Source organism: Zingiber officinale, chromosome 8A (genome assembly GCF_018446385.1).
Source record: "Zingiber officinale cultivar Zhangliang chromosome 8A, Zo_v1.1, whole genome shotgun sequence".
NCBI lineage: Eukaryota > Viridiplantae > Streptophyta > Magnoliopsida > Zingiberales > Zingiberaceae > Zingiber > Zingiber officinale.
This window is the reverse complement of record NC_056000.1, coordinates 20,495,467-20,567,555: the sequence shown is the minus strand read 5'-3', so window position 1 is coordinate 20,567,555 and position 72,089 is coordinate 20,495,467. Positions and strand designations below refer to the sequence as shown.

The 72,089-nt window shown below is 39.1% G+C and overlaps 2 protein-coding genes, 1 long non-coding RNA gene and 1 other non-coding gene across 9 annotated transcripts in view; 3 read left to right on the top strand and 1 right to left on the bottom strand.

Annotated features, from left to right (window-relative positions):
- Positions 1–9,643, top strand: part of LOC122007870 (secretory carrier-associated membrane protein 4-like) — a 13,249-nt gene extending 3,606 nt beyond the window's left edge. The window contains exons 6-12 of one of the 2 annotated variants that reach the window (XM_042563399.1): positions 1,870–1,932; positions 2,039–2,132; positions 3,951–3,996; positions 4,083–4,150; positions 8,799–8,847; positions 9,044–9,109; positions 9,342–9,643. In XM_042563399.1, the coding sequence (XP_042419333.1) occupies positions 1,870–1,932; positions 2,039–2,132; positions 3,951–3,996; positions 4,083–4,150; positions 8,799–8,847; positions 9,044–9,109; positions 9,342–9,374 (419 nt within the window). In that variant the 3' untranslated portion in view covers positions 9,375–9,643. The other variant, XM_042563401.1, reaches the window with a different exon arrangement.
- Positions 9,644–10,016: 373 nt separating this feature from the next.
- Positions 10,017–11,350, top strand: LOC122007869. 4 transcript variants are annotated; one of them, XR_006119141.1, is made up of 3 exons: positions 10,031–10,401; positions 10,476–10,840; positions 11,084–11,350. It is a non-coding gene; the product is annotated as an uncharacterized LOC122007869 (long non-coding RNA). The 4 variants fall into 4 exon arrangements; XR_006119140.1 differs by having other exon boundaries at positions 10,017–10,840; XR_006119142.1 differs by having other exon boundaries at positions 10,017–10,840; positions 11,081–11,350.
- On the top strand, positions 10,444–10,549 carry LOC122013212. Its single transcript, XR_006120534.1, has one exon. It is a non-coding gene; the product is annotated as a small nucleolar RNA snoR113 (small nucleolar RNA).
- A 13,206-nt stretch (positions 11,351–24,556) lies between the features above and the next one.
- On the bottom strand, positions 24,557–40,465 carry LOC122007867. 2 transcript variants are annotated; one of them, XM_042563398.1, is made up of 4 exons: positions 40,073–40,465; positions 25,579–25,642; positions 25,443–25,521; positions 24,557–25,113 (listed from the first exon to the last, which is right to left on the bottom strand). In XM_042563398.1, exons 1-4 carry the CDS (start codon positions 40,418–40,420, stop codon positions 24,804–24,806), a joined length of 801 nt encoding a protein of 266 aa, XP_042419332.1. In that variant the 5' UTR covers positions 40,421–40,465; the 3' UTR covers positions 24,557–24,803. The 2 variants fall into 2 exon arrangements, with proteins under 2 accessions (XP_042419332.1, XP_042419331.1); XM_042563397.1 differs by having other exon boundaries at positions 25,443–25,642; positions 40,073–40,464.
- Positions 40,466–72,089: the final 31,624 nt, after the last annotated feature.

The following is a 72,089-nucleotide window of genomic DNA, read 5'->3' as shown; positions in this document are numbered from 1 at the left end:
TGAAAGTTAGAGGTTGAGAAAGAAAACATATTTAAGGAGAAAGTATGAATACAAGCATTAAGTGAAATATATGGTGACTTTAATACGACATTGGATAAGATGCTATCAAAGTTGAAAATAGTAGCCAATAGTATACTCGGTGAGTCAAAGGGTCATGCACTAAAGGAATCTTGGTGGTGGAATGAGAAATTATAAAAGAAAGTGAAGGAAAAATAAATAGTCTATAAGGAATTATATATTTGTAAGAACGAAGAAAACTTTAAAAAATATACAATAGACAAGAAAGAGGCTAAGAAAGATGAAGTAAAGAATAAAACTTTTGAACGGTTAAAATTGAAAATTGGATAAAAAAGGTAAAAAGACATTTATAGAATAGCTAAAATAAGAGAGGAAGACAATTGATATTATCTAAATGAGATATATTAAAGATGAATGCAATATGATACTAGTAAATGATGGAGAAATAAAAAAGCGGTAAGAGAGGTATTTTCATCAACTTTTTAATGAAGATTCAAGTGACCAACTTAACTTAGATAATTTAAATAGGTTAAATGAGTATAGATTTTTATCGTAGAATTTAAATTTGAAAAAGTTGTTGGAGCAGATGATATTCCTATAGAGGTATGGAAGTGCCTAGGGAAACAAGGTATTGAATGACTAACAAACTTATTTAACATGATATTGAAAACGAAAAAAATGTTTGATGAATGGAGGGTAAGTATCCTAAAAAAGAACTGTGTTAACATAATATATATTGAACTAATTAAGGATATATATAAGGATATAACGACGAGTAAAGACTTCAGGTAGATTAACTGAAGCATTTCCAATAAAGATACGGCTATATCAAGGATCACCTTTAAGTCTCTATCTTTTTACACTAATACGAACTCACTTGGAGACATTCAAGATATAGTAATGCATGTTGTTTATAGATGATATTGTTTTAGTAGATGAGACACGCGAAAGTATATGCTAGACTAGAATTTTGGCGGAAAACACTAGAAGTGAAAGATTTTAGGTTTATGAAATTTATGTTGAGCAATATTAGATGTAATGAGACAATTGTTAAGATAGGAGATGACGAATTGTCTAGAACTAAGAGCTTTAAGTATTTAGGATCATTTTTATAAAACGATGGAGGGATTGAGAGAGATGTCTTATATAGAATACAAATAGGATGATTGAAATGGACAAGAGCGTCGGGTGTTTTATGTGATCGTAAAGTACCTCTAAAATTTAAATGAAAGTTCTACAAAATGGAAGTTAGATCTACTAGAACACGTGTAGAAGATGAGAGCTATAGAGATGAGGATGTTAAGGTGGATGTGTGAAGATACGAGTATGGACAGAACAAGAAATGAGAACATTATAGAGAAAGTTGGAGTTGCATCTATTGGGGGAAAACTCTGATAGATACATTTAAAAGGGTACAGACATGTACCTAGATAGCCAATATATGCGCAAATTATGACAAATACATACATCAAATGAGTAAGAGGAAGACGAAGAAAGACTTGATTAGAAACAATAAAATAAGATAAAATTTATTTAAGTATAGATGATGATATTGTAGGGGATAGAGTCCCATTGCTTAGAAGGATCTCTATAGCCGACCCACCTAGTAGTTGTTGTTTTATCACATAATTGAATTCATACTTTTGTTCTGCTTTACAACCTTCTATTTTTTTTCTTGATAATTTTGTTTCTGTGAAATTATTTTGTTATTAAGGATGAGTATCCTTAGATTGGAAAATTTTTCAGTAATTCAAATTGATGCTCAGGTTTTGAAATATTTATGGCTTCTTGCTTAATGATCCAATTATTATGCTACACAAGTTGAAAGTACATTTGCTGCATGTGATCTAGGAATTCTTCTCTGTCTATCATGGAACGTGATTGCTGTGATTGTTTGCTGGATTAGAGGGGGAGGTGAAGATTCTTATGAACTATATTCCTTCTTTCACTGTGCAGTTAACTTATTTATTCTACCTTGTTTGCGCTTCATCCTTACTATATGCAATGTTTTCATTTACAGGTGTTAAAATATTTTTACTTGCGGTTATCTATGCTTTGCTTGGATTCCCTCTTTCCTATGTGCTTTGGTACAGACCATTGTATCGTGCAATGAGGTAGGCTCCTATAATCTCTGTAATATGCCAATCTGTACACAGACATTGCTTCAACATGTTGGTTATATTGTAGTTGTATTCAAGTTTATTTAATCACATTTTATTAGCATCAGATGATAATATCTAGCGGCCACAGAGTTCTAAGTCATATTTTTGTTGTATGGATAACTATATTCTTCATTTTGTTCTCTTAATTATCCTACTGTGTAGATGGATTGTTTGCAATTAAATTAAAAAAAATGATAAATCCAGTTTGCCTTATTGACTAGTCTGGGGATGACCGGCCCGGCCCTACGGAATTTTTCCACCGGCCATCAGGATAAATCGGGAAGCGTGCTCGGCGGACAGCCTAGAAGCCTAACATCCTTTGGATGCGCGTCCCATTTGGAGGAAAAAAATTTCTGCAAATATGTCATAGCTGAGGATTGAATCACGGGTGTCCAGGTGACAACCTGAATGTCCTACTGTGACGCCATAGCCCAGGGACATAGATTGTTTGCAATTAGTTCCTTATGGAAGGGGTAAATCAATATTGATTAAAAAGAAATGCTAACCTTATAACAGGACGGCCTATGTAAAACCACGTATATAATTGTCCCCACTAATGTATTTTGCTATAACATGTAGCTAACCAATAAACATATTTCAAACAGAATTCAAATTTCTAGTTGGAAACATAACCTTTTTTTTTCTCAATCCAATTCAATTACTTTGCCCTTCTGGTTATTCTAAATTCACTTAGATACTGATCCATTTAGACTGTACTTCGAATTTATTAAACAACAGCCAATTGTAAATCTAGAGGGCACAATTAGGGTGAGCTTGCATAGATCTTGGTCTAGTTCAGCTCGAACAAAAAATTGATCCAATATGGATGTTATGTCTATTTGGGCGTGGTTAGTTCAACTTTTTCATTAAGTTTGCTTTCTAATTTTTTTTTATATAATATAAATTGATCCCGAGAATTCATTAGGTTAAATGGGCTATCTGTATTTTTCACTTGAACTAAATGACTCATATTTACCAATCAATTTAAACTGCTAAAAAAAGAATATAATGTATTACTAATAAATTATAGTTTCAAAATTTAATTTATTTGAATGGTTGCCATGTACCATATCTAGCCTAGGATATTGTGGCCTCTATGCTGTTCGGATTTGAGGCTATTTATTCATAAATCAAATTTGGTAACATGGTGATTGGTGTATGTTCATAAACTGTTGGAATGAATTTCATAAAGCTAGTTTGTTCATTAAGAATTTACAGAATTGAGTTTTTTTTTTTCTGAATGTTTGACATGTCTCTGTCTGAAAATAGCTACCCAGATGCATTGCTAGCTGCAAGTTCCAACATGGTGATTGGTGAAGCATACTTTGCCAACGCTTACAACTTTCATTGTGCTTCCTTTGTCCTTGTTGAAATAGAGTTCTGGTATCCCCTTGTTTGGTTCGGATGATGCTGGGTCAATGACATTGTCTTTATTGGCGAAAACAATTGAGTTGTTAACCCCTTTCTATTGTCATTCTGAGTTGTTACACAGTCATCAACCTTAGTTTTGCTTCCTCATAATTTGTGGTACCTTTTACTTGAAATTACAGTTTTCTTGATGCTTGCTTTAAATCTCCACAGGTAAAAGGGTCCAAGAACTGTCAAATCATGGTAGTGAGAAAAACAAGTTCTAATATTAATGCCTCAAAATTTAATTTGTAACATTGCAATTTTGATATCCAGAATTCTGTGTTCTATTTGTAATACTTTCGAGCTACTTAAGTTGGCAGGTATTTTTCTTGTTACTAAGCTGTTTCTTTGGTCAAGCAGGACTGACAGTGCACTTAGGTTTAGCTGGTTTTTCTTTGTCTATCTGGTAACTGCATTGGCAAATCTCTTTGTGTTTCTCGTACCTTTCATGTCTTGCTTATATGTTGTCATTACTCATAACCGCTTGTGCAGATCCACATTGGCTTTTGTATTTTTGCAGCCATCGCCCCTCCAATTGTATTCCATGGGAAGTCATTAACGTAAGTCAGAATTTCTACTTCAATTCATGATAAAGGACAATGGAATTGGATTTCTTTCATAGTATTTTACCTCTCTCAAGGATGTTCATTTTAAAAAAAAAAAAATCCTTAGGAATTTGGATGGCAATTTCCTTCTAGGTAATAGTATTTATGAATTGGGGTCGCTAGATGCCTGATAGTAACATGGCGTAGAGTTGACTGATTCCTTAGGGAAGATAAAAAAATTTAGCCATTTGTGCTTCAACATCAATATTATTTTTTTTCTTTTTCAGCAGCAATTAATTTTTAGCTTTATCTCTCCAGCCCACCACTGTTTTCAAAACTGGACAAAGCAGGTAAGTGCGACCTAAATTGGGAACTTGGACATGCCCTTTGGTTGAGTGTTAAAACTGGAATTACAAAGGGTCAAATACAATCAAACCAGGAAAACCATGCAAAACCTTAAAATTTAAAACCAACTAAAAAAAATGAGATCAATGATTGAAGAAAATGACAATCAATATGAAATATACTTCACAAACTTATTCCATTGATTACAAATTACTTGCAACAAGAAGAAATGGGGTAAATACCAACAATTGATATCCACACAGTACAGTCGGGTGAGATGTGGATTGCTGTTAACTTTTTGCCAAAGAGATTGGAAGGAGCAAAAATGCTAGTGAAGAAGAGCTTGGTTGAGAAGGAAAGTTTGGTGGGAGAGGAGAGGCTGCCTTGATGTGACTTGCTAGAGAAGAGATTAGGAGAGTGCAACTACTGCAGCTAGTGGTGGTAGATCATGTATTCATATTTGTAAAAACCCTATCCTGAACCAACTAATTAAATTGGTTGAACAAACTCAACAAGGAATGTGTAACTTCTGGGAAAGTTCTTGCAACCTTATTCACTTGAATCATACACATTTATATACATTGATCATCCACAAAATAAGGATGTAAAACCATGCATGATAATTGACAAAGAAGGAAGAGTATCACCAAATACAAGGTACCAATATCAATATGAACTGGAAAACAATTGAAGAAAAATCAGAACAGAATCGGTGTAAACAAGGGCAAATCCTTTTCCTTTAACACTCCTCAAATTGGATATGCTGGAATTTTCTTCAATTTGCATTGAGCACAGATAAATTTTGTCGGATTACCAAGTTTGATTGGATGACACATTTGGCTAAGATGATCTGCACAAACTTTATGATGACCTGATATCTTAGACACGCCCATGAAGTCTATATTATCACTTGACTTTAATTGGATGACCCACTTGGCCCATGGGTGATATGCGTAAGATACAAGAAGATGGGATATTTGAGACATAATCATGGAATTTGGATTACTGCATAATCCTGGATCAAACAATCAATATGGTTTGTGGGTGATCTGTGCGTCTAATGGGATGATTGGAAAACTTTAGAAGGAAACAACATAGGTAGGAGTGGATAATGAGGAAGTCTAAAGCACAAATCGATGTGGAAACAATTAGTTGGCAATGGAGGTGTTGTGGCAACAAAGCACCAACGAAACCGATGAGACTGTCTATAGGAAATAGCGGAGCTAGTAATCTACTTGGAGAGTGATGTTAAAAGGAAAGGGGAGACCATGATCATCCTAGGGCCTCTCCTTCTGTGAAGCACGGACACTCCCAATGTTTTTTTTTTGGAAGTGTCGAACACAGACATGACACGCAAATATGCGTATCGAATACAGCAAAAATCGTGTCATTGACTTTTTAAAAGTTTGACCAGCCGAATACGGCTAAGACACGGATGGGATACATTTTTGGATACATTTGGGCTCAATTGCAAAAAATAAAAAATTGCAAGGGTTAAATTGGAAAACAATAAATTTATGAGGACTAATTAATAAATAAATTAAAATGAATTGGGCCTAAAAAAATCCTAAATTAGTCCTTTCTTTGATTTTTTTTTTTACTTGTTTATAATGGATTTGATGTTTTATATTTTATTATGTTTACTTTTTGTTCGTAATAGATATTATGATTGATGTAATATGGTTTTCTATTCTAGGATTTTTAATTTCACACACACACAAACTATTTTTATACTTTTAATAATCGCCATATTCTATACGTATCGTGTCTTTTATTTTAAAAATTTTCAGCATCGCCGGACACGAACCGTATCCGTGTTGTGTCCAATATGATACTCGCATGTGCGCGCGCACACACAAACAAAATATTTTTATATTTTTAATAGTTGTCGTATCCTATACGTATCGTGTCTTTTATTTTTAAAATTTTCAGGATCGCCGGACACAAACCATATTCGTGCGCACACACAATATTTTTAATAATCGCCATATCTTATACGTATCGTATCTTTTATTTTTAAAATTTCCAAGATTGCTGGACACGAACCATATCCACGCGCGCACACAATATTTTACCCCACCATGCGCCTGACGTCTGTGTACCTGCATGTACCTCTCTCTATATCCGTGGGGTCGACACTAGGGGGTCGTTAATGTAGCGGATCTATATTTTTTTATATATATTTTTAATAATCGCCGTATCCTATACGTATCGTGTCTTTTATTTTTAAAATTTTCAAGATCGCCGGACACGAACCGTATCTGTGTTGTGTCCGATACGATACCTGCGCGCGCACACACACAATATTTTTATATTTTTAATAATCGTCGTATCCTATACGTATCGTGTCTTTTATTTTTAAAATTTTCAGGATCGCCGGACACGAACCGTATCCGTGTTGTGTCCGATACGATACCCGTGCGCGCACACACACAATATTTTTATATTTTTAATAATCGTCGTATCCTATACGTATCGTGTCTTTTATTTTTAAAATTTTCATGATTGCCGGACACGAACCGTATCAGTGTCATGTCTGATACGACTCGCACACGCACATGCACACGCACACGCACAAAATATTTTTATATTTTTAATAATCTCCATATCCTATACGTATTGTGTCTTTTATTTTTAAAATTTTTCGGATCGCCAGACACGAACCGTATCCGTGTTTGTGTCCGATACGATACTCGTACCCGTATCCATGCAACATAACTCTCCTCTAACCAAAAAGACAAGGGAAGGTGACTTGTTTATCAATATTGTTAATAAAGAAGCAATGGTGGTCTAAGATGATTGTGGTGAGAATAACTAGGTAATAATATTAATATGAATCAGGAAATAATTTGAGAGAAATCAAAACAAGATCAATGCAAATTGGTATGAATCTCTTCCATTTGATAGAGCATATTATTTAATTACCTTCTCCGTGTTGACCTAGGGACGGGTTGGCGGAGGCGCTGGGGGCGAGCGAATCGCCTTTTGCCACAATATTATTTAATATAACGTATTGAAAGCATTATGATACATCAAAATAAGCTAAAGGATGCATCAATGGGATCTAACTATCATCAATCTTTTAAGGCTAAAACTGAAATTGATACAATGACTATCAATGGGCTAACTTGAATCCATCGCTAATGTCATCATATCACTTGTCATCGGAGATCCTGCAAGCACAGCGGAAGTCTTCCACAGGATTGAGCTGACAACCTAAGGTTCTTTTCAATGGGGGAGAATCATGAAGGAGAGGAGAAGTCAATTCAATATATCCTAACTGAATTAATTTTCTTCCTTTATATATCCCTAACCCGTGGGGACTGTTCACCATAAAGTCCATACCTTGTTTTTTGAGATGGGTCGAATGATTGGTCTAGTTTTGAGATGGACATCTCGACCTTGATATGCAGACTCTTCGTCCATCTCCTTATTGGAGCAAAAGGTGATATCACTCCCTAAGTGGTCTAGTATCATCGGTCCTATGATAAGATTCAAATAGGTAAATCACGGGGGACATTTTGCCCTAGTATAGTGGCCTTTGCATGGTGGAGATCAAACATCCAATGAGGTATTTTGCATCTGTTAAGAATGGATCCCAAGACCTATTGGATCAAACACTCGTTAATTACATGAAAAATCTTTATTTGATTGTGTTGAACATTTAAATATGGTTTTCATCAGCTTCAACGTACAAATGAAAAGAAAATATATGTTTTGATTTTTGATTTTTTATGTTCTTTACAAATGGATTTTTGGAATTTACATTTCCTCCTTTCCTTCCATCCAAAAGAAACTCTTTCTTCACTCCAAATGAAACTCTTTCTTCCCTCCAATAAAATATAAATCCCCCCTTTTCTCTATCGGCATCCTTTCCTCGCTATTTTGTTCCCTAGGAAACACAGCCTAAGGGAGAAATGTTGGAGCATCTAATTATAGCGTGCGTATGAATTTCCCTTAGGCTCTGAAAAATTGTAAAATTCTATTCGTCAAAGATAAAAAATATTTAAAAAAATTGAAAAGAAAAAAAAGTATTTTTAATCTTTCTTTTTATGCGAAAGTGAGTTTTCATCCTAAATCGGATGGGAGCAATATAGAACTAGGAAGAAGTTTTCATCTTTTCCTTCCCCCTAGCTTTTTGTCAAGGGAAAAGTGCAGTGAAAGTTGGGGAAATCTTTTTGTTACTATTTTTTTTGTTTTTTTTCCTAGGAAAAACACCCTTAAAGATTGATTGATATGTCAAATGATTTGGACCAGCTTATAATGTCTGTTAGGATCATGCATTATCGTTGATGCCATTTTCTTTCTGTCTAATCAGGGGAATCCTGGCGGCAATTGATACCTTCTCAGATCATGCGTTAGTTGGGGTGAGTTCATGATTTATACTTCTGACATTAGAGATTTGAGTCATTTTGTACATGGATACTGATTCTATTTGCTTGCATAATATTTTTTTGCTAATGTATTTTATCTTTTTGTTTTATACTGACATGTCTTTGGTAATGTATATTCTCAAAATTCTTCAGTGGTTGTAAAAGCTTACACATGTTGCCCTGATTACAGATCTTTTACTTGGTGGGCTTTGGGCTGTTTTGCTTGGAGACACTAATAAGTTTGTGGGTACTTCAGGTTTGTACTAGAAAATAACCTTGCTTTCTACCAAAAAATAATCTTGTTTTTTTTTTCCCTTTAAAGCGCGTAACTCATGCAAACATCTGCTATTCACTTACTCTAGTCACTTGTGAGATTGAACATCTCATGTAGCTTGTAGTTATTTTAGTTCTCCAACTTTTCTTGTTGTGTATGCTCTCCATTACAAAAGGTCTGGTGTGATGATTTATCGGTATGCATTTCCTTGCAGAAAATTTATATGTACTTCAGAGGACACAAGTGACGCTACAGGGAGAAGAACTGCTTTATGTTGCAGAAGGTTATGATACGAACTTGGGATTTAGTTTGAGATTTTGGATCAAGTTGTATCAGGCAGAGATGCGTGCGTGAGTTTTAATGTGGATGCAATTCATTTAGTTTTCCTTATTTTTTTCCAATTGCTACAGCAGTCAAACAGATGTCATCGTGCTTCATATTATCGTGTTAATCTGTGGAATGACAAACGTGGTAAAACCTTAACAGAGTAGGGGTGCGTGAGATGTTGTGGAGACACTTCTTTTAGTTCTCTTATATTCCAATTGCTACAACAACTTGTAAATATAAAACTAAAAGATCCAAAATATCAAACTAAGTCTTTTCCCTAAATTTCGAACTCGTATCGAAAAGATCAAAATAAATTGGCTCGTTTGAGAAGTTCCATGCTAAAATCCTGAACAGGCAAATGCAAGTTGACGTGATTTTTGCAAGTGTGAGCTCTGCTCGACTGGATCGATCACACAATGTTAATTGGTGACGAGATATTTTAGTTCTATTTTATAAATTTTATAGTAAAATATATATAATACTATAACGGATGGTAAACAACCAAGTAAATACATTATGAGAGAAAAAAAAAATTTCTAATTGAAAAGCGAACCGAACCGAACAAACAACCAGGTTAAATTTCCGGTCTGGATTTTCAAGTTGGAGTTAGGGTTTCTTGCCGCCTCCTATGTATGCCGCTCTTATCCGAGGGTTGGGCTTCATCGATTCGTGCTGCAAGCTGAGGCATTCAACTGGCCGCGCTGCTGTCTATTGTTTTTGGATTGGTGCCCCTGTGTCGGTGGGGGGTCGCTTGGTGATGAATGATAATAATCGTCGAAGCTCGAGCTATATCGTGCAGATCTGCTTCAGCGAGGCGATGATGGAAGGTAGGAATTCCTCGGTGGGTTATTTCTATCCCCGATTCGGGACGGAAAGAGGAGCTTAGGAAGAATATGTATACTTCTCTTGCTCCTCACTCACCACCTGAAAAAAAGGAAAAAAAGAAGGTATTTTGATTTTTTGTTTTCTGAGTTTGGGTATTAATTTGCTGACGATGATGACAAAAAGGCCGGACTCACAGCTGCCCTGGAGATCCATCCTTCAGTGGGTAGTAGAATGATGCAACTTGCGATGAAGGTGTTCTAGCTGAGTCAGCTCTTTTGGTTTTGAATAACAATCCTTAACATGAATAGAGTTCCCTTGGTATTCAAGATCATTCTGCTCTTTATTTGAAAAGTTTTCTCCTTCATCGAAACTAAGTCGACTGCTTTCTTATTGAACTAGCACAGAAGACATTCTCTTCGTATAAGGTATGCAATACTTTTCAAAAAAATATAGCTGATTTAATTGCTAGCTAGGAATCTGTTCTAATGCAGCAAAGACCAAAAAATCATGGGCATGAGCTTAATTTCCTGCTACATCCAACAGGATAAGATATAGCTGCTGGTGAGTAAACTTTCAATTGGCAAGTTTAATTTCTATTTTCAAAATAAAAATTAGCCATTGTCTAACTATCTATGATCTTTGAAGTGGTCTTCACGTAAGCCATTGTTTAACACTTATAATAAGAGAGTACAAATCATTGTGAATTCATTCCATTCATGTATACCATAGATTAGTTTCCATGCTCATTCTTTAAAGCTGCAAAATTATTTTGGCCAGTTTCTAATATCAGGATTGTTGCAGCAGAGATTTTACCTTTTGCAGCAATCATGGAACTGGAAGTGATAAAAGAAATTGTTTTCATCCTTTGCTTCGTCCACATGGCTCGAACTTCTCGTCGCTAGCAAAAAGGAGCTAGCTAGCGGCCGATGCTTCATGGAGGCCGAAGTCGGAAATGGCTAAGAGGAGACAGAGTTATTATTATTATTATTTTAAATTTTGGTTTTTGATGTAGATTGTAGTTATTAAAAAAATTTCGGCTTCCAATCAACTAATCTGATTTCTAGATCCGTACTTGAATCTGTTATCCTAAAAACTGTTCTAGTATGTGGGCAAAAAAAAAAACAGTGTTCAAGTATGAACATATTGAATATTGAAAATTAAAATAGCCTTCCTAATTATTTAATCCAAACCTCTTAGTCTTAATTTGATATCTGAAGTAGCTTAATCTAAAGTTTCCCTCTACAAGTCTTATTCCTTGTACTCATTATCTATTACTCATTGACTCTATTGGTCAGATTGTATGTCATGACTATCCTTAAATATTTTTTATTCTTATTAACTATTATATTTGTGATTAAATAAAAGACTTGGTCAAGAGAAAATTTGTCCGTATGATTTTGGCAGTTTGGAACCAATCTGAGTTCCAGGAATGACCCACCACTGGTTCTTATATGCCGGTTCAACTTTGAGCTCATCTATTAAATCCGACCACACTTTGGAACCAATAATTTAGAACCGTCGGTTCAATAATTCTAGTAAATTGATCTTTAATCTTAATTGTTTCAATTTATAATTTGTTATTGTTTAAAATGATTAATATTTTAAAAAATATTTAAAAATTATAAATTTATAAAAAAAATATAAAAAAGACTTCCATTTACTTAAGTTACTATGCATCCTTTATGATTTTAGATTCATTACCGGACTTGGATAAAGGAGACGAGTTATATTAGGTTATCAGTTGACATGAAACTATAACAAATGTTAAATAATATATCTATTAAACTATTATACTAATACTATGTTCTTTCCTAGTAAGAATGTGTTGCAGGTTTCGTCTGTAATGTCTTGGCAATAATCACTACATCTCCACAACTCAGATGTAGTGTTAAATATGTAAAAGTTTGTGTTGTAGGGTCCGACTGTAACATACCGACAAGGACTGTTATATTTCCATAAGAACTTCGATATAACATTAAATGTAGGATTAGTGCACGTGAGAGAGGGGAGGGGGTGAATCACATGTATTTAAAAATTTTCTTTTTCGATTTTATAAAAGCAATTACGCAATAGAATTTTTTTTTAAAAAAAGACAAAAACGAAGTAAGAAAATAAAAGTATGCGATCAGTTACTTGGTTCAAAGCCTTCGTCGACTCCTACTCCAAGATTCACGATCTCTCGAATCATATCGATGGGTAAACTATTAAAAACCTTTTCCATAATCGGTAGAAATGGAAATCGAATATAAGAACGAAGTAAAGGATAGTGTAACAACCTACACTGCCCTAGCAACAAAGTAAATAACTTAAACTAAATTTTTACCAACACAAGATTGCCAAAGTTGAGTGCGATAGTAGTACAGTAGATTTCGCGTAGTCAGAGCAGCAGAAGGATTGTTGAAGCTTGTATATGGGTTTTGTCTAAAGTGTTGGTCGAACAACCTTTTTAAAGAGAGTTGAAGGTGCCTCCAACCTCATCCGAGGCGCTTCCAACCTCAAAGTTTATCTCACAAATTTCAGCTTCGATCAACTCCGACACATGTGGTTTTTATCAGTGCGAGGATGCCACCAAGCACTTCGAGGTGCCTCCAAGAGCTCATCTGAGGTGCCTCTAGAAGACTCTAGGGCACCTCCCTAGGCACGGTCAACCGAAAACCAGTCAGTTACACATGCTTGGAGTTTAACCCTCTAAGATTTCTCAATACCTAGAGTTACCCCCTAGGGTTGACTAGCTCACTCACTGGGACTTTCATTGCCTAACTTTACTCATCAAGATTCCCACCACTTAGCTTTACTCACAAGGACTTCCATTGCTTGGCTTCACCCACCAAGATTTCCACCACCTAACTTTACTTACTAGGACTTTCATTGTCTGACTTCACTCATCAGGACTTTCACCACATAGCTTCAATCACTAGGATCTGACTTCACTCACCAAGACTTTAACCACCTAACTTCACTCATTAGGGTCTGACTTCACTGCTAGGACTTCCCCTTATCTAACCTCTAGTTAGGACTAGTTACTTAGTAGACTTCTCATCTGCCTAACCTTCGGTTATGACTTATCTTTGCTAGTCATCTAGTCCTGATTAGACTTCTCTCTTCCAAATATCAGTCCTGCTTAGATTAACCCTTAGTCAACCTGACCATACTTGGGTACCTTGTCAAATATTGAAACCCTAGAAGTCGATTGCACCAACATTAATTGGCAAGAGTTCTCATAACATAGGTTGAATAAGAACAAATATTATAGGAAAACTAATAGTTTAATATTTGGAACATGGAACATAGGAACCCTTACTAGTAAATCAATGGAGGTAGATGCTATGATTAGGAGAAGAATTAGTATTTTGTGTGTACGAGAGACAAAATATGTAGGTGTCACGCCTTGAGGATATACTTGTCCGCCAAACCGAATGGTACCCCCTAGTGACAATATGGACAATACGATATCGAACTCAAATCAAGCAAATTAAACATCGATGCAAAATAAAGACGTGCTAACTTTTTAAATACCAATGCGTATATGTATGCATGAATATATGAACATATTAATCAACATAAGATAACAATTATACTATTATTACAACACCAAATCAATTCGACAAAGGAAAGAAAATAATAAACAGCGACAATGGAATAGAAAAATAAAAACAACTCGAACAGAAATCTAAACTCTAGTGGGGCTGATAGTCAGGACTTCTGAGCGACATGACACATCCTTTACCTACTAATGAGGAAATAGAAGAAAAAATAAGGGGTAGTGAGTACAACTCAGTGGGTATAAGAAAATAGTGCATGATCCTATATATAAGGAGATCAAAAGGAAGCGGTCTCAAGTAATAATAATAATTACTACAATATTAAGAGTATCAACATAAAGTCATCTACTAAACAAATCCTAACCAACAACGTAACCCATCACTAACTTGCTCCACCAGGTATAACTAATAAATCACCTGCACAAAGCAAACACATAACAAATATATATCAAGTCTTAACTATGCGCATACTCATGCTATCATTATTTGGTCTAGTAGGCAGTCAAAGTCACTTCTACAGACAAACTCATACTGTTGGTGCAATCATGCCTTGGGTGTTTTCAATGTGTTGACAACTATTTAACTTTAGGTTAATACGTTTGGATCTAATGTGTGCTGCAAGTTTTGCAGGAAGAAGTCTAAGAAGGTCGAGTACCGGAGTCTTGGCAGGAGAAAGTCCTTGCAGGTTAGAAGACCAGGTGTAAGACAAAAGAAGTCCAAGAAGGTCGAGGACCGGAGTCTTGGCAAGAAAGTCCAGAGATATGCTCATCTGGCACGAGGTATTATTTGGAAAACCAGCAAGCAATCGATTGGTAAATCGATTGAGGCACATAACTGGAACAGAATACTGATGAATTGATCAACCGATCGATTGGAGTAAGCCAATCGATCAGTCGATCGATTGATAGCCTCTGCGCGAGAGCACAGAGTGAACTTGGATCGATCAGCCGATCAATTGAAGTAATCCAATCGATTGGGCGATTGATTCACATGCTTTGCGCAAGAGCACAGTGCGAACCTGGATCGATCAGCCGATCGATTGGAGATACCCAATCGATCGGTCGATCGATTCACAAGGTTTCTGCACGAAGGAGCAGTGCGATTTTGAATCGATCAGCTGATCAATTGGAGATAACCAATCGATTGAATTGACTTCTGTGCCCATGAAATATGCAGCTGAATCGATCCAGTGTTGATTCAATCGATCGGGACGGTGCTTAACGGCTAGATTCGAATCGATTGGAGATGTCCTCAATCGATCAAAGGCGACGATCTCGTGAGAAACGGCTAGTTTTGAAGACGAATAAAAAGAGGAAGAAGTACTGTAGCAAAACAACTCTTGTATACTCATTGTGCTAAGCAAAAAGAGAGCTCTCCAAGTAATTTTAAAGAAAAGATTTGAATCTCTTCCTCCAAAACCTAGATCTCATCTTGTAAGAGGAAGAGGCAACCCTTGTAAAGGTTTCTCTACCTTCGTTTGTGATAACGAGAAGGAGAAGTTCATATTGGAGCTTGATCGTGTGGGTGTGTATCTTGGATTAGTCACCTCAAGGAGGTGGAGACCAAGTAAACCAAGGAGTTAGCATTGCTCTCTTGCTTTCTTGTTTTTCATTTCTTTCTATTTGCTTCCGCTAACAAGTTGTAGGTGAAAAATCGAAGAAAGGCTATTCACCCCTCTCTTGCCAAACGCAAAGTTCCTATCACATACTACCACTATCTGGTCTAGTGGGCAGACAAGATAAGGTAACTATTTAGCTACTTAGCTATTGATTGTGGGCGGAATCACACTACCACTATCTAGTCTAGTGGACAATCAGAGCGTATAAATGTCACTATTTGCGGGAAACTCACACTACCACTATATGATCTAGTGGGCAAATAGGACGTGTAACTATCTAGCTATGAACTATGGAAACAACATTCTACCACGGATGGTCCCATTGACAATCGTATGTATCATGATCGCTGACAAGTCTCTTAATCACAAATAGGAGACAATAGTCGTCAAGATATATTAACGTAACGATAAACAGAAAATGAATAATCACATCCGATATAATACTCTGTAGCCATATATCGATCTAACTTCATTAGTGTATAGGCATAAGCCTAAATAACTAATAAGGGTCTAGTAAGATATTTGACATCCTACACTACAGTATGATCTGACTAATAATAAGCGCAAGCTCAAATCATCAACCAACAGTAGGGTTTAGCAGAATACTCAACATCCTACACTATGATATGATAATATCATACATATATAAAAATCAAGCATGAAAAATCATGAAATTGTATAGATATAAAATGAATCATCTCTAAGGTCAAGCAATACAAGGTCAAGGTCAAGAGAAAATATGAATAGAGTCAAGATGAGCAGATAAATGCTACCTAATCAATATATAAACAGATATAATCATATATTAAGATCAAATATCTAAAGAAGACATGCAAGAACTATATATCGACCTCAAATGTAGATCATTCTAACGATCTTCAAGCCATAGGGGTTTGCTTCGAGCTCAAATCTATAGTTAAAATATACAAAGAAAATCTAAAGATCTATCACCAATTAATCAGTTGGTCAACCTAATATCTAATCAATTATTAAATTGACTAATAAATCAGTTAATCTATCAATTAATTTAATCTAAATTAATCATGGACTCTTAATCAATTAAACTTCATTAATTGTTGCATTGCTTCATCTACATCTTAATTAAAATCATTTAAATCTTCCCATAAGATAATTTATGGTTAATCAATTAATTAACTGCTCAACTATAAATTAATTAATCCATACATTAATTAATAAATATATTAATTACTTTGATTAATTCGCTATCCTTTGATTAATCAATCAAAACTTGATTAATTATCTAATTAATCCATTAATTAAATTAGTTCAACTAATCTAATTTATCAGTTAAATCATTTAATCTACATTAATTTGATTAATTAAACAACCAAATTATTAAGTAAGCATAAAACCTCTTCTGATTACCTACCTACTAGGCTGCTACCAATTGTTAATTAATCCTCCCAATTCCTAAACACTTAGTTAATTAATAGAAAACTGAAATCAAACAATATGTACTGTTTGGCAACGTGCGCTGATGACGGTGATGACCAACGGAGGGGAGAGGCAAAACGGGAGGCGGCGGCTAGAGCAAGCAGCATGCGGTTGTTCAGATAGAGCGACGGTCAATGGTGGGTTGCAACGGCAGCGAAGCGCAACGCCAGCAGGCAGTAGATCGCTGCTACTGCCTACCTCGTCGGGATTCCGATCAAGGTGGTCGCTGGATGTGATGAGACGCGAAGTTGTGTCCAACGACGGCTATGGCAGGGGAACATGGTAGTGACGCTGCGGTGAGGTGCGTGACGTGTGCGAGGAAGGACCAACGGGGCGTCACAAGGGCGTGCGGGCATGGGAGAGAGGAAGTTGCGGCTAGGTTGTCAGGCTCACTGAATATGTCTATATTTAATGGATAGATTTTGAATCAAGTAAAAATCTAGATGCATAATTTAAGGATTCATGGCATGATTTTAGGATCTGCTATATAAAGGCATGTATAGCCTATGTTTGTAATTGTGTTTTAGATTTATTAGCAATAAGAAAAAAAATTGATTCTCAATTTTTGTCTCTTCCTCATCTAAGTGGCTGCTATCGAGTGTTAATTTGTCTCTTCTTCTTCTAAATGCTATCAAAGTGGTATCAGAGCTAAGTTACCCTTTAGCTCATTTTTTTAATAGTAAAATATGGCAAACAATTTTAATGTTGTTTGGTCTAGTCTTAAATTAGATAGGAAGCTCGATTATAATTATTGGCAGATAATGATGTCTACACATTTGAAAGCTCAAAATCTTTGGAGCTCTATTGATCCAGGTCTTTCAGAAGGAGACAATGCAAACTCTCAACGTCGAGATCAACTTGCGCTGGGACAAATTCATCAAGGAGTAGATTATTCAATTTTTGGCATGATAGCAAATGCCAAAATGGCAAAGGAGGCATGGGGCATCTTAAAATTGTCATACAAGGAGTTGATCGAGCACAGAAATCAAAGTTGCAATCGCTACGAAGGTTATACAATCGATGTAAGATGACCTCTACAGAAACAGTCGAGCAATATTTTTCACGTCTTACTGATCTTGTTAATAAAATGAGATTATATGGAGATAAAATTGGAGATGATGCCATAGTTGAGAAGATTCTTTGAACCATACCATTGAAGTATAATCATGTGGTGGCCTCAATTCAAGAATCACATGATATTGAACAATTGATAATTGCATAATTAAAAGGTATGATAAAAAGTCATATTGACAGGATCGAAGTAAAGACAGAAACACCAACAAATGAAGAAACTTTAAAGAGTCAGGTTACTCTTAACACGACTGACTCTCGTCAAAGAGGAGGAGGATTCAATAGAGGGTGTGGAAGAGGAAGAGGATATAAAGGAAGAGGACGAGGTAATTACTCAAATCAAGGAAGAGGTGGAGATAATGTCAAGCAAGATAAGTTTTCAGCTCACTGCTATAATTGTGGAAAATATGGACACAAAATTGCAGATTGTAGATACAAGAAATTCAACAATCGTGGCAACCAAGCAAATATTGCTGAAAATTATGGTGAGAACACTAATGAATCTGAAACTTTGCTATTGGCCAGTAACAGTTTACCTGTAGATGAGGCGTATGGTTTTTGGATACTGGATGTAGTAACCATATGTGTGGAAGAAAAGAGTTATTCTCGAAATTAGATGAATCAATTCAGTCAAATGTTACTTTTGAAAATAAGACAAAAGTACCAATTTTGGGAAAAGGTAAAATTTATATTCAGTTAAAAGATGATTCTCAAAATTTTATATATGATGTCTTTTATGTTCCTGAACTTCACCAAAACTTATTAAGTATGAGACAATTATCAGAAAAGGATTATAAAATATGCATTGCTCAGGGATATTGCACCATAATAGATGGAAAAGGGAAATTGATAGCAAAAGTAAAGATGTCTCAAAATCGATTATTTCCTTTGAAAATTCAACATAAACTTCTTTCTTGCTTTAATTATGAGATTTTGGATGTAATTGGTTGTGGCATATGCGTTTTGGGCACTTTCATTTTTTTGGGTTAAATTATTTAGCAAGAAAGAAGTTTGTTTTTGAGTTACCTAATATTATGAAGCCTAATCATGTTTGTGAGACTTGCTTAATTGGCAAGAAGCATAGAGAACCTTTTCCTATAGGAAAGTCATGGAGAGCCACAAAATAGTTAGAATTTGTTCATTCAGATTTGTGCACAGTTGAAGTTCCATCACTTGGAGGTAATAAGTATTTTATTACTTTTATTGATGATTTGAGTCAGAAAACTTGGGTTTATCTTCTACATCAAAAGTCAGAAGCATGTGATATTTTCAAGCAATTTAAGTTATTTGTTGAAAAATAAAGTAGACATGAAATCAAAATCTTAAGAACTGATAAAGGTACAGAATATATTGTTTGTGATGATTTTTTTTAAAGAAGCATGATATTCAACGTCAAATGATAGCTAGATACACTCCACAATAAAATGGGATGGCTGAAAAAAAAATGAAACTATTATGAACATGGTAAGATGTATGTTGAAATCAAAAAATCTGCCTAAGCATTTTTGGGCAGAAGTTGTATCTTGTGCTATTTATGTCTTAAATAGGTGTCCAACAAGAAGTGTTCAAGATAAGACACCTGAGGAAGCTTGGAGTGGAAGAAAGACAACTGTCAAACATTTCAAGATCTTTGGTTGTTTGGCATATGCACATATACCAGATAAGTTGAGGAAGAAACTTGATGATAAAGGTGAGAAATGTATCTTTATTGGCTATAAGAATACATCAAAGGCTTATAAGCTATATAATCCTGAAACTAAGAAAGTTATTATAAGTTGTGATGTGGTTTTTTATGAACATGGTAGTTGGAATTGGTCTATTGAAAAAGAAAAGTAAATTATTATTCTTAATATTCCCAATAACTTTTTGGATGAGCATCATACTCAAGATAATTTTCAAGTTTCTATACAATCTGAAGCACCAACTAGGAGATCACAACGCGAGCGCCGATTACCAGCTCACTTGTAAGATTACATATTAAGTAATGATAATGACCTGTTTGATGAGAAAATTATTCAGTTTGCTCTTTTTGCAGATTGTGATCCTATATCTTTTGAGGATGCTGCAAAAACAAAAAAACTCATTGGTTAAAGGCAATGGATGAGGAAATTTAGGCCATTGAAACTAATGGTACTTGAGAATTGACTGAATTACCTCTAAGAAAAGAACCAGTTGAAGCAAAATGGGTGTACAAGACAAAGTATAAGTCAAATGGTGAAATTGACCGTTTTAAAGCAAGGTTAATTGCAAAAAGTTATAAGCAAAATGCAAGTATTGATTGCTTTGAGGTTTTTGCTCCTGTAAGTAGACTTGATACAGTTCGCATGCTTATTTCACTTACTGCTCAAAATAATTGGAAACTATATCAAATGGATGTGAAATCTGCTTTTCTGAATGACTTCTTGGAAGAAGAAATATACGTTGAACAACCTTCAGGATATGTGAAGAAAGGGGAAGAGAATAAAGTTTATAGGTTAAAGAAAACTTTATATGGTATAAAACAAGCATCGAGAGCATGGTATAGTTGTATTAATTCTTACTTTCTTGAAAATGGTTTTTTAAGATGTCCTTATGAACATGCTTTGTATGTTAAACATACTAAATCTGGTGATACACTCATAGTTTCTTTATGTTGATGACCTGATCGTCTTCATCGGAAATAACTTAAAGTTAATCACAGAATTCATGGAGGCTTTGGTTAGTAAATTTGAAATGATAGATATAGTCTTAATGAGTTATTTCCTAGGACTTGAAGTTATTCAGATGGATGATGGGATCTTTGTCTCACAAAAGAAATATGCTTATGATATTTTGAAAAGGTTTAGAATGGAGTGCTCAAAACCGGTTCCTACTTCCGTGACTGAAAAGATAAAGTTGTCCAAAGATGAAACTAGTAAGAGTATGAATATTACAGCTTATAAAAGCTTGATTGGGATTTAAAGATATTTGGTTGCTATGAGGCTAGACATTTCGTTTGGAGTTGGGGTACTTAGCAGGTTTATGGAGAAACCAAAAGAGTCACATTGGGTTGCAACAAAGCGAATTCTCAGATATGTCAAAGGTACAATTAATGGGAGAATCTTGTATTTTATTAATAAAATTGTGAAACTTGTTGGATTTACAGATAGTGATTGGGTCGGAGATGTTGAGACTAGAAAGAGTTCATCAAAATATGCTTTTCATCTAGGTTCAGCTATATTTTCTTGGTCTTCTAAAAAACAGTAAGTGGTAGCACTTTCAACAACAGAAGTAGAATATATAACAACAACAAATTGTGCTACGCAAGTAATTTGGCTAAGAAAAATTTTAGATTTTCTTCAACACAAACAAGATGGCCCTACGATAATTTTCTGTGATAACAAGTCAACAATTGCATTATCTAAGAATCCAGTCTTTCATGGTCACAGCAAGCATATAGATATCAAGTATCATAAAATCAGAGAATGGGTTAAAGAAAAATAAATCAACATTGAGTATTGCCCTAGTGAATGTCAAGTTGTAGACATCTTTACAAAATCAATGAAGATAGAGACTTTTCTCAAGTTGAAGAAGGCAATTGGGATCACTAACATTTGCAACTTGGTTTAAGGGAGACTATGTTGTATTATTTAAATCAAGTCAAAATTAAGATAGAATATGTCCGTATTTAATGGATAGACTTTGAATCAAGTCGAAATCTATATGCATAATTTAAGGATCCATGGTATGATTTTATGATCAGATTAGTTTCTCCTACTGCTATATAAAGGCATGTATAGCCTATGCTTGTAATTGTGTTTTAGATTTATTAGCAATAAGAAAAAAAAAATGATTTCCAATTTTTGTCTCTTCCCCATCTAAGTTGCTGCTATCGAGTGTTCTCTTTTATGTCTTCTTCATCTAAACGCTATCAGGCGCGCAGGCGATGTTGCGCGTGGCGGGAAGATGCTGCGACATGGGCAGCTGTGGCTGTCGCACGCATGGGGAGAGAGGATGTCAACAATGGTAAAAATCAAAACTTATTAGGTTTTGATTTCCCTCCTACGTTTGTTTGATTGGGGGTAATGTAATCAAACTTGTAATGTAATAAACTTTGTAATGTAATGAAATTATGTTTGATAATGCAATGTATGTAATATTTGATAAGGATAATTACATTCTTTTGTTTAGTGTTTATTATATTTTTTTATAAGGAATGTAATTCGTATTATTATAAAATGATAAAAATATCCTGCGACTTCAACCGGAGGTGACGAACGGTGGCAGCGGCCATTGCACCTTTGCCGAAGGCGGCGGTCGACTACGATGGCTAATGGCCGATGGCAGTGGCTGACGCTGCCCTGTGGAGATGGCCTGTGGCGGCGGCGACGATGGCGGAAGCGTCGTCGATGGCCAGCAGCAGTGGCCAGAGGGCGGCGATGGTTGCCGGCGAGCTACGGCGGTTGCCGACGAGCTACGACGGTTGACGACGAGCGGTGGCGGGGGACGGGAGGCGGGTGGCAACGACAACGGAAGTGATGTCGGTGATCAGTTGATGCCGAAAATAGACTAGGGGTATATTTGACATTTAAATTTTAGTTAAACGGTGACCTTGTAATGTAATTAGATTATATGGTGTTGGCCTTGTAATCTTGATTATAAAATTTTATTATCTTTTGTAATATAAATTACATTACATTACAACTTTAAAACAGTATCAAACAAAGTAATTAATATTATAATTAATCTTGATTACATTACAAAGCGGATTATCTCCTTCCAAATGTAGCCTTAGGGTTTTAGTTCCAAACAACCCCTCCTTTTAATAGGTATTCTAAATAAAATTTTTATATGCTCTCCTTTTATTTCCATAAAACATCCAAATAATCATATTAAATTTTAAAAAGAAATCCTAGAAAATTCTATAAATCTACTTCTCTATTATTTATCATTTATTATGTTATTATTTTTCCTAAATAATTTAATTATATCTAATTTTAAACATTTTAATCCTTTTACAAATACCAATATGTGAGAAGATAAAGATGATATAGAACTCATATTTTAAATTATGGTACACAAGAAATAGTTAAACAAAAAATGAAGTGAATATTATTGTAGATGGTTCGTTAAAAAATGGAGTTATAGAAGTAGTTAGAAAAAGAGATAAAATTATATCCTTTAAAATAATAGTGACAAAGGAAACTATAAACATAATCAGCATATATGCATTGTAAGTAGAATTAGATGAAGATACCAAATTAAAATTTTGGGACGACCTAAATGAAATATTACAAAATATTTTGTCAAATGAAATGATTTTAATAGGAGGTTATCTAAATGGACATGTCAGAGTGAAAAATTAAAAATATGAGAGGGTGCATGTGGTTATGAGTTTGGAACAAGAAATGAAGGAAAAACTATATTGGATTTTGCGAGCATATAACTTTATATGAGCTAATACATTTTTTTTTTAGAAAAGAAAACACTCAGTCACTTTCAAAAGTGAGAATAATAAATCATAAATTGACTTTCTTATGGTTAGAATAAAGGATAGAAAGATTTATAAAGATTGTTAAGTTATCTCTAGAGAAAAATTAACTATCCAACATAGGTTAGTAGTGTTGATATACGTTTCAAATATAGTATCAATATAAAGAAAATATATACGACTCCTAGAATTAAATTGTGTTAGTTAAAAAATGAGAAACAAAATATATTTACGAAGAAGGTCAGAGTACAAGCATTAGGTGAAATATACGATTGACTCTAATATGACATGAGATAAGATGATATCGAAGTTAAAAATAATAGCTAAAAGTGCACTTGATGAATCAAAGAGATATGCATCACTAAGTAAGGAATCTCAGTGGTAGAATGAGAAAGTATAAGAGAAAGACAATTTATAAAGAATTATATATTTGTAAGGACGAAAAAAAACTTAAGAAAATGTACAATAACCAATAAAGAGGCTAAAAAAATAGTAAATGAAGAAAAAATATAAAACTTTTAAATAATTATATCAAAAATTGGATAAAAAAAATAAAAGATATTTATATAGTAGTTAAAATAAGAGAAAAGAAAATAAAAATTCTTATCCAAATAAAATATATTAAAGATGATTGCAATACATTATTAGTAAACATGATTGCAATATATTATTAGTAAACGATGGAAAAATAAAAAAACGGTACAAGAGATATTTTTATTAAGTTTTTAATGAAAATTTAAATGATCAATTTAATTTAAATATGTCAAATGAATATATATATTTAAATTTTTATCTTAAAAATCAAACTTTAGAAGTAGAATAAACTTTAAATAAGATGCACAATGAAAAAATTGTTGGATCAAATGATATTCTATAGAGGTATATAAATATCTAGGAAGATAAGATATTAAATTACTTATAAAATTATTTAACATGATATTAAAAATAAAAAAATGTCAAGAGTAAATAACTCTAATTCATGTAGGTAATTAATATAGTAAATTAGGCCTTTGAAATTTAACTAGTCCGCCCAGCTAATCGGGCCAATGGGTAACCAATCCATTAACCCAACTACGGATCCAGCTTGTGGGCAAACCTACGATCGACCAAATCAGCGTCAAGTATGCCCCCAGCCAAACATGTACAACTTATTTGGCTCAGTTCAATTGAATTAAAAATACAATTTTGTTGAAAGAAACAGAAGAACTCCAGCACCCAAACAAGAATATCAAGCATCATTGCTAATGCAACAAATTACATGAGCACCTTTCTTCATTTTGGGCGAAACCCCACTGAATGTTAAATCTGCATGTATCGCAACCCGGCATCATTGTAGCTGCTGAACAGACAAACAGCAATCTATGGCTGATACAGTGGATTCTGTGCTTATCAGGGAAATTGCCGCCGGTTGTAGGTATCTTCATGAACAAAAACAGGAGTGACATGGGCTGGGAACTGAGGATTCCCCATTGCGATACCTTGGTTTTGTTGAGTGTCGCAAATTTGAGCATTTTGTGAAGATAGGGCAACGTAGTAGACTATCCCGAGAGCGATACTTGCAAGGGATAACACTGCCCCTCCGGCGAATACTCCAGGCTTGACGACATAGCAGTAGCCAAAATACATCATTTCTTGGCTCCTCTGATCGTTTAAGGCAGCGCCAGTCAGCAGTAAAAGGAAGGCTAATATAAAAGAGACCCTGCATTACTCGGACATGTTTAAAGAGGGGAATTCAGGTCTACAGAGAACAGATCACTTATTAAAGGAAAAACGGGGGAAAAAAAACAGAAGAGAACAAACATGCAATCTCAATCACTTAACTGATAGTAAAATGATCAAGGCAAGTTGACTAGAGGAAAAAAAACATAGGAGATAAACAAGGAAAAATAGTGACGAGCAACTAATCAGGTAGGATAATTAGCTAGGCAGCAAATGCCACAAGCAACAAACCAGAAGATCATGGTATACAGACAATAGGACTCGACAAGGAGGGGAAAAAAATCTAAATCTTTCAAAATAGATGCTCACCAAGAAGCAATGAAGGATATCAACCCTATTGTCCAATTGGTGTTTGGTGGGCCAGAGTGCTTCTTGCAACAGATACATCCTGCAACAATGTTTATTGTTACCTGAGCCATAACAAGAGCCAATGATGATACTAAACCTAGTACTAGTGCAGGGCTCTTAGGGTATATGCATAGTCCATCTTCTGTTTGAACATCAGAAGCCTGTAAAATTGTGGATGAGCTGAATAAGCATACACTTGGATTAAAAAAAACACTGTTGATATTGTTATCATGCAGACAAATTAACTTTACAAAAAAGAGTCATCTTCAGGATATTTTAGAACCTCACATAAATGTAATAACAAAAACATCAAAGAATGTCTTTCATGAACAATCTAGTGAATAGAGAGTCATCTTCAAGAAGCACTTTTAAAAAGTGCAAAAACAATTAATGAAAAATAATGAAGAAATACATCCATTGTAGTTTGATTAGAGTTAAATAACATGACACTATCTGCAAGTCCTAAATTTAAATATGTTGGCCTTGTGCATCATGATGTGACCAAAAGTCTGGCAGGTATCCGGATCTCAACCTAAAAGTATGAGGTAGCTCAAAAGTGCCACATCCTTACCGAAAGATTGACAGATAGATAAGAAAATCAAAATCATCTAACAAGTTACCAAACTGAAGGAATAGGTTGTCACCCAAAGTTCAATCTACTGAGCCATAAATCAAGGCCAACCAAAATATACATAAAGAAGATGAAGAATCTGGTCACAACTTATGAGCTTCTTTACTGTTTAGTGATGTTGTATCTGACCAATATTAATGTTTCAACATCTGCTATTTAATTTGTTTCTGCTCAGCTGTAGCCAGCCTCTAAGCCCCTATCGCCACTTTCGGTCTTTGAGTCCCCGTCGCCACCTCCGACCTCCGAGCCCCTGCCGCCATCTCTGGGCTACCTGAACCACAGTCGACCTCCAAACCTCTGAGCCCCTATCGCCACTTTCGGTCTTTGAGTCCCCGTCGCCACCTCCGACCTCCGAGCCCCTGCCGCCATCTCTGGGCTACCTGAACCACAGTCGACCTCCAAGCCCCCATTGCCGCCTTCGACCTCTAAGCCCTCGCCGCTGCCTCTGTTGCCCAAGCCATAGCCGACCTCCTCTCCTATCTCAACGGCTCCGACAATAAATCTCACTACTACCACACGCCCCATGCTGTGCTCCGCCCCCGTCGACCAAACTCTCCAGTCGGCCTCGCCAACCCAACCCTCTAGTCGAGCCCGCCAACCTAGCCCTCTAGTCGGCCCAGCCGACCTAGCCCTCCGCATTGCCTCGCCGATTGAACGAGTAGCTCATCTCTAAGCCCCCGCCACCGCCTTTGTTGCCTGAGCCGCAGCCGATCTCCTCTTTATCTCATCGCCTCCAACGACAAATCTCGCTATTGTCGCGCGCCCCGTGCTATGTTCCGCCTCCTTCGACTCAACTCTCCAATCATCCCCGCCAACCCAACTCTTCACTCTACCCCGCCAATTGAACGCGTAGCTCATCTTTGAGCGGCTTCGCCGTTTGGACACTCTGACTCACCTACACTTTGACCCGACGCCTCTTCCAAGCCTAAATATGCTCAATAACACGTGGACTTGCATGACACGTGGAACAATATGATTGTTGGGGATACAATCAAAGTTCCATTTGGAAATGTAAAAGATCATGAATTTAAAAGGATGTAAGATATCTCCATTGACAAAAGACCTTCTGGGTGAGCCAAAAAATAAAGCCATGAGAGTTTAGGCTCAAGTAGACATATCTTGTCATTATAGAGATATGTGTATTCCTTTTGGACACAACAAAAGGAATCAAAGTTATGGTTTAGACCAGATGTCATGTAGGATGACCTTAAATGAAGTTGCGGGAGGCACGGAGCAGGTCAGAGTGACCGGATGCTCGCGGGGAGATTCGAAACAAGTCAAGAGTGACCGGAAGCTCACGGGGAGGTTCGGACCATGAGAGTAATGGTGGTCCTTCATTTGAGGGGAAGATTGTTGGGGATACTATCAAAGTCCCACATTAGAAAGATATGGAAAAGATCGTGGATTAAAAAGATGTAAGATATCTCCCATGACATGAGGCCTTTTGGATAGCACCCAAAAATATAGCCATGAGAGCTTAGGCCCAAGTGAACAATATCATGTCATTGTGGAGATATGCGAAATGTGAATATCTTTTGGACACAACAATGGTTGACGTAGGTGATCCCATGAGATCTACCACAGTACTAAATATTGGTGATGTGACCCTCTGATACGGAGATGGAACACCCTCTATACCGAGATATAACATCCTGTCAAAAGCACATCATCCCCTCTAATAGCCGTAGATGCGACATCTCACCCATTTGTGTTATAAAAGGTGTCCACTCTCGCGGACGAAGGTACACACACACATTACTCTACTACACTATTCATTATCTCCTCCATCGGAGACTGACTTGAGTATCGGAGTGGATGAGGCGAGGCACCTCCAGCTCCATTCTAACCTCTCCATCGCTCTTCTACTCCTCGCAGGCTCTCCAGGAGATTTAGCCCTTCTGGTAGTGCTCGGTGACTCCCTTCTATACACGCACAGGCATCTCCGGTCGCCCCACCTTCCTCCTGGCTCTCCGGTGATGAGGATAGCTCACTTTTCTTCGGAGACCCCGTGACTTGGACAATATCAAACATAGCCCACCCTCTCCTTCTTCCTGGTCATGATGACTCCGTCAACCTCCACAACAGCTCTCCGATGGCTCACCTGTCGAAGGTCTTAGAGCAAAAACATAATTAAATTTGCACCAACAAAAAAGAACATATAACCACTGCTATATATCAATATTACTTTAATATTTTGGACCTGAAAATAACTCATCAGTTTTTACAATTAAAAAAAAAAAAAAGTTAGCATGCAGGCCAAAAAATGATTTCCCATATCCTACAGAGTGGCATGCAGGCCAAAACATGGTTAAGTTTCCCACATCCCTCAAAGCATTCAACATTCAAAAGATAAATTGACTCATCACATTCACCTTATCCTTCAACCACAAAATCATATAAGCATGTGGCCTCACGAAGTGGTCAATATTGAATGATAGTAAGTTTGCTATCATATTGCTTGGTTAATCTCCTGATCCTGCAAGTGTTCAGACATAGAGTGGTTTATAAAATCAGTATTGTCTCATTCATCCTTCATCTTTCAAAAGTATTCATCACTTATCACTCTCGAAATACAGTAGTTCCCGACTAACAAGCTCTTAACATCTTTCATGAAACCTGGATGCTTAATGCACCATGAAACATTGTCATCTGAGCCTCAGTCATAAAATATAAAATTTGATGGAAGGTTCTCTCTGCCTGGACAGTATCTGAGTTGTTTGAGTAACTATTTTCAGAAATAAGTTTCAATCATCCTTTATCTTTCAAAAGCATCAAAATCAAACTTCTCTTTACTACATTAGTTCCAAAAAAACTTGAAGGCACCTGGGTTGATTACCTTAACAGCTTTCAGGAAACCTAGATGTTTCATGTCAAGACTCTTCACTTTCAATCAGGACTTAACACTCAGTCTTAGCTTTTGAAGTTTGAACTGTAAAGTCCACATGGACGATTTTGTTCAATAAAGGTACTATAGTTCGGCCTAACCTCGGGCCTGTAATCAGGTCAATGAGCCGGTGACCCAGGTTGCCGGGCTGAACCGTAACCGGCCCAATCGTCGGGCCGAACCGTAACCGGCTCGGCAAGCTGGTTACAGTTCTAGGATCCCAAAACCGATGGACCGTTGGTTCTAATTTTTTTTTTAGTCATTCGGTGGTTCCTTGGCTACCGGTTATCCAACGGTTCCTACCCATTGAGGGGGATGAGAATGATTTTTTTGGATTTTTTTTGAACGGTTAAGATCATTTAACCGTTTTTTATCAATAACTATGATTTAGTATTCGTTACTATCCAAACTCTATAAATAGAGAGTTAATTTCATCATTTTCAAACACATCTTTTCTATTCTTATTCTCAATTTCGCATTCTCTATACATTTTCGACTCCAAATCTCCTTTTTTACACACTTTCGTTTCCAACTTTCAACTACAATAGAAGGAGACTGTGGAGGTTTATCATTTCGATCTCGAAGAGGAAAGGAAATAGTTAATCCACACTAGAACCCCAACATTCAATCCACCGATAATGAGACCAAGTACCTTCCGATTTCGACATCCGAAACACAAGGAAGTATCGATGCAAGTACTTCTAAGTTTCGAGAAATTCCTCTAAAATCTTTTAATTTCACTAAACATTTTGAGAAGGTCACTCTTTCGTCTGGAGAATTGTATGCAAAATGTAAACATTGCAATGTTTCATACAAATTCCAATCCAGTGGCGGTAATGGGTCGTTGAAACGACACGTAGAAATGAAGCATCTGACGGAATATAGACTCGACCATTTTTAAACACAATTATCTAGATTTTTCTCAACTAACAGTAGTACTGATTCCGATTTATTTTTATATTCTGATAATAAATTAAGAGAAATATTAGCTAAATTTATTTCCGTAGAACATCTTTATTTTAGTTTGGAATCTAAATGCACATTGGAAGATTTTTTTTAAAAAATCTCTTAATCCATGTGCTAAACGTATTCCTAGGACTACACTTACTCGCACAAATATAAAATTAGTGAAACAAGGAAAAAAATTAAATCGATAAATTTAATAAAGTAAATAATAAAATTTCTTTATTTTCCGATATTTGAAGCCATCATTGGCAAACACATTTATATATGAGTGTGACTTGTTATTGGATCGATAACTCTTAGAACCTCTAAAAAAGATTGTTAGTTTATAGAGTTTTTGATGAATCACATACTGCGGTGAGAGGGGTGAATCACGTGGTTTTCAAATGTTTGTCTTTAAAAAAACAAGAGTATGCATCGGAAAAAGAATAGGCAAAAACGAAAAAGACACGAACACACGAATTTTACTTGGGAGCCTTTGGCGACTCCTACTCCAAGACTCAAGTTAAGTAGACTTATCGATGGGTAATTCACTAAAAGCCTCTTCCGGAACCTCGGGAAGAGAGGATTGAGTACAAAAGAATCGAAGAAGTGTAACAAACTACACTTTCCGTTTACAGAAATTAAGAAAAGAAATTATGTTATGTTACCAAACACTTTCGTAGATGGTCTGCTTGAGTTCGGTGTTTGGACAAGTTCTCGGCAGTAGTTAGGCATAGTAGAGTCGTAGCAGGATAGCAGTACAGTAGGAAGCTGAGCAGTCAGAAAGCCAAACCGGGCACATAGGAGCTTGTATTGAAGTTGACACTTGAAGTTTGGTCAAGATACCCTTATAAAGGGTGTGGAAAGCGCCTTCTATAGCCTTGAAGGCGCCTCCAACCTGCGAAGTTTGATCCTGAGCTTCTTGCTCCTTGTCTACAACAAAGCCTGAAGTTTATCATGCGGAAGGAGCCTTCCACAGCACCAAAAGCACCTTCCGTAAACAGTACGACGGCGCCTTCCAATACTTAAAGGTGCCTCGGGTACTGTTCACCCGAGGCCTTTTTGCTCCTTTTGCCCTGCAAAAAGTGTTATCCAATAACTGCAAGACAAATGTTAGCACAGTAATAATAAGGAGTAGTAATTAGACCCTGTCTTCTTGAGACCAGGATCTAGTCAGAGTCTCAATTTAAGTTTCCGAAATGAATTTAAGTTGGATCGACGCCTATTGTCCCTTCAAACGGGGGCGCATCCTCATTTAATCACTCTCTTCCCGTGCCTTACCTCTACTTACCAGGTGTAGAGTTACATTCGGAATCACACATCCGGACTTCGGGAATCAAATATCTCGACCTATCGGAATCGCAATCCGGTCTTCTCCAATTGGGAATCGCACATCCCGACCTATCAGAATTACACATCTAGTCTTCTCTAATTGGGAATCGCACATCCTGACCCTTGCCAAAATCCCATATCTGGACTTCAATCGGGAATCAAACATCTCGACTTGCTGGAATCACACATCCGTCTTCAACCAATCAGGAATCGAACATCCTGACTGGAGTTAGTCAACGCACACTCGGTAACAAGGTTAGATCACAACATGTCTAACTTTAACCTATTTGTCATTCATCAAAACTCAGATTTGACCATTGGTACTGACTGCACCAACAATCTCCCCCTTTTTGATGCAATGATAACTTGAATTAAAGTTAAAACAATAATGCAAAAAGAATAGCAATAAAAATTAAGCAAGTTCTATTTTATTCTATCGAGCATTTTAGGGTTAAGGTTTTTAAATTTTTAGTTTTTCTTACTAAACCCTTACCCTCCCCCTTTGATATCCATCAAAAATATACAAGTATACCAAGGAATTGCAACACACGAGTATAAACGTTTCAAAATAAGCATAAAAACTTATAGGTCTATTGTAGGGAGGAGGTTAAGAGTTTAAAACAATTTCCACTAAACTTTGAAAATTTTTTAAAATTTATAATAGGTTTTGAAAGCTGACAAAAGTTATAAGTAATAGTTCCGAAAAATTCGAAAGATTTTCAGAAAATATTTTAACCAAGAATTTAGAAAAATTTGCAAAGTATGTTGAATAAGAACTTAGAAATATTTTAAATCAGAGTTTTTAACTTAGAAATATTTTCAAAATGCTTTAAGCCATTTAGAATATTTTCAAAATTTTTAAATCAGAGAAATATTTTCAAAAACTTTAATCAAAGAGAAATATTTTCAAAAACTTTAAACAAGAATATTCTACGTTATTTTGAAAAAAAAAATTAAGTAAAAATTTCCAAAACTATTTTTAAAAATAGAATCTTAGGAGGCGTCAAAATATATTTTTGAAATTATTCTCCAAATATCCTCCCCTAAACCTGATATATTTAAGAAAAATAATTTTTTAGAAATTGTCACCGTTTATTACTAACTGACTATCAGACGATAACAATGTTCACTTGGTTAGCCAAGTTAAGTAAATGTATCCAGTTAATATTTGACTAAGATGAATTACTTAACCTATCACTGTAATTTTGATATTTCTCGCCCAGACTTGTGTTGATGCAACTAATATAAGCATCTTAAGTCCAGACAATTTGCCTATGCATCTCACGCTGTTCCAAGTTCGTACATACACAATCAAAATAGACCTATTGTGTTTGTGAGATGCTCAATTCCTAGATCTATGGGAATATGCTTTCTATAGATTTGATCTGGACTAAGGCTAAAATCAATTTTGAAATTCTAAGGAAATGAGATTTTTTTAGAAAATATAAGTAAGAAAAATTTCCTTAGAATTTGTAAACCATCTGAAAAAAATTATTTTGAAAATAGCAGTTCTAATCTAAAAATAAATTTCCCAAATTAACCAAATAAAAGTGACAAAGAGTAACTAACTGTATGGATCAAGTCAACAAGATATATAATGTATAAGTGTCCTAAAAACACTCAAGTCTGATCATCGCCAGCGGGTGGAGGTCGGGGCTGCTCAGGCACTCGTAATGTTCGAAGGATCGACTGCATCTGTATATCTAGCTGCCGAAATCCAGTGGTCATCTCCTCTAGGAGAGAAGTGAAACTCTCCAAGACTGACTGTAGAATCTACACGGAAGACTCCTCAAGTCGAGCAAATCAGTCCTCGAAGGAAAGTGAAGTCGAGGGCTGGGTCAAGAGCTAGGTCGGAGAAGGTCCAAAGAGCTCCATAAATGTCGACAACTCCTCCCCCCAGTCGGAATGATGGGTGGAAAATCGTTCTCGGCCTCGCCTAACGCGTCTGGCTACGGTCCCACTCTCTAAGCTAGCCCCCCCAAGCAGTGATGTCGTGCACTAATGCAAGCTGACGCTAACCAATCTCGCCATATGCGCTAAGGGAAGTTGACGAACCCTGGTCATATCTATCCCTATGGTCGAAAATATGTACATAAAAATGTGACAATAGGGCATATGAACCTGTCGTCTAGTGACGAGACTGGATGCATGGATGACATTCTGAAACATGTGTAATGCAATGTCGATGTCTAGACGCTGGCATAGTGCATACATGAAGAATAAGTGGGACGGTCGCATCATTGGAACATCGCGAGATGTGATCGGCAAAATACAAGTGGTCAAGACTCGATACAGGACATAGTCCTAAACCCTAAGAGAGAGTGACCTAAAGTCAGTCACAGTAAGTAGTCTCTCCTCCCTAAAAAAGTATATGTGGATAGTATCTAATGTAATATGGAAGTAAGGTTCACCAAATGACAAATCCCTATTAGGATAACACAAAAAAGAACATACAAACCTCCTAAGTCCAAAGCTATCATACAATAGAGTGGGGGAGAAACTAAAGTCCTTCCTACCAACTCTAGTGGAGTATGTCAAGTCATCAACTTTAACTAGACTGTTATAAAACTGTGCACACAAGTCTAGGTTTACTAAATGACTAACTGGTAATAATCAATGACCTCTACAATAGGGGCACAATATCAGGTGAAAAAGGACCTACTCAAAAACCTAGATTTAAGTGCAATATATGTATGTTGTAGAAAATCTAGCCTAAGTCGCTCAGTGGGAAATCTAGCATCGATAGATGGGGCATTACTTGAACTAGGAATAACATTTCGACGTTTCCTAAAGTATTTTATACAAGAAAATATATATATATATATATTGCCAAAATAACTAAACAGATTGAGTTAGTGTACCGAGGAGGCATTGTTGGAGTTCTGGAGAGAAAAGGAGAAGAACGTGGTGAAAAGAGGGGTAGAAGGCACCTTTGTTGTGAACGAATTCGCGAACAGAGCAAGGCTCTGTTCGCTATAAAGAACGGGTTGAAGGCGCCTTCAACCTAATAGAAGGTGCCTTTCGGTCTATGGAGGGCGCCTTCAACCAACTGAAGGCGCCTTCAGTTGGTTAGGGCGGGATTTTTCTCGTCCTTTCGAGAGCGCCTCCGATTGTATTGGAGACGCATTTGGTGGAGGTAATAGAATTTTTTTATTTGTTATGAGTTTAATGTTTAATTAATTTGGATTTAGTTTTAATTTTAACTTAATTTGAATTTAGTTTGAATTTAATTTGAGTTTAATTTTGAATTTAATTTAAGTTTAATTTTGAATTGAATTTGAGTTTAATTTGAATCCTTAGTCATCTCACCTGATCTATATTTTCAATCAGGAAATTCTATAATTTTATGAGATAAGATAAGTTGAATTTCAGAGTTGGGTTTAATTTGTGTTAGATTCAAGTTTAATTTTGGGTTTAATAAATAGATATTCTTTGGATAAACTTCTAAGTTGTGGTGAGTCATCTGAACATCATTAAAGTAATCACGCTTTCAAAATTTTTTAAATAGTTTTATCCACTGAACTTAATAAAAAACTCTGGTCTAACCAGTTAGAATTAGTAAGAGGTAGCTTTAGTTAGTTCTACTAAGCCAAATGCACCAGGTCGAAACCATATCTTCCTAGGCATGCATAGGCAGAGCTTCCCTAACCTACTATCATCCAAAACTTCACCAATACTGTTTATCAAGTTAAACTTTTGTCCTTATTTAATCAATCCTGATTACCCAGCCGAGTAAATTATTATTTTTTTTGAGGTGTCAACAAATTTGGAGTCTCCCCTGAATTATTAGACTTTGGGTTTAGATTTTAGGTTTTTATCGATTTGTTTTATAGTTATAGTAAAGTTGGTTATAGTTTGAGTTTACACTGATGTTGTTCTTGTTTAGTTTAGGTTTAATTGATTTTAGATTTGAATTTATTTTTAGAGTTTTAATTTTTAAGGGTGGTTTATTTGATTTATTTGGATTTATATAGTGAATTTATCTTTTGGTACATAGTATTGATTGTGTCCTATTTGTGTGGTTAGGCACGCTTTCGGAACTTAAGCTTTAGTTAATTTTGAATTTTGAGTTATCGTTAAAAATGATTTGTATTTTATGTTGGGTTTGTATTCAAGTCCGGATTTGTTATACACCGCTCTTTGGGAACCAAGCATCATATTTAGGTACTTGGTTCCCGAGGTAAACTTTTCCAACTGCCCTTTGAGCTCGTTGACTTGACTTTTCAGGACAAAGTTTTCTTTCTTAAGTTTTGCAATTTGAGTTGAATCTTTGTCTTGAACTTGGCTAGTCACTGAGTTCATGTTCAGTTATTCCATAAGGATGTTATTTTCCTTTAGGAGATGTTTAGCTTGTTCCTAGGTTATTCAGACAAGCAATTACTTTAAATGAATTTACGCTGATAAAGGAATTTACCTCAGGTCGGTCTGACCCGAATGAAGATTTGTGGCTCGACTCCTATTCAAACTTGTCTTCTTCGTCTGAATTGCCTCCAGTTGCCATCAATGCAAGGTAGCTTGCTTGATTCGGTTCGCTTGCTCCCGATCCTTCCGAAGACTCGTCCCAATTCGCTTTTAGTGCTTTCTTTTACTTTGTCTTCTTGACTTGGTTTTTGTTCAGGCATTTGTGTTTGAAGTACCCCTTCTTGTTGCAGCCATAACATATGGCATTTGCCTTTGATTTGTTAGATGCAGACTTGGACATTTTCTTCATATCGCGTTTAGTGAAGCTTTTCTTACGTCTAGTGAACACCTTACTTACCAGGTTCACTAGTTGCTCTTCTTTGTTTGATTCAGATTCAGATTCAGTTTCAGCTTTAACTCTTTGATGTACCTGCAAGAAAAGCAATTCTTTTCTCAACCTTCGGGCCGTTAGTTTGTTTATGCAACTCTAATTCATAAAATAATTAGTCTAATTTTAATTTAGAGAGGTTCCTTGAAACCTTATAGATATCTATGATCGATATCCACAATGCATTTTGGGGGAACGAGTTAAGAGCGTATCTTATTACGTCCCGATTTTTGATCCGGTGTTCGATTAGGTGAAGGTGAGGATGTCTTTAATTCGAGCGTGGAGCTAATTCGCAGTAATTAAGAAGTAGGTCGTGTTTCGTTCTTTCGAATCGGGAGTTCCTTCATGTAGTTTGATGAGTTTGTCTCATAGCTCTTTTACGTTCTCGTGCAGGCCGACTCGGTTGAGTTCTTCTTTTGTGAGTCCGCATCGGATCATGTACAATGCTTTGGAGTCGATCTGAGCTTTCTTTTTATCTTCCGAACTCCATCTTTCTAGATCGAGTGGTATTTTTGTTGCTTCGTCTACAGGCGCCCAGGGTACCCTTGTCGGATGATGAACCATTACTCAATGTCCATCTTCAAGTAAACTTCATTCTCTTCTTCCAGTACAAAAAGTCATTTCCGTTGAAAAGAGGAGGACGAGCGGTGCTGAATCCCTTAAGTTGGGTCATTTGATTGTTGAAAAAGAAAGCTCGAAGGAGGTACCAAGACTTGGCCTTGGATTAGTAGTGTTTGAGAAAGAAAATGTTGACGACTCGAGTGGTGTTGCACCGATTTTGAGTAAGAACCGAACGAGAAATAGTTATTTGAAAGGGTAAGTTCTATCAATTCAAATAAGATACGAAAAACCAAAAAAATCTAAATAAAACGGTTCCCGGACTTGATTAGTGGTTGCACCAATTCAAAACAGAACCTTGCTTTGATACCACTTATTAGATCGAGACGCACGTGATAGAGGGGGGTGAACCATGTGGTTTTCAAAAGTTTGCCTTTTTCATTTTTAAAAACAAGAGTACACAGCGGAAAAAGAAATAGGCAGAAACGAAAAAGACACAAACACAAGAATTTTACTTAGTTTGGAGCCTTCAGCGACTCTGACTCCAAGGCCCAAGTCCCGCAGACCTATCGATGGATAATTCACTAAAAGTCTCTTCTGGAACCGCCAAAAGAGGGGATTGAGTACAAAAGAATCGGAGAAGTGTAACAGACTACACTTTCCGTTTGCAAAAATTAAGAACAAAAATTATATTATGTTACCAAACACTTTAATAGATAGCCTGCTTGAGTTCAATATTTGGATGACTTCTTGGCAGCAGTCGACGAGCCGAACCGGGCGCGTAAGAGCTCGTATTGAAGTTGATACTTGAAGCTTGGTCGAGATACCCTTATAAAAGGTGTGGAAGGCGCCTTCCATAGCTTTGAACACGCCTCCAACCTGCGAAGTTTGATCCCGAACTTCTTGCTCCTTATCTGCGATAAAGTCTGAAGTTTATCTTGTGGAAGGCACCTTCTATAGCACCGAAGGCGCCTTCCGTGAAGGGTACGAAGGCGCCTTCCAATGTTTGAAGGCGCCTCGGGTACTGTTCACCCAAGGCCTTTTTACTCCATTTGCCCTGCAAAAAGTGTTAGTCTAATAAGACAAATGTTAGCAGAATAATAATGAGAAGTAATTAGACCTTGTCTCCTCGAGACCAGGATCTAATCATGGTCTCAATTTAGATTTCCAAAATGAGCCTAAATTAGACCGACACCTACTGTCCCTTTGAATAGGGGTGCGTCCTCACTTAGTCACTCTCCTCCAGCGACTTACCTCTACTTACCAGGTGCAGAGTTACCTCCGGAATCACACATCTGAACTTCAGGAATCAAACATCCCGACTTACCGGAATCGCACATCCGGTCTTCTCCAATCGGGAATCGCACATCCCGACAGCACATCTGGTCTTCTCCAATTGGGAATCACACATCCTGATCCTTGCCAGAATCCCACATCTGAACTTCAACCTGTCGATAATCGAACATCTTGACTTGCCGGAATCATATATCCGATTTTCAACCAATCAAGACTCGAACATCCTAATTGGGGTTAGTTAACCTGCACACTCGGTAACGTTAGATCGCAACACGTCTAACTTTAACCTATTTGTCATTCACCAAAACTCAGGTTTGACCATTGGTGCTGACTGCACAACAAAACTTCTTACAAACAGCCATCATATAAAGCTCCGAATTCTACGCAATGCATGTTGACAGAATACAAATAAAAAATAGAACAACAAAAGGGGAAGTAGTATGTCATAACAAAGCACAGGTACGGAATTTGCCTCATTGGATAAAAGGGAAAAATACCTTTAACTGCCTCTATTTTCTATCAAGTAGCATTTTGCCCCCATATATTTTAAAAATAATATTTAACCCCCTTTGACCAAAGTCAAATATGAAAAAAAAAATGTAAAAGACAATTGTCTTTATCTTTTTGATATATTTTTTTGATAATCTTAAGATGAAAAAATCAAATTGAATTTATTGATAATTTACGCCCACTTTTGTTTCTTTTATTAATATTTGAACTAATTCTAGATGATTCAAGGCCTAATTGATATTATCAATATGTGCATGATTGTTGATTTACTGACCCCTCGGATGGGTCTAGTGGCTAACGCATGAGGTGTTACTACCATGAGGTCTGGGATTCGAATCTTGGCAAAGCCGAGATAAATGCCTCCCTTATGTGCTAGTCATTATTCCAAAGGCTAGTAGCCGCCCGTGATTTACCTCCTCCGTGTTGGCCCTGGGACGGGTTGGCGGGGGCGCTGAGGGCGAGCGTATTCGCCTTTTACCACCATGATTATTGATTTACTAATTAAAATCAATAAATTGTATGTAATCTTCAATAATATATAAAGATTAATACTTAACTATACGAATAAAATAAAATTAAGTAGTTTAAAATGTATATTTTCGTCGGCTCAGTTGCGTAGTCTTTGAATATAATATATAATAATTATTTTCTTCACTACCCCCAAAATTTAAAATTTTAGATATGTCCTTGTCCACTATTATATAAGCTTTTGCGAAAATAGATGAAGGTATAATTTTCTTTTTTTACATGAAGATAAATTTTCTTCGTCTTCTTCAAGGTCTTTTGCTTTTTCATGCATGGATGCGAGCCTCATATCTCTTCATCACTGACTTGACCATCAAAGAGGGTAACATTGACAATGTCAACCCTTAGCTGACAAGCTTTACTTTGCAGAATACCGAGAGCGGACACACCGACATCCACCACAGATCCGAGCGAGTGACGAAGGACACCATCATTGGATGCTTCTATATTTTTTTTTTGTCGTTTTATGTATTTTTTTTTCATGTGTACACTATCGATCCAACTAATCAATAATTAAAGAGCTGACCCCGAAGACATATGTAATTATTTTCCACATCAATTCAATATATTTTTTCCCTCTTAATATTATCAAAAACATAAGGTCATAATTGTTGTTACAAATTTTTTCACATTTTATTTTGGTAAGGGGGTTAAGTGTTATTTTTAAAATATAGGGGGACAATACTATTTAATAGAAAATAGAAGGGTTAAAAGTATTTTTCCCTTGATATAATCATAAAATACCCTCAAACAAATCGAAAATAAAGGAGGAGACCGTGACAAAGAACACCAGCCTTGTCGATCTTCCCTTCTTTGTCAGCTACCGACCACAGAAAAACAGTCCCATTCCAATCCACTCACAATTCAATCTAAATAGGACCAATCGAGTGAAGAACGGCCATGAGTCATGATAAAAGAGTACAAAAAAAGAGAGTGAATGACACACCAAAACAACAGATTCCGCTCCATATGCAAAGATAGCACTAGATCCAAGCGAGAAGAAACACCGATCAAGCAGAACGACAACAAAAGTATAAAACAAAACAAAACAAAAAATAAAAATCATTAGGAAAAAAGAAGAAGACACAAGTGGGGAAAGAGAGCCGATCTGGCTCGCCGACCTGAGTCCTAGTTGCCTCGGCAGCGAAGGCAAGCGCCGCGGAGAGGAGACCCAGGAAGGCCACGCCGACGCAGACGGCCACTACTTTCCGGTCCATTCGCAACTTCCACCCACCAAAACCCCCGCTTTCTCCCTGGATCTTCTCTGCGCTGCGCTCGGGGAGCGACGGAATGGATCGATAGAAAGGAAAAGCAGATTCTTTTCTTCTCCCCCCTCTCGCTGCTGCTTGTTTGCAAGCGGGAGTCGGCGGTTGTTGGCCAACGAAACGATCGACGAGGCAAAAGTAAAGCGCAACATTGCAACATGGGCGTTGATGGTGATTCCTCAGAGGAAAAAACGTTGACCGCATAACCTTTTTGCCACACTTATCTAGACAGTTGCGTTTCCACTGGAAATAAATCTTGTGATGCGTTTTATAACCCTGTTCATTCTGTTCCACGTATTAATTAATAGATTTTTAAAAATATCAAGAAAAATCAACATGGTCAATTCGAGTCAAATTTAGTGGAATCAAGTCAACTCATCCAAATTTCCGAATTGATCAGAAAATTCGGTCATGTTCGAGTGCTAATCTTGCGACGTTGTGACAATACTCGTACTTCAACTTTTATAGAACAAATTAGATGAGCAATTATAATATTAAAATAAAACTTATTTTGATCGTCGGAGATCAAAATATCAAATATATATTTTTATCGTAATATTATCATTTTTTATCGATTAGAGATTAAAAAAAATAAAAAATGATGTCTCTATTGCAATGGAATAGAATGATGTGACAAAAATGATTCACTCATCCTAAATATTTTTCATCACCGGAAAAATAATAAATCATGCAATGGAATATAACAATATCCACATCAATTTCTCTATTATTATATTTAAAATTTAAGATAAATGATCTATTTTATTAAATTTAGATAATCATTTTTCACTACACACTACATTAAATATCCTAAAATTTTCATCATCCTTAATTTTTTTTATTATTTTGTTCTCTTTTTTTTATTTTTTACTATTATATTTATGGAATGAGTGGAAGAAAAAAGATTGAGTGGAAGGAGAGAGATTAAAAAGAAATATTATTTTATTTTTAGGATAGATGTTTAATTCATTCCCTAATTTTAAAGAATCATTATTCATCAAATCTAAATTTAAGGAATGGATAAGATAACTGATGCAGAGAGTTTTTAGTTATCTTATCTAAAATTTAGAGTAAAATATTTGGATAGAGTAATTAATATGGATGCTTTAATATGTCTTACTTATAATGGGTTTGATCGATATTTTGACGTTCTATTCTGCTTTGACTACCTGGTTCGTCTTCTTTTATTAATATTTTCATATTATTAAAGTAGTCCATAAAAAATTATTATTATTATTAAGTTTTATTAAATATATTTAATATTAATGGATAAATTATTTAAAATAGTCCATAAAAAAATATATTTATTTTTTAAAAAGCGAGACAATATTTACAGCAGATCACACAAATACCTTGTTTCTCATTGTCCAGCTGTCTCCATTACCAACTCTAAGTACAAATTTTTTGGTTGGACAACTCTCCAAATATCCCTCTCCTTAAATGATCCGGTGATAAGAGCCCGAGACCCCCTAACGAGGGGTCAACGCCACGTCGAGGTCAAAGGGCCAGGTGGTCCGTCGAAGAAGGATGAGCTGACCGGACGCATGAGAAGAGGGCAGGCCGATCGGTCTGCCCGTAAACGTCTGATAGTAAAAGACGCCCTGACAGGGGTCGGGGTTCCGACGCTCAATGAAACAGTAAATAATGACCGAACGGAAGACCTAAGAGAAGGCAGGACATAATGGGCGCTCCGGCCGGTCGGCGCAGGGAATTAAAGCCGTCCGGACGACGCTCTTCGCGTCGGCCGTCCGGACGGACGTCCCGACCGGGCGGTGGATGAAGGATAGGAACATCTTTTGACATCCGTCAAGTCCTATGGCTAAGCCATACTCTAAGTCTGACAACAAAGTATTCTGTTGTCCCATCGAAGACGTGATCGGACTGTAGCAGTATGGTGTCAGGTAAGCTTTCTGACAAATACATACCGAGGCATGGGCTGCGGACACGTACATGCCTCGGTAGGCGTGTAGAGGCTCTTTCATCGCTCTATATAAAGAGTCGCAGATTTCGCCGGAGGTACGCATTCTACAAGCTTTGGAGCCCCTTTCTTTACCGCTTGCTTGCCTGACTTGAGCGTCGGAGGGTCGCCGCCGGGAACCCCTTCCCGGCCCGACTTCTGTGCAGGGTCGCCGGAGCTTCGTACGACCAGTCGAAGACCCACATCAGCAACCGGAGAGCGCCACGTGCCCAGCGTCCGTTGAGTCAGCCGTCCGGACAGGATCAATTTGGCGCCGCCTGTGGGAACGCTCCTGCATCCGAACGGGAACAATGGACGAGGCTGGACGACAACACATGGTGACGCTTTCGAACGAGGAACTCGACGCTCTAATCGAGATGAGGGCCGCCAAGCTCGTGGAGCAAAAACAGAAAGCCACAGCCGAGCGGCCGGAGCAACAAGCAACATCAGCGTCTGGTGGCCGAGCGGAAGCACCACCAGCGACAGTACCATTCCATCGGGCTCTCTTCCGCACTCCTGAAGCCGTAGCAACTAATCGAGAACGGGGATCATCTTCGGATGAAATACCAAGACGAGACAACAGAAAAGGGAAAGCCCCCCGAGCGGATGCCTCTCCCGAGCGGATCAATCGCCAATTTTCGGAGGCTATTCTACAAGACCCTCTGCCCAAGCACTACGTGCCTCCGACGATCGGCGAGTACAATGGGACAACCGACCCGGATGATCATCTGGGTAAGTTCGATAACACAGCCACTCTCCATCAATACACAGATGGAGTAAAGTGCCGAGTTTTTCTTACCACTCTCTCGGGATCGGCTCAACGGTGGTTCCGGAGGCTGCCGGACGGATCCATCACAAGCTTCAAGGACTTCCGAACGGCCTTCCTCCATCATTTTGCAAGCAGTCGGCGCTATCAAAAAACGAGCGTGAGCCTGTTCGCCCTCAAGCAAGAGGCCCGTGAATCGCTTCGAGCTTACATCCAGCGGTTCAACCAAGTGGCGATGGACATTCCAACGGCCACCTCGGAAACCATGATGAATGCCTTCACACAAGGCCTAGTGGATGGGGATTTCTTCCGATCGCTCATTCGAAAGCCGCCCCGAGACTATGATCACATGCTACACCGGGCGAACGAATACATCAACGTGGAAGAAGCGCAAGTGGCAAGGAAAAAGGAAACTCCAGCCGAGCGGGCTCCTCCAGCCGAGCGGAAACAGCACGCCGCTCATCAGCCGCCTAGAGAACCAAGGGCCGAAGCCATCCGATCTCCCCACGCCAGGTCTCATGTGCAAGAGGTAGCTGCCGCCCGGCCCAAGCCAAAGAAGAAATGGACCCCGATGTTCTGCTCCTTCCACCGGACGGATACGCACAACACAAGGGATTGCCGAAGTCTTCCCTTCGTGGCTCATCCCGTACCCCGGAATGCCGGACGACGGTCGCCTTCAGTCGATAGGCGACAGAGAACTCATGAAGCCAATCGGAAGCGAGCTGGTAGGCCACAACAACAAACTCCCGATCGGCATCGTTCTCCAAGGCAGGAGAATCGCCGAGCGTCCAGGGAGCGGTCTCGACCCTCCGCTCGGGAAGAGGAAAATAGAAGCAATACTTCCCGAGGCGAGATCAACATTATTGCTGGCGGGCCGACCGGAGGAGACTCCAACCGAGCTAGAAAGGCGAGCGTCCGGCAGCTCCAGATTCATGCGGTCGGCTGTAGCCGAGAACGAGCGGAAGGACCCGAAATTAGTTTCGGGCCCGGGGACTTGGAAGGAGTGGAAGTACCCCACGACGATGCTCTGCTCATCAAAGCGGTAATAGCCAATTACACTATTCACCGCGTATTTATTGACACAGGGAGCTCGGTCAACATCATATTCAAGAAGGCGTTCGATCAGTTGCAAATTGATCGAGCCGAGCTGTTACCCATGACGACTCCACTCTATGGGTTCACTGGTAATGAAGTTCAGCCGGTCGGGCAGATCCGGCTAGCTACCTCGCTGGGAGAAGAGCCGCTCAGGAGGACAAGAACAACAAACTTCGTGGTGGTTGACTCTCCCTCTTCCTACAATGTCATTTTGGGACGACCGGCGCTCAGCGAATTCCGAGCGGTCGTCTCAACCTTCCATCAGAAGATCAAGTTCCCCGTGGAGGACAAAGTGGGAGAGGTACGGGGAGATCAGCTAGCAGCTCGGCGATGTTACATCGAGATGGTCCGAGCAGAAGACAATTCCGCTCGGAAGGTGCCCCGGATCGAGGTAAACGCCGTCATCGAAAAGCCACCCTCTTTAATTTATGAAGAAAAAGAGGAAGCGCAGATTCACCCAACCTGATCGGAGGCCACGACTTTTATTGCGTCTGATCTGGAGGAGAAGCAGAAGGAGGAGCTGATCCAATGCCTCCGAAGAAATCATGATGTCTTCGTCTGGTCGACACATGAGCTGCTCGGAATTTCGCTGAGCATAGCGCAGCACGAGTTGCATGTCCGACCGGACGCTCGGCCGGTAAAGCAGAGAAAAAGAGATTTCAGCGCCGAGCAGAATGTCATCATCCGGGCGGAGGTGGAAAAGGTTCTGGAAGCCGGCCATATACGCGAGGTGCAGTTCCCGAGCTGGTTGGCTAACGTAGTATTAGTCTCCAAGCCAGGCAACAAGTGGAGAGTGTGCATAGATTTTTGGGATCTCAACAAAGCTTGCCCGGAAGATTTTTATCCTCTGCCCCGGATAGATCAGCTGGTGGACTCTACGGCCAGCTGCGAATTAATCTGTATGCTCGACGCCTACCAGGGCTATCACCAAGTGCCGCTCGCCCGTGAAGATCAGGAAAAAGTCAGCTTCGTGACGGCCGACGTCACTTATTGCTATAATGTGATGCCGTTCGGATTGAAGAATGCGGGGGCCACATATCAGCGCTTGATGAATAAAGTATTCAGAGAGCAGATCGGACGGAATCTAGAAGTTTATGTGGACGACATTCTCATTAAGTCTATCCGAGCGGCCGATCTCTTCAAAGACATGGAGGAAACCTTCCGAACGCTGCGCAAATATGGAGTCAAGCTAAATCCCCAGAAGTGCCTGTTCGGAGCAAAAGGAGAGCGCTTTCTGGGGTACATAGTGACCGAGCGGGGCATCGAAGCAAATCCCAGTAAGGTGAAAGCTCTACAAGATATGCCGCCTCCGAGAAACACAAGGGAAGTACAGCGTTTGACCGGTCGGATAACCGCTCTGTCCAGATTCATCTCCAAAACCGCCGACCGGAGCCTTCCGTTTTTCAAGATCTTGCGCAAGGCTACAAAATTTTACTGGGATGAAGAATGCGATCGGGCGTTCGAAGACTTGAAGGCATATCTGAACTCGCTCCCGGTATTGGCCAAGCCGACTGTGGGTGAGCCACTTTATATGTACTTGTCTTCAACTGAACATGCAATCGGCTCGGCTTTAGTGAGGGCGAGTGGAAAAGAGCCTGTGTATTTCCTTAGTCACATTTTAAAAGATGCTGAATCTCGCTACACCGGGCTCGAAAAGCTAGCCTTCGCTCTGGTCCTCGCCGCTCAGCGCCTTCGTCCATATTTCCTGGCGCATACGATCATTGTCAAAACCAATAGCCCGCTCGGACGTGTGCTACTAAATCCAGAGGCATCCGGACGGCTCATCAAATGGACGACGGAGTTAAGTGAATTTGATATCCAATACCAGCCCCGCTCGGCGATCAAAGCGCAATCCTTGGCCGATTTTGTGACTGAGGTGCAAAGGCCGGAGCCGGAAGCTATGTGGAGAATATATGTGGATGGGTCGTCCACTCGGCTCGGAAGCGGGATTGGAATATTGTTACTCTCCCCTCAAGAAGAGAAGATGCACTTATCCGTCCGGCTGGATTATAAAGCTACCAACAATGAAGCAGAGTATGAGGCCCTCATAGCCGGCTTGCAGGCAGCTCGGCATGTGGGAGCCGGTCGGGTAACTCTTCACTCGGATTCACAGTTGGCCGCTCAGCAGCTCTCTGGTACCTTCGAAATCAATAGTGCTCGGCTCAGGCTCTACGCTGAAGCCTTCGAGAAGCTCAAAGCTGATTTTAGAGAAGTTATTGTCCAGAAGATACCCAGAGCAGAAAATCAAGCAGCCGATGAGTTAGCCAAACTCGCGAGCTCAATAACGTCGGTCGCCATTCAGCAATCAATTGAAAAAGTACTGTTGGTGGCGCACGTCGACCGGATGGAAGGCCTCATATTTCCAAGCGACTGGAGGACACCCATCATAGAGTTCCTCCGCTCGGGAGCCACACCGTCCGACCGGAACAAAGCCCAGCTGTTAAGAAGGAGGGCCGGTCGGTTCACACTCATCGGCGATCAGCTTTACAAAAAGGCTTTCTCTCGCCCGCTGTTGAAATGCGTGAGCTCGGAAGACTCGGCTTACATCCTCCAAGAGGTACATCAAGGATCGTGCGGAGGGCATCCGGGCGGACGATCGTTGGCCAAGAAGATCCTCTTGTCCGGGTACTTTTGGCCGACTTTACAAGCAGACGCCGCTCGGACCGTGTCGACGTGCCTTTCATGTCAGAAGTACCATAACTTCAACCACCGACCGACCGAGGAAATGAAGGCATCAACCGTTTCATGTCCGTTCGACCAATGGAGAATGGATATTGTCGGTCCATTTCCGATGGCGACCGGGCAGAGGAAATTTTTGCTAGTGGCGGTGGATTATTTTTCCAAGTGGGTGGAGGCCGAGCCGCTGGCAAAGATCACCGAGCAGATGGTCAAAAAATTCATCTGGCAACACATCATCTGTCGGTTCGGCATCCCTCGCCGATTGGTTTCCGATAATGGGCGGCAGTTCACAGGGAAGGTGCTAGAGGAGTGGTGCAAAAGCTACGGCATCGAGCAACACTTCACATCCGTGGCTTATCCCCAGAGCAACGGTCAAGCCGAAGTAGCCAATCGGGAAATTCTTCGTATTCTGCGCGCTCGGCTCGACCATTTGGGGGGAAGTTGGCCAGATGAAGTGTCGGGCGTCTTATGGGCCATCCGAACGACGCCGAAGGAAGGGACGGGCATCACGCCATTCCATTTGGTGTATGGCGGCGAGGCGGTCATTCCGGTCGAAGTTGGCGTTGAGTCCGTCCGGATCCAGAGTTATGATGATGGCAACGCCGAACGGAGGAACATGGAGCTAGATTTGGTCGACGAAGAGCGAGCCAAGGCAGCCGTTCGGCTGATGGCATACCGGCAGCGGATGAAGCAAAATTACTGTAGGACCGTTAGATTCGATAGAGGGGGGGTGAATATCGATTCGAAAACTTAGAGTATAAACGCAGCGGAAAAGTAAAATAGACACAAATGTTTTTTACTTCGTTCGGAGCCTGTGATGACTCCTACTCGAAGGCCCGTGGTCCTTGACCACTTTCGTTGGGCAATCACTAACAAATCGAAATATGATTACAGAATGAATACAGGAAATGCTAGTGAAAATAAAGCAATACCGACAAGGAAATTAAATAAAAACTGAAGGAGCACTTTGTCGGAGCGTTGTTGGCGTCGCACTGAACGTCGAGCAGCAAGACCAGCAGTAGAAGAGTTCTCAGATGAATTATTGATGAAGCTCCTGCCTGGGGCTTCTTTTATATGCTGTTCCGGGCGCCTGGATCCCTTCCGGGCGCCTGGAATGCGACGTAGCTGCACAAACCGTGATGCTCCACGTGGCGACGACTCGGCTGGATATAATTTGCCTTTCGGGCGCCCGGATCCCTTCTGGGCGCCCGGACCACCTTGTTCCAGAAATCTCCTTTTTCCTGCAAAACAAAGTTAGTTCGAGGCAATATATATCCTGCAAAACAGATTATTAGCACATTTATAATAGTATGAATTAGCATAAGTTAGTATGACTTAGATTCCGTCTTTCCGAGACCGGAATCTAGTCACGATCTCGACTTAGACATTCGAAATGGATCTAAGCCGGATCGACGCCTAATGTTCCCTTCCCGGGAACGCGTCCTCGCAGTCACTCCCCTCCAGTGACTTACCTCACTTACCTGCCAGACGTCCGGTTAGCCCTTCGACCCATCTGGACTTCTTGCCAGCTATCCGGTCAGCCCGTCGACCTAGCTGGACTTCTTGCTAGCTATCCGGTCAGCCCATCGACCTAGCTAGACTTCTTGCTAGCTATCCGGTCAACCCGTCGACCTAGCTAGACTTCTCGCCAAGCGTCCGGTCAGCCCGTCGACCGGCTTGGACTTCTCGCCAGCTATCCGGTCAGCCCGTCAACCTAGCTGGACTTATCCTGCACACTCGATCAGAGTGTTAGATAACGACGAACCTAACTTAACCTGATTTGTCATTCATCAAAACCTGAGTTAGACCGTTAGTGCTAACCGCACCAACAAATCTCCCCCTTTTTGATGGAATGACAACCTGGTTAAGTTAGTGATAAATATATGCAAAAATCAAGCATGATTTTCGAGGTTTTTAAGTTAGTTTTTCAAGTTTACATTTAGTTGCTCTAACTTAACCACCTAACCCTCCCCCTTTGGCATTCATAAAAAAAAAAACAAGGGTACACATAGTGTAGAGTTACTGTAAAACAGCTGATCTTGAAAAATATCTGAGTTTGGTTCAAAAATTCAAGAAAAAATCCAAGTAAAAAAAATTTTTAAATCAGGTTTTTCAACTTTTCAACAAAAATTTTTTTGGTTTAAGTAACATTTACTTTTACTTTTCACTTTTTCAAAACAAAGCAAAAATTAAATGAGATTAAATTTTGCCAAAATAAATTTTTAAGGCTAATTTGATAAAAGCTAAATTTGTAAAGTTTAATAGTCAACTTTTTAAATCAGGTTTGGAAATTAGGTGGAATTAATCTTTCAAGTTTTTCAAACACTTAGTTAAGTTTAACTTTTTGTAAACATAAAACATTTTTCAAACACACAAATTTTAGTTAACTCTCCCCCTGAACTTGATACTTAAATTTAACCAGCTGTCTAACCAATTAGATACTAACTGACTATCAGAAGATAGTAGCTTTCACTTGGTTAGTCAGATTAAGTTGACTTGACTGATCAACTTAATCTGATTAATATCTGAGTTGTATTTAACGTCCAGACTTATGCTGATGCACTGAAATAAGCATCTTAAGTCCAGACAATTGGCCTATGCATCTCACCCTTTTTTATGTTTGTCAAACACAAGCAAGGTAAACCTAAGGTGTTGGTGAGATGCTCAAAAACTAGACCTATGGGTACATGCTTTCTAAGGATTCAAAACTAGTCTAAGGCCAAAACTATTTTTGAAATCTAAAAATGGAAAGTTTTAAAAACAAACAAGTTTAACTTATAATTTGACAAAACCATTTTTGAAAGTATTTTTTGAAAAAAGATAGAACATAATCAATGTAAGTCTGAAATATCACTAGATAGATCCAAAATATTTTGAAATTACTTTTTAAGTTTAAAATTAAAATTTTGAAATTACTTTTTAAGTTTAAAATTAAAATTTTGAAATTAATTTTTAAGTTTAAAATTAAAATTTTGAAATTAATTTTAAAATTAAAATTTTGAAATTAATTTTTAAGTTTAAAATTAAAATTTTGAAATTAATTTTTAAGTTTAAAATTAAAATTTTGAAATTACTTTTTAAGTTTAAAATTAAAATTTTGAAATTAATTTTTAAGTTTAAAATTAAAATTTTGAAATTAATTTTAAAATTAAAATTTTGAAATTAATTTTTAAGTTTAAAATTAAAATTTTAGCCTTATTCATCTCACCCGATCTATATTATCAATCAGGGAATCCTATGATTTCGTGAGATGAAATTGGATTTTTAATTATGGAGTTTTGGTTTAACGTGTGTTAGATTCAGATTTAGTTTTGGTTTCCATAAATAGGCATTCTTCGGATAAACTTCTAAGCTTGGTGAGTCACATGGACATCATTAGAAGTAACCAACCTTTCGAGGTTTTCCGAATAGTCCTATCCACGGAACTTAGTACTAAATCTTGGTCTAACTGGTTAGGATTCATTTAAGGGTAGCTTCGGTCAGTTCCACTTGGCCAAATGAACCAGATCGAAGCCATATCTTTCTAGACATGCGATGTCCAAGCTTCCCTAACGTACTATCATCCAAAATTTCACCAGTACCATGATTCAAGTTAAACTTGGTCTCTTTTTAACTAATCCTAATTACCCTGCCGGGTTGGTAAATTTTGGGTTACCCTGTCGGGTAAGTTAGTTTTGGAGGTGCCAGCTATTCTGGAGCCTCCCCCTGAATTATTGGCCTTTAATAAATTTTGATTTTAGGCTTGTGTCGATTCTTTTTATAGTCATGGTTAACTTGGTGATAATTTTGTTGATTTTTAAACTGTTTAGATTTTGAATTTGATTTAGGTTTGTATTTTGGATTTTGGTTTGGTTTATTTGATTTTATATAATGTATTTTTTCTTTAGGTATATAATATTGATTGAGTCCTACTTGCGTGGTTAAGCACGCTTTCGGAACCCACGCTTGATTAGTTGATTTGTATTGAGTTATTAACGACTTAAAAGTTTTATTTGAGTTTGACTTGTATCCGAGTCCGGTTTTATTATAACATGCTTTTTGATTGTTCAGGATTAAGTCAAGATTTTTTGATCTTGTTGTGAATTTTTCTAACATTCCTTTTAAACTGTTGATCTCATTTTTTAGTGATAAATTCTCCTCCTCAAGTGTTAGATCTTGAGTTGGATTTGAATTTTTTATTTGTTCCTTGAGGTTTTGATTTTCCTCAAGAAGTGATTTGTTTTCATTTTCTATTTTGGTTAATTTACTATTTAAACAGGAAATAATTCTAAAAATTTTTTTGTTTAAATTAAAATATACCTCATTCGGGCCTTTGGAAACGAGTATGGACTTGTGGCTTGTTTCGGGTTCAGACCCGTCTTCATCTTCCGACTCTTCTTCTGTTTCGTCTTCGCGGGCCATCAGTGCGAGATGGCTCTGATGTTTCTGCTCTTCTTCCTCTGATTCGTCCGAGGAGTCGTCCCACGTTGCTTTGAGTGCCTTCTTTCTGGTTGGCTTTGGTTTGTCAAACTTCAGTTTTGGGCATTCGTTCTTGTAGTGTCCCTTTTTATTGCAGCCGTAGCAAGTCACGTTCTTTTGTTCTGAAGGAGAACTGATCTTTTGAAGATCCTTTTTGCTGAAGCTCCTCTTTCTCCTGGTGAACATTTTTCTTACCAAGTTCACCAGGTGTTCTTCTTGGTCTTGGAGTCTTCTTCAAATTTAGGCTTGCTTTTCTTTTCTTTGGAGGAACACAAATAAAGCTACACCTTTCTCGCCCCATTAGTTTGTTCGTGTAATTCTAATTCACAGAAAAGCTCATCTAATTTTAATTTAGAAAGATTCTTAGAAATTTTGTAGGCATCCACTATTGATGCCCACAAACTATTACGTGGAAAGGCGTTTAATGCGTACCTTATTAAGTCTCTAATATCTATTTGGTGGCCTATCGCATGAAGCCCGTTGAGGATATCCTTGATCCTCGCGTGGAGCTGATTCGCCGTTTCACCTTCCTGCATTTTTATATTAAAAATTTTATTCAAGAGCAAGTCTCGTTTGGTTACCTTGGCGTCGCTCGTTCCCTCGTGCAGCTCGATCAATTTGTCCCACAGCTCTTTAGCGTTTTTGTGTGGACCGACTCTGTTTAGTTCTTCTCTTGTTAATCCGCACTGTAGAGTGTTGATTGCTTTATTTTCTGTTGATGCTTTCTTCTTCAAATCAGCTGTCCAGTCTTCAGGATCCAGTATATTCCCGGAAGTGTCTGCTGGAATTTTGTAGGGCCTCGTAACGCTCATCCACTGGTCGAAGTCTGTTTTGAGGTAGACCTCCATGCGCTTCTTCCAGTACGGAAAATCGTCCCCGTTGAAAAGTGGAGGTCGTACTGTGCTGAAGCCTTCTTGTTGGGACATCCTGTACACAGATAAATAACCAAAAAAAAATCCCAAGACTTGGTCTTGGATTAGTAGTGCGGGAAGAAAAAAAAAATCTAGATTGGTGTTGCACCAATTTAGCAAAAAAAAATATAGAAAATTATAAACCAGTTTGGAGTTTTGAGTGTAAAACTGAAGACCGGAAAAAGACAGAATTTCACCCCCAGTCTGATTGGTGGTTGCACCAAATCAGAGCGGTACCTGCTCTGATACCACTTGTAGGACCGTTAGATTCGATAGAGGGGGGGTGAATATCGATTCGAAAACTTAGAGTATAAACGCAGCAGAAAAATAAAATAGACACAAATGTTTTTTACTTTGTTCGGAGCCTGTGACGACTCCTACTCGAAGGCCCGTGGTCTTTGACCACTTTCGTTGGGCAATCACTAACAAATCGAAATATGATTACAGAATGAATACAGGAAATGCTAGTGAAAATAAAGCAATACCGACAAGGAAATTAAATAAAAACTGAAGGAGCACTTTGTCGGAGCGTTGTTGGCGTCGCACTGAACGTCGAGCAGCAAGACCAGCAGTAGAAGAGTTCTCAGATAAATTATTGATGAAGCTCCTGCCTGGGGCTTCTTTTATATGCTGTTCCGGGCGCCTGGATCCCTTCTGGGCGCCTGGAATGCGACGTACCTGCACAAACCGTGATGCTCCACGTGGCGACGATTTGGCTGGATATAATTTGCCTTCCGGGCGCCCGGATCCCTTCCGGGCGCCCGGATCCCCTCCGGGCGCCCGGACCACCTTGTTCCAGAAATCTCCATTTTCCTGCAAAACAAAGTTAGTCCGAGGCAATATATATCCTGCAAAACAGATTATTAGCACATTTATAATAGTATGAATTAGCATAAGTTAGTATGACTTAGATTCCGTCTTTCCGAGACCGGAATCTAGTCACGATCTTGACTTAGACATCCGAAATGGATCTAAGCCGGATCGACGCCTAATGTTCCCTTCCCGGGAACGCGTCCTCGCAGTCACTCTCCTCCAGTGACTTACCTCACTTACCTGCTAGACGTCCGGTCAGCCCTTCGACCCGTCTGGACTTCTTGCCAGCTATCCGGTCAGCCCGTCGACCTAGCTGGACTTCTTGCTAGCTATCCGGTCAGCCCGTCGACCTAGCTAGACTTCTTGCTAGCTATCCGGTCAGCCCGTCGACCTAGCTAGACTTCTCGCCAAGCGTCCGGTCAACCCGTCGACCCGCTTGGACTTCTCGCCAGCTATCCGGTCAGCCCGTCGACCTAGCTGGACTTATCCTGCACACTCGATCAGAGTGTTAGATAACGACGAACCTAACTTAACCTGATTTGTCATTCATCAAAACCTGAGTTAGACCGTTAGTGCTAACCGCACCAACAATTACAACCGCCGTGTAATCCCTAGATCATTCCAGGTCGGCGATCTCGTCTGGAAGAAAGTCAAGCCGGTCAGCGACGTCGACAAACTGGAAGCTCCTTGGGCGGGTCCCTTCAAAATCATCGAAAAGCTCCGCTCGGGCGCTTACTATTTGGAGGATGAAGACGGATGACAGCTGGACCGACCTTGGAGCGCAAATCATCTCCAGCCTTATCGAGCGGGGTGAAAGGTGCACGAATGTAAATCATTTTTGTATATGTTAGTCGCCCGTGTCCTTGTAATGCAGGAAGCAAAATTAATTCAAAGGATTGCCAAGGGTTCTGCCGATCGGCAGTGTCGAAGTTAGCCGTAAAGGCCGTCGAGCTCCGACGTTAAATATCGAGAGACGAGCCGACGTCTATAAACGTCCGAGCGGAAGACCGTCGAGCTCCGACGTTAAATATCGAGAGATGAGCCGGCGTCTATAAACGTCCGAGCGGAGGACCGTCGAGCTCCGACGTTAAATATCGAGAGACGAGCCGGCGTCTATAAACGTCCGAGCGGAAGACCGTCGAGCTCCGACGTTAAATATCGAGATGAGGCGCCATAAGCCGAAGCGGAAGACCGTCGAGCTCCGGCGTTAAATATCGAGGCGAGCCGGTGTCTAAACCGTCCGGCGGAAGACCGCCGAGCTCGACGCGTTAAATATCGAGACGAGCCGGCGTCTATAAACGTCCGGCGGAAGACCGCCGAGCTCGGCGTTAAATATCGAGAGACCGGCGTTTATAAATGTCCGAGCGGAAGACCGCCGAGCCCGGCGTTAAATATCGAGAGACGAGCGGCGTCTATAAACGTCCGAGCGGAAGACCGTCGAGCTCCGACGTTAAATATCGAGAGACGAGCCGGCGTCTATAAACGTCCGAGCGGAAGGCCGTCGAGCTCCGACGTTAAATATTGAGAGACGAGCCGGCGTCTATAAACGTCCGAGCGGAGGACCGTCGAGCTCCGACGTTAAATATCGAGAGACGAGTCGGCGTCTATAAACGTCCGAGCGGATAACCATTCACATGATACGATCAACGACAGCCTGGTCGTTAAGACCAACATACGGCTGGGCGGCTCGCTTATCAAATATGTACGGAAAACCCCTTTGGGGGTAAGGCACGAAGCAAAAGTTGGTCAGTAGAAGTTAAAGATATTAGCGTGTAAACGCCGAGCGGCTTCGTTGGATCGCCGGGCGGCTGCTCAGTCGCATGATAAAAGACATTAAAGACAATCAACCTGTCTGGTAGAGCGTGGTGCCGAGCGGAAGAGTTTTAAAGAACACTTCAGTCGTGACGAGAGAAAAATTTCTTGCCAAAACAAAAACTGAAGGAAAAGAAAAGATTATCTATTAAGCACAAGGCTAACCAAAAAAGTTACTACAGAAATAAGTTGGGCCGAACGGCTGGAATGCAAAAAAGAAAAAACGCTTATCACGCGTCAAAGTCAAAAAGAGTGTCAGGGATGGCGCCCATCACGGTCGCGAGGTCCTCGGGGGGGATGGCCAGCTCGGCGGGAAGGTGGCCCTTGGTCTTCAGGTAATCCACCGCCGCCTTGATCGCTTCTTCGAAAGTGAGGGATATCTTGTCGGTAAACTTCTCTCCGAAATCTTCCGAGCGGAGATACGTCTTCCTCACTTCGTCAGAACGAGCCGACTCCCCCTCTTGATATTCTTTAAGCGCGGCGTGGGCAGCGTCGCTGGCGGCTTGGAGATCCTTCAAGTCTCCATCAAATCTTTGGAGATCGGCCGAGCGGCTCTCCTTCTCGGTAGCCAGCAGAGCATCCAGATCCTTGATGCGTTGCTCCAGCCCTCGGATCTCCACCTTCATCCGGTCCATATCATCGATGGCCTGGCGCTTCCGGGTGGTCGCCGTCTTGATCTCCTTATCTCGTTGCTTGATCATCGCCTCAAGCCGAACGACCTTGCTCGCCAGATCGGAAGCCCTTTTCCATTCGGCTTCCAGTGATTTTTTTGGCCTTCTCCAGAGCGGCCGTCGATTGTTGGTTGTCCCCGGCGGCTTTAAGTTTTCTCAGTTCATCCTCCAGCTCGGCCAACCGATTGCTAATGGCAATCTGCTCCACCCAGTTCTACGAGCAAAGGTGAATAGGTTAACAACTTAATTCAATTACACGAATAAAGTTGGAGGTTGCTGTCGCCGAGCTGCCCGGGAGTCATCGCTTTTATGCGGCGCCGAGCGTCCTCCCAAGCTTTTGCAAGAGGGCCCGTCAGGGTGATCTGCTGCTCGGGGACCACTGGCCGATCAGCAGCAGCCATGTATGCCTCTGAGGGGAGGCGCAGAACGGTCTTAATTAAATTCGAGCCGCTCGGCTCGCTCTGAGAGGCATCGGCCTTACCGGTGGACGAGGAGGGAAGCTCGCCCAAACGCCTGATACGGCGCAGAGTTCTAAAAGGGTTGGATGGCGGCACCTCAGAGCTGGCCCTCGGAGAGCCATGTGGGGTCGGAGTGCTCTCGAGGGAAACCGTCCCGGACAACATCGGACCATCCGTGCCCCGCTCGGGCTGTGGTTCATCAAGTGGAGTGGAGGCAGACGCAGATTCCGGTCGTCGGCGCTTCCGAGTGACTAGCGGAACATCGTCGGCTGAACGACCCTCCACCTCGGCTTGGGTAGAAGGATCTGTGCCGCCCGCTGCCTCCTCTTGAGAGGTAGTGGCTGCTAAGGCTTCAGGGGCATCCTGAGTCCCCTCGCCTAACTCGTCGGTCGGAGAGGCTGGTGTTGGTGCAATATCCCTCAGGTCAAGGTTGACCTGGGTAACCAAGCTGAGTCTTGGTTTGGGTTTAGATGTTTGACAATAAGATATTGATTGAAGAAGAGTCAAGTAGGTCAAGGTTGACTGGATACTTGACTGGGAAGTCCTAACTGGGATGTTAGGCAAAATGAAAGACCTAGTGAGTGAAGCTAGGCAGTATGAAAGTCCTGGTGAGTGAAGCCAGGCAGATGGAAGTCCTAGTGAGTGAAGCTAGGCAGATGGAAAATCCTGGTGAGTGAAGCCAGGTGAAAGTCCTAGTGAGTGAAGCTAGGCAGATGAAAGCCCTGGTGAGTGAAGCCAGGTGAAAGTCCTAGTGAGTGAAGCTAGGCAGATGGAAATCCTGGTGAGTGAAGCCAGGTGAAAGTCCAGTGAGTGAAGCTAGGCAGATGGAAATCCTGGTGAGTGAAGCCAGGTGAAAGTCCTAGTGAGTGAAGCTAGGCAGATGGAAAACCCTAGTGAGTGAAGCTAGGTGAAAGCCCTGGTGAGTGAAGCCAGGCAAGGGAAAATCCAGATGGATCAAGGATGATCGGACATCTGGTGCTGGGAAGTCCAAGTAGGTCAAAGGATTGACTGGATACTTGGCATGAAAGAAAAGTCCAAGTAGGTCAAAGGTTGACGGATACTTGGCACAGAGAAAAAGTCCAAGTGGGTCAAAGGGATTGACCGGACACTTGGTGGAGTCCTAGCAGGTCAAGGGTGACTAGATGCTAGGCATGACATACCAACAGTCAAGGTTGACCGGATGTTGGTTTGGGAGGTTTGGGACTTGGTTTTGGACAAAATCAAGTCTTTGGATCGATCGATGGATCGATCCGAGCTCTGAAAAAGAGCTTGGATCGATCCATGGATCGATCAAAGGTCCCAATCGATCGATGGATCGATTGGGGGTTCCGCGCGATAAGCGCTGGATCGATCCGTGGATCGATCCAGCGGTCCCATTCGCGATGAGCGCTGGATCGATCCGTGGATCGATCCAAAGCCTCCCGATCGATTGGGAACATTGAATCGATCGGGATCCGCCGCTGACATCGTTTATAGTGCAGCGTTCGATGGGCTGCGGCATCGCTTCTCGATTCACCCCAGTTACTTGACTCCTCCACGCTCTCAAAGATCAGATCGCCGTTCTTGAAGGATCTTGGAAGCTTTCCAAGTCAAGAGGCGGATCAAAGGCAAGAAGAGAAGCTAGGGTTAGGGTTTTCTGTACTCATTGTAAGCTTTGCGCTTGTATTTTGTTTCCCTTTCCTTTCTTCTTGTACTGAGAGTCTTGTAGGGCTTCTCCGCCCTCGGTAGTTACCGAAAAGGAGTATTTTCATAGTGGAGGGTGCGTGCGTGGTGTGGATCCTTGGACTAGTCACCTCTTGTGAGGTGGATACCAAGTAAACCAACCGTGTTAGCGTTGTTGTATTTGTTTCTGTATTTTCCGCTGCATATTCTTGAAGAAACAAGCAACGCCGAGCGACGAGCTATTCACTCCCCTCTAGCTACTTTTGGTCCTAACAAGTGGTATCAGAGCGAGGCCGCTCTTCACCGGAATCATCGCCGGAAGGGTCAAGCATAACAAGAAAAGCTAGAGGGTGAAGAAGTTGGAGCAAATTCTTCAAGTTCAAGACTTTATCAAGCTCAACTTCAAGATGCAATTCCAAGATGGGCTTGGATTTGACACAAGGGTGGCTCCACCATACACTTCTACGAGTTTCGATTCTTGGAAATCAAGAATCGAAAATTTTCTTATGATGGAGATAGAGCAATGGTTTGCTCTCATGGAAGGTTTTGAGGCTCCAAGAAATTCAAAGGGCAAAGTTCTAAAGAAAAGCAAATGGAGCCCGGAACAAGTCCAAAGGTGCGAGGCAAATGACAAAGTGACCAAGCTTTTGGTCAATTTATTGCCAAGCACCATTCTTTGCAAAATTGGAGAATTTGAAGATGCAAAGGAACTTTGGAGCAAATTGGCTAAGCTTCATGAAGAGATCCCCTCCACTGTACAAGATCATGAAGAATCCAGAGAGGGTGACTCTTTGGAGCAAGACCAAGAGGAGGACTCCGAGGTTGAGAGATGCTCAACCTCCGAAGAAGAGGAAATCCAAGAAGCTTCATCCTCAAGGGAATGCAACGAAGGGAACAAGGAGGGAGCATACTCCTTGTTTCATATTCAAGATGATGAAGCCTCCACCTCTAGGATTGAGGGGAGCAATCCTTGGTGACACCGGATCAAGAAGAAGGAGAAGCTTCTACATCCGGGTCAAGAGAAGAAGAGGAGGAAGAAGCTTCTACCTCCACAAGTCAAGAAAAATCAAATGGAGGAGAATCAAGGTCCTATCAAAAGGAAGTTTCTACCTCTGGATCCAAAGAAAAAGATGCCACCCCTACAAGCAAAGGTATGAATATTTCAATTAATAATAAAAAACATATAATATGTTTTGAGTGTAGGGAACATGGGCACTACAAGAGCAAGTGCCCTAAATTGGCCAAGAAGAAGGGCCAAGTGACACAAAAGGGCAAGGTGAAGCCCAAGGAGACCATCCCCGGAACGAAGAAGAGCAAGGAGCATATCATATGCTTCTCTTGCAATCAAAAGGGGCATTACCGAAGTCAATGCCCCAAGGGGAAGAAGGTGGTCAAGGCTCAAGGAGGCACTAGTCAAGGGGGAGCCTCCAAGGTAAAGAAGAAGGTAACATTTATTGAGCCTACCCCTTTACATTATGGTAAAAAGCATGATAGTTCTAACTTATATCATTTTAATGCTATTTACCATGAAAATAGAAAGCATGATAGCGTTAAAGAAAAACATATAGCTTTTCATGCTAAAACCACTACACCTAAGGCTAGGAATGTAGGTGAAAGTCTGGGCAATAACTCTAAAGACTTTAGATACAAGCCCAAGAACAAATATGCTCATGAATCAAATGAAAAATCTAAAACTAAGGACTTAGTGATAGAAAATCAAGTCTTGAGGTCAAGACTTGATAAAATGGAAAAGACCCTAAAAAGGATGGAAAATATCCTATTAGGGCAAAGTGAGCATAACTTAGGTTTAGGAAAATCAAAGCCATCCAATGGCCATAAAGGTTTGGGATACAAACCAAAAGCTAAGAAGGATGTGCCTAGTTATCATAGGGTTCCATATAGTTATGGAACGAACCCTAAGTCTAGAGGTTAAGTCAAGGATACAAGGGAAGATATCCCTAGAAGTATCTTTGCAACCAAAGTGACTAAGACTTCTAAGAAGTCTAAGAAAGTCACGAACAAGGTTACAAGGGAGGCTATCCCTAGAATTGACCTAGAAAATGTGACCAAGGCTTCTAAGAAGCCCAACAAGGTCACTAGGAAGGTATCTAGGGAAGTTATCCCTAGTGAGTACCTAGAGCATCCAAGGAGCACCAATAGGTGTTGGGTTCCTAGGAGCATCTTCTCTACCCCATAGATGGGTTAGAGAGTGTCAACTCCGATTAGAAGGGTAGTTAACCCAACTTTGAGGAAATTGACACTCAAGGAGCATTTTCAAGGTTTTTGTTAACCTTTGAAAATGAAATAGAATTATTATTTACTCCTTGAAAGAGTAAAATGTGCCTAATGGTGGAAGAATTGATTTTAATCTTAAATGGCACATATTGGGAAATTCATAAGAACTATCAAGTTGGGATTTTGGTATGTTCTTAGGCAATTTAAGGCAATCCGGGCCTTAAATTTAAAAGTGCTACTCTTGAGGAAAAATAGAATATGCCAACATTTGAGGACATGTTTATTTTCAATTGGCATACATTAAATCAAGGAAATTAGAAATGCCAAATTTAGGTTTTGGCATTCTCTTGTAGCACTTTAGGGCAATCTAGGTTTAAGTTGTAAGTTTAGCTAAGACTTTAAGGATACTTAGATAGTTAATCTAGGTATATTTTATTTATGCTAAATCTTGTCATGATTGTTTGCCCATCATATGCCATGACATCATGTCTAGTTTTTGCATTCATGTTTTATTATGGAAAATCCAAAAATACCATGTCATGACATTCATACATCATGTAGTAATATGATATTTTCTTTTGAAAATTATTTTCTTTTGATGTATGCCATAACATAATCATGCATTTAGTTTAATTCCTTGTAATTAAGGACGAATGGCATTTAACGACACTTATTAATAAGTGACATCCTGGGTGGATGTCTAATATCTCTAAAATGCCTAGATAGATATGCATGATCCCTAGAATAGGGCAAAACCAAATTTTACATCTCACAAAGACCTCTAAGATGACTTGTATGTGTTTTGTCCACAATAGATACAAGTGAGATGTTAGAAAGATGAACAAAACTCAAGATGTTGATTTAGTGCATTCTTTTGAGTTTTAGGTTCATCAAAACACATAGTTATGTGTTTTCCCATCATTGGGAAAGCTAATGTACAAGTCATGTGCATTAAGCCCAAGGAAGGTGATGGGATATTGGTTTTGGAAATGTTTTTAAAATGTTTTTGGAAAACCTTGGTGAAGGCTATCTTTTGATAGTAATCACCATTGAATAGTTAGACACAAACTTGAAGAAAAACACTAAAGTTTTTGCAAGTTTTCAAGTTTGTGTCAATCTTTGAAAATATGATGTATTTTCATAGAAAACTATTTTTCCGTGATAGTAAACGCCCTAAATAATGTCTACACGAAATTTCATAATTTTTGGATTTTTGTAGAATTTTCTAGGGGTTTCTGAAGTTGACTGAAATAGAATTTCAGCAACTATCAGAGCTCCGATCGATCCATGGATCGATTGGAGTTCCTGAATCGATCCATGGATCGATTCAAACGGCAATTCTCGCGAGCAGAAGCTCGCTGGATCGATCATCCGATCGATCCAGGGAGTCTGAATCGATCAGTGGATCGATTCAGAAAGGTTCAATCGATTGGAACCCAACTCCAATCGATCCAAGTTGCTGATTTTGGCTGGGAAGGCTTGATTTCAGCATCTTTGAACCTCTTTTAGTCTAGGTAACCATTCCAAACCCCTTAAATACATTTGTATACATACAAAGGGTGTTTTCATGTTGAAAACAAGGATGGATTGGTTAACGAAGACTAAGTAGAAGTTTAGGTTGAGGTTGTTTCAAATTTTGAATACTTGAACCTCAAAACTTCTAAATTTGGGTTTCCTAATGTTTTAGGGATTCCAAGTCATTGTTGGTGCAGTGACAGAAGTTACCACCATGTCTTTAGGGGGAGGGACTCTTTAAAGACATGAAAATTATTTTTTCATGAACCTTGGAAGGTGGTTAACCTTCTGTTGTGAACTTGCTCAAGGTTGAGCATTTAAACTTGAAATGGGGAGAAATGGGGAGTGGATATCCTCATTATTTCAAGTGGACACTCAAGTGTTAGATAAGGCTCAAGGTTGGGTAGTTGTCTACATTGAGGGAGAAGTTAAGGATAAATGAAGGGTATGAGACCTTCATTATCGTGTTGATCACAACGAGTGATGTTGTGAACAACGATGAGCAACTCTTCAAGGGGAGAGTCTTCAACAAATGGATTTGTTGAAGTGTGCCCAGAATTGGAGCATAGGTTGATGTGTGTCCAACGATGGGTTGATGTGTGCCAATAGGGGGAGAATGTATGGGTAAGTTAGGCTTTCATTACCTAGAGGGAGTTTGCCCTCGTAGGGGGAGAATGAAGAGCTTAATTTATGCTTTCATTACCTAGTGACATGAAGAAGGAGGCTATGGGATTAGCCTAACTTACATATGGGATTGTAAGTGTTATTGTGGTATTGTCAAACATCAAAAAGGGGGAGATTGTTGGTGCAATATCCCTCAGGTCAAGGTTGACCTGGGTAACCAAGCTGAGTCTTGGTTTGGGTTTAGATGTTTGACAATAAGATATTGATTGAAGAAGAGTCAAGTAGGTCAAGGTTGACTGGATACTTGACTGGGAAGTCCTAACTGGGATGTTAGGCAAAATGAAAGACCTAGTGAGTGAAGCTAGGCGTTATGAAAGTCCCGGTGAGTGAAGCCGGGCGGATGGAAGTCCTAGTGAGTGAAGCTAGCAGATGGAAAATCCTGGTGAGTGAAGCCGGTGAAAGTCCTAGTGAGTGAAGCTAGGCGGATGAAAGCCCCGTGAGTGAAGCCGGTGAAAGTCCTAGTGAGTGAAGCTAGGCGGATGGAAATCTGGTGAGTGAAGCCGGTGAAAGTCCATGAGTGAAGCTAGGCGGATGGAAATCCCGGTGAGTGAAGCGGTGAAAGTCCTAGTGAGTGAAGCTAGGCGGATGGAAAACCCTAGTGAGTGAAGCTGGGTGAAAGCCCCGGTGAGTGAAGCCGAGCAAGGAAAATCCAGATGGATCAAGGATGATCGGACATCTGTAGAAGTCAAGTAGGTCAAAGGATTGATTGGATACTTGGCATGAAAGAAAAGTCCAAGTAGGTCAAAGGATTGACCGGATACTTGCAGAGAGAAAAGTCCAAGTGGGTCAAAGGATTGACCGACACTTGGTAAGGGAGTCCTAGCAGGTCAAGGGAGTGACTAGATGCTAGGCATGACATACCAACAGGTCAAGGTTGACCGGATGTTGGTTTGGGAGGTTTGGGACTTGGTTTTGGACAAAATCAAGTCTTTGGATCGATCGATGGATCGATCCGGCCGTCTGATCGGAGACCGGACTGTCAATGACGAAGAGCTTACGGATCGATCCATGGATCGATCGAAAGTCCCAATCGATCGATGGATCGATTGGGCAGCGCGATAAGCGCTGGATCGATCCGTGGATCGATCCATTCGAGACAGAGGCGCTCTGGATCGATCCGTGGATCGATCCAAAGCCTCCCCGATCGATTGGGAACATTCGAATCGATCGGGATCCGACCGTTGACATCGTTTATAGCTGCAGGCGTTCGATGGCTGCGGCATCGCTTCTCCGATTCACCCCAGATTACTCGCCAGCTCCTCCACAGCGCTCTCAAAGATCAGATCGCCAGTTCTTGAAGGATCTTGGAAGCTTTCCAAGTCAAGAGACGGATCAAAGGCAAGAAGAGAAGCTAGGGTTAGAGTTTTCTGTACTCATTGTAAGCTTTGCGCTTGTATTTTGTTTCCCTTTCCTTTCTTCTTATACTGAGAGTCTTGTAGGGCTTCTCCGCCCTCGGTAGTTACCGAAAAGGAGTGTTTTCATAGTGGAGGGTGCGTGCGTGGTGTGGATCCTTGGACTAGTCACCTCTTGTGAGGTGGATACCAAGTAAACCAACCGTGTTAGCGTTGTTGTATTTGTTTCTGTATTTTCCGCTGCATATTCTTGAAGAAACAAGCAACGCCGAGCGACGAGCTATTCACTCCCCCCCTCTAGCTACTTTTGGTCCTAACAGCTGGACCAAGGCCCCGCTCGGTGACCTCCTTGTTCGTCGCCACCTCAATCTGAGCGGCTTTCAATTTGAGCTTTTCGGTTGCCTTGGCGCGCCACATGACTTCAGCTGCAGAAGCAAAAAATAAATCAGTTAGAACAAAACAAACGGGAAGATAAGGGAACTTACTCATGCTGCAGGGCAGATCGGCTGTGGTAGAGGACAAGCCGAATATGTGCATTACTCCTGGGAGGAGTAGCTTGTCAATATGATAGCGCTGGCCAACTAGCCGTTCGGCTACATGAAGGTAGGCCGCGTCGCCTCTAAATTTACCGAGCTCCGGTTGCGCCGGCATCGCCGTCTGCCACTTGGTACGAAAAGTTGGCCGTTCGGGAAAACGTATATAGAAAAAGTGCTCCTTCCAATGTTTGTTGGAGCTCGGCATGCTATCGAAGAGGACGAAACCTATCCTAGATTGAAAAACAAAAGTACCCCACTCGGCCTGCTTGGGATAGTAGAAGTAGTGGAAAATTTTTGGGTCTAAGGGGATGCCGTTCAGTTTGAACAAAACTATCACTCCGCTCAGCAGCCTGATAGAGTTGGGAACTACCTGGCCGAGCGGAATGTGAAAATAATTGCAAACTTGTAAGAAAAACTTGTGGGGTGGAAAATGCAGTCCGGCCAGAAATTGGTCTCAGAAGAAAAGAACGGTGCCGGGCGGCGGTTCATGAGTCCGATCGGCCGGTGTGGCTAACACTATTTGGTGGTCGGTCGGCAGGCCATAGGTTCGAGTGAGGCGCAAGGCGTCCTCCTCATCGAACCGGCTTTCCATGGTCGAATACCAAAGACCCGGAGCACCGCCGGTTGACTGCGAAGTACTAGTCATGATCGAAAGACAGGAATGCGGGACAAAAAGGGAAGGTTCAAGCAAGGAATGGATGGAAACCGACTGAAGGAGATGATTAACAGAAAGAAGAAAACGTTGGGAGTAAGAAAAAGGGTCTTACGAGCAAAGAAGATGGTCTGAAGAAGCTATAGGGTCGCCGGAAAGCCGAAACGCAGGGTCGCCGGCGAAAGGAGGAGCAGCGGAATGTCTGGAAACGAGGAGGTCGAAATGCGGCGAAGAGCAGGGGTCGGGAGCTTTATATGGGCGGCCGCCATCAATTTCCACCGCTCGATTCAGGTCACCGATATCAAGGTCGTCATCCAGCCGTTCATTTCAAACGGCGGCTGTCCCATCGGAAGTGACGCCACCGCCATACGCTGACAAACGCACGATCGCCACGTGTCAGCGAGATACTGGCCGCATTTAATGATCTCCCCTTACCATGCGCAGCGCACGTGATGGATAGTAGGGGAGAGCATCGGACATGGATTCCAAGAAAACACAAGGCACGGACAAGATACCGCCGAACGAACGAGCATCCTTATGCCTGGCCGAGCGGTCCAATGCAGCAATCATTGCTCAGTCAGATCGGCAGTCCAGTCAGTCGGACTTCGCCTCCTTCGACTGAACTCGAGGGGAAGGCAAGTGATCCGGTGGTAAGAGCCCGGGACCCCCTAACGAGGGGTCAACGCCACGTCGAGGTCAAAGGGTCAGGTGGTCCGTCGAAGAAGGATGAGCTGACTGGACGCATGAGAAGAGGGCAGGCCGATCGGTCTGCCCGTAAACGTCTAATAGTAAAAGACGCCCTGACAGGGGTCGGGGTTCCGACGCTCAATGAAACAGTAAATAATGACCGAACGGAAGGCCTAAGAGAAGGCAGGACATAATGGGCGCTCCGGCCGGTCGGCGCAGGGAATTAAAGCCGTCCGGACGACGCTCTTCGCGTCGGCCGTCCGGACGGACGTCCCGGCCGGGCGGTGGATGAAGGATAGGAACATCTTCTGACAGCCGTCAAGTCCTATGGCTAGGCCATACTCTAAGTCTGACAACAAGGTGTTCTGTTGTCCCATCGAAGACGTGATCGGACTGTAGCAGTATGGTGTCAGGTAAGCTTTCTGACAAATACATACCGAGGCATGGGCTGCGGACACGTACGTGCCTCGGTAGGCGTGTAGAGGCTCTTTCACCGCTCTATATAAAGAGTCGCAGATTTCGCCGGAGGTACGCATTCTACAAGCTTTGGAGCCCCTTTCTTTACCGCTTGCTTGCCTGACTTGAGCGTCGGAGGGTCGCCGCCGGGAACCCCTTCCCGGCCCGACTTCTGTGCAGGGTCGCCGGAGCTTCGTACGACCAGTCGAAGACCCACATCAGCAACCGGAGAGCGCCACGTGCCCAGCGTCCGTTGAGTCAGCCGTCCGGACAGGATCATTAAATATCCTCCAAAATGAAGGATATTTGAGGGGTGATTTGTGCCCGGTGATTTCCTTTTATGTGGAGTCCATCAATAGATGGGTTGTCATATTTTATTTTATTTTTTTGTTAATATTTTGTATGTTGGGTAACATTGAAATCGATCATGGATAATGTTGAAATTGAACGTGGAAAAAAAAATCAAACGTTGAAATTAAAAATGAACGTTAATCAACGTTCATTTTTTTTTCCAAACGTTGAGTAACGTTCGTTTCCCCCTATATATACATCGTTTCTTTTATCTATTTTCATCACTTCCATACTCATTGCCTATACAAAATTTAAAGAGAAATGGATAAAAATTCTAGTCATTATTTTAGGGATTTGTTCTCTCCAAATATCGATAAAAATTTTAGCGAAGAAAGTTCTCGAGTTCGTCCCAATTATGAGTGAATCGAGAAGAGCTAGTGTTGATGCAACCGACAGTGATAAAGGTACAAAAATACCTTATGTAGTCATCGATTCATAATTTCTTCCATTCTCATCTGAAATAGGGTCTGACGATATTATTCTCAATCATGCACCAAAGATGGACAACGAATCAGATGAAGATCATAGCAAGCGAACAGTATGGACAGTAGCAGATGATAAGCTTCTTACAGCGACCTACATAATTATGAGTGAAGATTCAGTAGTTGGTATACCCAGAAGAGTGAGTCTTTTTGAAAACGAGTGGTGACATACTACAATACCAATTGAGATAAGGGAACTAAAAAGAGAATTTTGGAGAAAGCAAAATCATATCAGGCTTCGCTGAAAAAGATCATAAGTATATACAATGGAATCTACAATAAATGGTATAATGATCGACCAAGCTAATGGAGTGACGAGGATTTGATGGTGCGAGCTTATAAAGAATACAAGAGTACTTTTAAAACTACTCTCCAATATGAATGTGTGGAGAATCGTGAAAGATAGTCTGATGAATGCTCTTCAATCCTCAGAGCGACGGACTATAAAAAAAAGTAAGAGCATCAGAATCATCAGATGCACATATTGACTCTTATAATCCTAACACAATTGTTGATATAGATGATAGAGAAATCTAATCTCGTCACAAAAGACAGCAAAGAGAAAAGACAAAGAAAGAGTAGACTTAATTGATAAATTGAATTAGACTATGCAACAATCAATGACACATTTGGAAGAATATAATAATAATAAGAAAGTGAATCAACTCATCTAAGCACATCAACTACTTGTAATGGACACACGAGACATGACAAATGAACAACTTCAAAATCATCTAACGATATATGAACAGTTGAATAAAAATTTGAAGATATAATTAATTTCTATGATTTATTTTATCCGCTCAATGTTTATTTTATTAATTATTATTTATATCTGTGTTTTATTAATCTAATATAGTTTGTACCTCGTATTTCAATTTCAAATTTATAAAATATTTTTCTTAAATTTATATGTCTTCTATTATATTTTTCTTAAAATTAAATATAAATTAATAAAATGATCATTGGCTCCATAAATATTTCATTATGAAATTGAAAATATTTGAGAGTGAATATTTAATGAATAAGACCTATAAATATTTAATTGGTAGCATATTTTATTGTAAAATTTAAAATATTTAAATAATAAGATATTTAAAGAATGATATGAAAATAAAATACACAAATACTTGAGAGAAATATCCCTAACCATTGTGAATGTTCTTAACAACAAGTCATTTCTTAAAAAACGAGGGTCAAAATGAAACTTTTAACTTCAACAAAGGATAGAGGAAGATTGTGGAAGGAGTCGACCTTTTGAAAAACAAGAATGAAATCAGATTTGCTTGAATCAACTTCCATGAGCATAGTGGATGCACTACAAAAGAACACTAATTTAGGGATAAAATTTTGGAACAAAAATAATTCGCCCCAAAATTGGGATAAATTTAGCGACAAAAATAAATATCGACTCAAATTTCCAACGAAATTTGCAACAAAAATATTTCATTTCAAGTTGGCAACAGAAAAATATTTCGTTGCTAAATTCGTCCCCAAATTTGGGATGAATAACAGATTCGTCCCAAATTTAGGGACGAATCCTGGATTCGTCCTAGAATTGAGAATATTAAAAAAAAAAAAACACGGCGGGCTTATATATTGACCTAGAGATATCGGAATTTCATGAAATAAATTTCTATGGATTTGTATTATTGTCCTGATCGTAAATATACCATCATCCAAAATTTTTAATTAATATTTTGAGAGATTCAATTTTTTAAATTAAATTAGGTCAAATTAGGATAAAAAATTCAAACAATCAATATATATGGTCAAAAATATTTATAAATATATATTTACGATCAGGACAATGATATGAACGCATAGCAACTTGTTTCATGAAATTCTGATGTCTCTAGGTCGATATGTAAGCTTTACGATTTTTCTTTTTTTTTAAAAAACTTTTGGGACGAATCCTGGATTCGTCCCAAAATTTGAGACAAATCCAGGATTCATCCCCAAATCTGGGATGAATCTAGGATTCGTCCCAGAATTGAGAATATTAAAAATAAAAGAAAAAAAACACGAAGGGCTTATATATTGACCTAGAGACATCAGAATTTCATGAAATAAAGTTCTATGGATTTGTATTATTGTCCTGATCGTAAATATACCATCATCCATAATTTTTAATTAATATTTTGATAGATTCAATTTTTTAAATCAAATTAGGTCAAATTAGGATAAAAAAATTGAAACAATCAATATATTTGGTCAAAAATATTTATAAATATATATTTAAGATCAGGACAATGATACGAACGCATAAAAACTTATTTCATAAAGTTATTATATCTCTAGGTAGATGTTTTTAAAAACATATATAGTTTACGACTAACTTAAAAGTTATTATGCAACACATGTTAGTAGATAAGTGACGGGAACCTTAAATTTAAACCTAGAGATATCAGAATTTCATGAAATAAATTTCTATGTATTCATATTATTGTCCTGATCATAAATATACCATCATCCATAAATTTTAATTAATATTTTGAGAGATTCAATTTTTTAAATCAAAATAGGATAAAAAATTTAAACAATCAATATATTTGGTCAAAAATATTTATAAATATATATTTACGATCAGGACAATTGTACGAACACATAGAAACTTGTTTCATGAAATTTCGATGTCTCTAGGTCGATATGTAAGCCTTACGATTTTTTTTTTTTTAACTTTTGGGACGAATCTAGGATTCGCCCCCAAATCTGGGACGAATCCAGGATTTGTCCCAGAATTGAGAATATTAAAAATAAAAAAAAACACGGGGGACTTATATATTGACCTAGAGATATCGGAATTTTATGAAATAAATTTCTATGGATTTATATTATTGTCTTAATCGTAAATATATCATTATCCATAATTTTTAATTAATATTTTAAGAGATTTAAATTTTTAAATCAAATTAGGTCAAATTAGGATAAAAAATTCAAACAATCAATATTTTTGGTCAAAAATATTTATAAATATATATTTATGATCAGGACAATAATACGAATGTATAGAAACTTGTTTCATGAAATTCCGATGTCTCTATGTCAACATGTATGCCTTATGATTTTTTTTCTTTTATTTTAAACTTTTGGGACGAATCCTGGATTCGTCCCAAAATTTGGAACGAATCCAGGATTCACCCCCAAATCTGGGACGAATCCAGGATTCGTCCCAGAATTGAGAATATTAAAAATAAAAGAAAAAAACACGGAGGGCTTATATATTGACCTAGAGATATCGAAATTTCATGAAATAAATTTTTATGGATTCGTATTATTGTCCTGATCATAAATATACCATCATCCATAATTTTTAATTAATATTTTAAGAGATTTAAATTTTTGAATCAAATTAGGTCAAATTAGGATAAAAAATTCAAACAATCAATATATTTGGTTAAAAATATTTATAAATATATAATTACGATCAGGACAATGATACGAACACATAGAAACTTGTTTCATGAAATTTCGATGTCTCTAGGTCGATATGTAAGCTTTAATTTTTTTTTTCTTTTTTTTTTAAATTTTGGGATAAATCCTGGATTCGTCCCAAACTTTGGGGTGAATCCAGGATTCATCCCAGAATTGAGAATATTAAACATAAAAAAAAACATGGAGGGCTTATATATTGACCTAGAGACATCGGAATTTCATGAAATAAATTTCTATGGATTCGTATTATTATCTTAATTGTAAATATACCATTATCCATAATTTTTAATTAATATTTTAAGAGATTTAAATTTTAAAATCAAATTAGGTCAAATTAGGATAAAAAATTCAAACAATCAATATATTTGGTCAAAAATATTTATAAATATATAATTACGATCAGGACAATGATACGAACACATAGAAACTTGTTTCATGAAAGTCCGATGTCTCTAGGTCGATAGGTAAGCCTTACGATTTTTTTTTCTTTTTTTTTTTAAATTTTGGGATGAATCCATGATTCGTCCCAGAATTGAGAATATTAAACATAAAAGAAAAAAACACGGAGGGCTTATATATTGACCTAGAGACATCGGAATTTCATGAAATAAATTTCTATGGATTCATATTATTGTCTTAATCGTAAATATATCATTATCCATAATTTTTAATTAATATTTTAAGAGATTTATATTTTTAAATTAAATTAGGTCAAATTAGGATAAAAAATTCAAACAATCAATATTTATGGTCAAAAATATTTATAAATATATATTTACGATCAGGACAATGATACGAACACATAGAAACTTGTTTCATAAAATTCCTATATCTCTAGGTCAATTTGTAAGCCTTACGATTTGTTTTCTTTTTTTTTTTAAACTTTTGGGACGAATCCTGGATTCGCCCCCAAATCTGGGACGAATCCAGGATTCGTCCCAGAATTGAGAATATTAAAAATAAAAGGAAAAAATACGGAGGGCTTATATATTGACCTAGAGACATCAGAATTTCATTAAATACATTTCTATGGATTCGTATTATTGTCTTGATCGTAAATATACCATCATCCATAATTTTTAATTAATATTTTAAGAGATTTTAATTTTTAAATCAAATAAGGTCAAGTTAGGATAAAAAAATTCAAACAATCAATATATTTACTCAAAAATATTTATAAATATATAATTACGATCAGGACAATGATACGAACACATAGAAACTTGTTTCATGAAATTCCGATATCTCTAGGTCGATATGTAAGCCTTACGATTTGTTTTCTTTTTTTTTTTTTAAAGTTTGGGACGAATCCTGGATTCGTCCCCAAATCTGGGACGAATCCAGGATTCATCCCAGAATTGAGAATATTAAAAAAAAACACGGAGGGCTTATATATTGACCTAGAGACATCGGAATTTCATGAAATAAATTTCTATGGATTTGTATTATTGTCCTGATCATAAATATACCATCATCCATAATTTTTAATTAATATTTTAAGAGATTTAAATTTTTAAATCAAATTAGGTCAAATTAGGATAAAAATTCAAACAATCAATATATTTGGTCAAAAATATTTATAAATATATATTTATGATCAGGACAATGATATAAACGCATAGAAACTTGTTTCATGAAATTCTGATGTCTCTACGTCGATATGTAAGCTTTACAATTTTCTTTTTTTTTTTTAAACTTTTGGGACGAATCCTGGATTCGTCCCAAAATTTGGGACGAATCTAGGATTCGTCCCAGAATTGAGAATATTAAAAATAAAAGAAAAAAAACACGAAGGGCTTATATATTGACCTAGAGAGATCGGAATTTTATGAAATAAATTTCTATGGATTTGTATTATTGTCCTGATCGTAAATATATCATCATCCATATTTTTTAATTAATATTTTGAGAGATTCATTTTTTAAAATCAAATAAGGTCAAATTAGGATAAAAAATTCAAACAATCAATATATTTGGTCAAAATATTTATAAATATATATTTACGATCAGGACAATGATACGAACGTATAGAAACTTATTTCATAAAATTCTGATATCTCTAGGTCGATATGTAAGCCTTACGATTTGTTTTTTTTTTTTTAAAGTTTGGGACGAATCCAGGATTCGTCCCCAAATCTGGGACGAATCCAGGATTCGTCCCAGAATTGAGAATATTAAAAATAAAAGGAAAAAATATGGAGGGCTT

Bases quoted from the DNA above. Each gene is read 5' to 3' on its own strand.
- LOC122007867 (XM_042563397.1), bottom strand. From the start codon at position 40,420: ATGCGGTCAACGTTTTTTCCTCTGAGGAATCACCATCAACGCCCATGT. The intron at 25,643-40,072 runs GTCGGCGAGCCA...ACAATTTTACAG, and splicing joins CCGAGGCAACTAGGACTCAG to GCTTCTGATGTTCAAACAGA. The intron at 25,114-25,442 runs GTGAGCATCTAT...CGAGTAATGCAG, and splicing joins ATATCCTTCATTGCTTCTTG to GGTCTCTTTTATATTAGCCT.